Source organism: Oncorhynchus mykiss, chromosome 12 (genome assembly GCF_057628025.1).
Source record: "Oncorhynchus mykiss isolate SJ-2025 chromosome 12, ASM5762802v1, whole genome shotgun sequence".
In the NCBI taxonomy this organism is placed as follows: Eukaryota; Metazoa; Chordata; class Actinopteri; order Salmoniformes; family Salmonidae; genus Oncorhynchus; species Oncorhynchus mykiss.
In genome coordinates, this window is record NC_143033.1 from 82,182,758 (window position 1) to 82,254,846 (window position 72,089).

Here is a 72,089-nt window from a genome sequence, read left to right on the forward strand (position 1 = left end):
GCATATAAACGGGACAGAAATCAAGAGTGAGGGATTAAAAGAGTAAAATAGTCACGTAGATGGGGAAAATAAACTCAGCAAAAAAAGAAACGTCCCTTTTTCAGGACCCTGTCTTTCAAAGATAATTAGCAAAAATCCAAATAACTTTACAGATCTTCATTGTAAAGGGTTTAAACACTGTTTCCCATGCTTGTTCAATGAACCATAAACAATTAATGAACATGCACCTGTGGACCGGTCGTTAAGACACTAACAGCTTACAGACGGTAGGCAATTAAGGTCACAGTTATGAAAACTTAGGACACTAAAGAGGCCTTTCTACTGACTCTGAAAACAGCAAAAGAAAGATGCCCAGGTTCCCTGCTCATCTGTGTGAACGTGCCTTAGGCATGCTGCAAGGAGGCATGAGGACTGCAGATGTGGCCAGGGCAATAAATTGCAATGTCCGTACTTTGAGACGCCTAGGACAGCGCTACAGGGAGACAGGATGGACAGCTGATTGTCCTCGCAGTGGCAGACCACGTGTAACAACACCTGCAACATCACACCTGCGGGACAGGTACAGGATGGCAACCACAACTGCCCGAGTTACACCAGGAACGGACAATCCCTCTATCAGTGCTCAGACTGTCCGCAATAGGCTGAGAGAGGCTGGACTGAGGGCTTGTAGGCTTGGTGTAAGGCAGGTCCTCACCAGACATCACCGGCAACAATGTCGCCTATGGGCACAAACCCACCGTTGCTGTACCAGACAGGACTGGGAAAAAGTGCTCTTCGCTGATGAATCACGGTTTTGTCTCACCAGGGGTGATGGTCGGATTCACGTTTATCGTCGAAGGAATGAGCATTACACCGAGGCCTGTACTCTGGAGCGGGATCGATTTGGAGGTGGAGGGTCCGTCATGGTCTGGGTCACAGAATCATCAGACTGAGCTTGTTGTCATTGCAGGCAATCTCAACGCTGTGCGTTACTGGGAAGACATCCTCCTCCCTCATCATGACCCTCCAGCATGACAATGCCACCAGCCATACTACTCATTCTGTGCGTGATTTCCTGCAAGACAGGAATGTCAGTGTTCTGCCATGGCCAGCGAAGAGCCCACATCTCAATCCCATTGAGCACATCTGGGACATGTTGGATCGGAGGGTGAGGGCTAGGGCCATTCCCCCCAGAAATGTCCGGGAATTTGCAGGTGCCTTCGTGTAAGTGTGGGGTAACATCTCACAGCAAGAACTGGCAAATCTGGTGCAGTCCATGAGGAGGAGATGCACTGCAGTACTTAATGCAGCTGGTGGCCACACCAGATACTGACAATTACTTTTGATTTTGACCCCCCCTTTGTTCAGGGACACATTATTCCATTTCTGTGGAACTTCTTCAGTTCATGGCTCAGTTGTTGAATCTTGTTATGTTCATAAAAATATTTACACATGTTAAGTTTGCTGAAAATGAACGCAGTTGACAGTGAGAGGACGTTTATTTTTTTGCTGAGTTTAGAATAGTGGAAGAAGAGAGTTAGACTGAATAAGTGAGGGAGAGAACAGGAGAGAGGTAAACTGAAGACACTCCTACCCACTGGGTACACACTGGTTGAATCAATGTTGTTTCCAAATCATGTCAATACAATTTTGTTGAACCAACATGGAATAGACATTGAATTGACGTTTGTGTCCAGTGGGTATTTGTTATTGCTCTGGACTTATTCAAATTCTCAGCACCACTGATCCATTGGCAGCACACCAGGTTGTCTTGAACTGACCGGTCAGAAATACACTCTCATTACCCAACAATGATCTCATGAAACCCTTTCAAGCAATATAACTTTCACATTCAAAGGAAAACAGCACAGGGTGAGTGATCTTTTCTGATCCAAATCCAGCATATATGAAGGAAAGAAGCCTCAAACGGGATTCACAGAATGGTAAAATTCTGAAATCCATCCAATTAGATCCTTGATGTAAAAGTCTTGGTAGAGATCAAAGCCTGTGTGAATTTCAGAGCCAGCTTGTTTCCAGCCCACTTGTTCTCATGAGTTATTTAGCATGCTGTGGATTGATGGAGTGAGAGGGGGAGTCTGTGTGTGTGTGAGAGAGAGAAGGGATATGCTGTACTACATACTGGCAGGCATATCCCCAGAGCCATCCTCAGACACAGCAACGCAGCAGAAGAGAACTCTAGTATCTCCCACTTTACATGGTGCAGCCACAGGGAACAGGGCACAGCTGTGGGTCCAATTCATTGAAAGGGAAGAGAGAGAGGAGAGAGAGAGTGAAACAAAAAGGTCCCATTCAGTTTCCGTGCTGCCCCTGAACTATGAGAGTTAAAGGAAGCTAGCTAGGACTGCTCTTACCTTAATTCATGATTAATTTATATGATTAATTATATGCCCGGCATATATTTATCCTTGATTTTCAGCATGTAGTGGATTGATCCAGAACTCGATAGAACCTCAGTACAATGATAGTGTTCCTGTAGACTGTGAAGCCGCAGCAAAGAGGATCAGTAGTCACCAGTCGTCTGCTCTGATTGTGGAGATGCTTCCGCCTGCCTCTGATACTGTCTGATCCCCTTTGATCTCTCCAAATGAGATGGCCAAGCTTTAGAAGTGACTGCAGCAATCTCACTAAGGATGGATCTCCCGGGGAGACATAGTGAACCGTGTGATTATGGATTGTCTCTCTCCTCATTGCAACACACCTCTGTCTCGCTCTGTCTTTCTCTCTATTCAATTCACCTTTTCGCCCCAAGAAAATGAATATTGCCGCTTGGTATCAAACAATTATTCCCAGTGGACGGTTTTTGATCTGCTATTGTCACTTAAGCAAGCCAAGCAAAGCCCCAGAAATAACCAACAATTAAAATATATAAAAACCACGCCACCAAGTTTGTGAATAAGGATACTCTAAAAAAATATTCCCAAAGGAAATAACTTGAAAAACAAACAAAACAGTTAATGTTATCCATCACACGTTCCCTGTCTGCGCTGACGTAGAGGGCCTGAATGATGGGCGTCTGTGCCTGGGTGGCAGAGCAGAGGCAGGCTGAATAATGAATTAGGATGGCATGACTCAGGCCCGTCTCACAAACAGCTGTAATCTCCTGCTTTGATCAGGCCTAATTGATCTAATTTGCGCTGGTTAAGGCTGCCTCAGCTGCAGCAGAAACAGCTGTCACCCAGCTTGTCAGGGCCTGCTAATTAGAGCCAGCACAGATAAACACTTGATACTTGATAAAACACTATCTAGCTATGGTCAATGCCTGTTTCTTTGTGACTACCTGTGGTCCGGCATGTTACATTGGGTTACTATGCAGACTAAAATATTGAATGGAACAATATGGTGAGTAGGGCTAACTCTTCTAGGCTCTCCATTACTGTAGATATCTAGGTGAGCAGACTAGAGTGGCCCATTATAAAAGGCATTGAGGTCTTTGAGCCGCTGTTTGAGAAAAGGTCACAATGCGTGACTCTTCTCTGACTCCTCTCAGGTGCCCAGTGTATTAATGTCCTGATGAGATAAAGCCGAGCTGACAGACACGGAGTGAGCTCATCTCTCTCTCTCTCTCTGGTCTTTTGGCAGACTTCGCTTACTATGGCCGGGCAGCCCTTTGTAGGCTACATCTTTCTCGTTTGAATGTGGAAGGACTTGTGCGTTCATCATGATTGATCCGGGAGAGATTGAAGGAAGTTCAATTTTAATTTTGAGTTTAACAAATTTGAATCATCTCGCTATTTGAAAACCAACACATTATGGATTTACTATTGTCGTGTATTTGGCTATGCCGGATTAAGTGATATGACATGCTATTCTATAAAATCCTTTCTCTGTAATTAATATTACCTGATTGAGCTAATCATGTAAATGTAATTAACTAGAGTGTCGGGGCACCACAAAATAATATTTATAGAGCTGTTATCTTCCGAATAAACTCTTAAAGACCTAGTAATATTTTACATCAATAGCAGTCAATATTAATCGTCACCTTAATTCAGTCTTATCTGAAAGTTGTAAATTCTTGGTTATCTTCACTAACCCTGGCTAACAAGTTGAATCAGCAATACAAAATTGGGTTTAATTATTTATTTACTAAATACCTAACTAATCACACAGAATTTCATACACAGAATGAATTATAACTTGATTACAAATTACGTCATAAAGGAAAACGTCCCTAGCGGGCGGAACAGACATGACAGCTTGTTACACAAAAGAAAAGGGGTTGGATTTGAGTGAAAAAGCGGGAAGACTGAGGGACAAAGGGAGAAGCTGTGCTATCGTAAATACAGTATATTATGCATTCTAAATTACCGCCCATTTAGAAGAGGAAAATGCAATAAATATTTACTCTGAGCTGCGCTTCGGTAGGTTTGTGGTAGATGGAAGGCCGTGTTGCCTTGAGTCCTTTGAAGAATGTCTTTGGTAGTCAATTGTATACGTTGTAGTAACGTCGTTGTGTGATGGACGGGATACTCTGTCTGTTCTTTCCTAGCCTGCGTTTGCAGCTGCTGTTGCTAACTCAACGGCTAGGAGGTATCACTTCTGTAGTGAATAAGAGTTCAAAGTTTATACCATTCGCAACCAAAGCTCACGCTGAGGTTGGCTTAGTTCTGTAGTTGACATGTTAGTCCTTTTAACGCAGAGGCTGCAGACCTCATGTACTTGGAACAGGAGGTTACATTTTCATCAAGGCTTTATATAATGGAGTGAGAAGGGTGTGTCTGAAAAGTGTTATGTCTCTTCACAGGGGCGGGCCACTGATTGAGCAGAGCCCTAACCTTATGAAAACCCATCTCTCATTTGGAAGCTAAAATTACATTTCATCTCTTCACCAATAATTTTATATTCAAACATTTAAATTGAAAAACAATTCCATGTGAATCCGATAACTCTGATGTGTAGACTTTCCACTGTAGAGTTTATGTCATCCTGTCATTGATGAGAATGTCCCAGATGACAACCGAACTGACATCATATTCATTAAGTACTACCACATATGTTCAATTGGTCGGATTACCAGAATATAGTTAATTTCCCCACAAATACCAATTGTTCTCAGCCTCAGTGGTCGTACATGACCATGACCCCTAATTAAACATATTGTCAAATCATCCATTTAAAGCCTGTACGGAATATACAACACTGTACCATGAAATAGAAAGGCGCAACCAAAAAAAGCGAATATCTTTTTTACTTTTCTGAGACTGAAATGGAGGTGCTAGTGTCAGAGATTGAGTACAACCAAAATGTTTTAATTGGCTCCCTGCAGTTGTGGCTTGACCAGTAAATATTAAAACATGGCTACAAAGAGGACCATTTGACGATTCAAGTTGCTTTAGCAATGGAAAATATACTTTAAATGAGAAGGCAACACTCACCAATGAGCCATCCATCCTCAACAGCTCTCTCCTGTAGGCGTATAGGCCAACATTGCTCTTCTGCAAAACAAGTTGGGCCACTTTGCCACCACATTCAGCAGGGTATTTTACGCATCGCACCACCTGCACATAAAAAGTGGAAGCCTTTTCTGTTCACATAGTTGAAACCATTTTGTGATGGTATTTTTGTTTTGGGTGTGGGTGCCGTCTATCGCTCTGTTCGTATTTGGGAACCCATGGCATCATGGCAAAGAAACCCCTCTTGACCAACCTGTTGTGCGATGGTGTATGGAAATTGTATGTGTTACTGTTCCTTTTGCTGATGATTGCATCCAAAACATTGGCTCATCGAGGGCTGTGAGATGCCTGTCGGCAAGTTCCTACTGAAAAGTGCCGTTGACAAAAAACAAAAACCTGGGGGTGGATAGCGTTTGGATGTGCACCGGAATGGCATGTGTTTGCCTTTTTTGTGTTTGTCTTAAATCTCTGTAAAAATCCTAACGATTGGTATTTGGAAACAACATTTTCTGAGACAATCTGTACTTTTTGCAGAAAGACCCACCTGTCTCTAAAAATGCCCTCTGAGCATGATCAGATATCTCTCGTTCGATTTCTTCTTTAGGATTTGGTTGGCGGCTCTTATCCAACTTTTAGGTGCATACACCGCCACCTACTGTACTGGTGTGTGAGGCCATTCACGCACGGCCTACCTACATTAAATTCTTGATTTGGTAATACAAAATTGGGGAAAAGGAAAATTGTCCTGCCAACTACTAGCCCTCTCTAAAAAAACACCACCACCATTCCACTATTTAACCCTATCTAATCCTACTTGAGACCAACGGTCTGAGAGGACAGAACACTACCATTCAAACCCCCTGCAACTATTCTGCAGTAAATCCTCACAATTCCAAGTACTTCTCTTCCACCACAACCTCTATTTTCTGTGACTTCTGATCCATTTCTGCATTACAATTGACCACCATGGCTATGAATGCTAAAAAGCCCACCTTACTGAAGCACATATTCTTCCCATGTCTCTTGCTTGGTCTCTGCCTAATCACATGAATCCTCTAAGTATCCCTCACCCTGTACCCATCTTCCTCTACCACTCTCTTCACTGCTTCGGCATATGACACTTTCTGTACAAGTCTAACCATAGCTAACTCTGGCCTGCCTTTCTCTCACCAAGCACCTCCAATGTCCCGCCCCATGGGCACCCCCACAGCTAACACACACAACTTTCTCCACCGAAACTGCACATTCCTTCGTCTCATGACCTCCTGCACACTTTTCACATCTAGGAATCTCCCTCCTACACACTGCTGCAACATGCCCATGAACTTGACAACTAAAACACCAGTATTTTTTTGAACAATGATCTCACTGGATAACGTACATGACATTGTTGGGCAAAGACTCTACATCAAAACTCAGCAGGACAGACAATGTGTTCTTCGTACACTCTCCATCGGATCTGTGTCGCACCAAACGGCCGGTATCACAGATACCAAGAATTTCTTCAATTTCAACTGATCCTCCTCAACACTTAATGCCACCCCAATATTACTCCTTTCAATGGAGCCGTGCTCCAAAGAGCAAACCAAGACACATTTATTTCCCTAATCACGTGATCCGGAGCACCCGCTCCCTCTGGACTGAAGAAACACAATAAATCATCACTAGTCCACTCCCGAGTTACACTCACCACTCAACAGTCCCCAACCTCTTCTCCACCCAATATGGATCAGTCAAAATGCAAGGATCCACACATCTCACTCCCACTGGGCCAGAATCATCCTTTTCATCTTCTGGATGAGGCCCAAACTCGGCGGGGCCTCAACGCATATACTACCTCCATACTCTCTTCAGGTTCCATCTCTGAGCTACTAGAGCAGGTATCCTACTTTTTGCACTTGAAGCCAACCTTCCCGTCAGCCTGCTTCCCTTCTCGGAGGTCATCACTGCACCTGCCACTACAATTAATTCACCCTCACTCGTCAAGTTCACTTTCCTTCTCTAGCTTTTCCAAAAGTTCTGTACGATCCTCCATTCCATATTCCCTCAAAACATATTCCACTTTTTTCTTTATGCACTATCTTCTCCTTTACCAGATCTTCCAGAAGGCTTGTGCAATCCCCACTCCATATTTATTCATAATATGTTCTACTTTCATCCTTTTTCCTTGTCTGCCATCTTCTCCACCAAGCAGGCCTCCCTTGAGCTCTCAACTCATTCTATTTTCCATTATCTCAGTCTTTTATTGTATTTCAACAATGGTTTCACTTTCACAAATACTTGTCATTTAAGAAATTACTGTACTTTATATTATTTTATCGTAACAAATGCACTGATGTAGTCAAATTACATATGTTGCATGAATTCACAATGGGAATCCAATGAAATTGATAAATTATTGAATTATTACTCCCACAATTTCACACATTTTCACCATATATTTGACCCATTCTACACTTGACAAGCAGTCCCAATGTACCATTACTGTAAATATGTAGCGAAATTTGGCATCACATCCATGTGTAAATGTATTGGTACTTTGGACTCGTGTTGTTGTTTGGCTAATGTCACCCATGTCTTCTAAGTCTCCTCCTGTACCCACACACATACAGTAAATGCCCCCCCTCCCAGACCACTTATCCACCCTGACCTTTTTAAAGTGGGTATCAGTCTTAATGTAGGCTTATACACATCAATAACTTAATTACATTTGTCAAGCAATTGCAATTTATGTAAGTGTTCATTCTTGGCCTCTTTCTCCTTGTGCAGAAATTACTTTCCCATCAGACATCACTTCAGATTAGACTCCTGACTGCTGTTGGAACATCATGTTGCATGTACAGTAAGAGGTTAGTGTGGGGGTGGCACTGACTGAGGGAAGAAATAATCCCTCTTAAAAACAGAGTATCTGTACTGCAGCCATATATTAATGAACCATCCATGGAGGAATTATAATATATGATTATTTCTGTAAGTGCTTTCTGGCCTCTTCAATATACAAGTAATGATAATAGATCATTAAAACTATTCCTTGAGAGATTGAACCTCCTGCACCCAGACAAGATCATTCTTATGCTACAATCTGCCTCTGTCTTTGGCATCGTGCATTATTTTGAACACTGCTGCTGCAAGTCTGAAAGAATCATAGTTTTGTTTACCAGCTTGCTGGGAGTGTGTGAGTGTGAGTTTGTGTGTGTGGCTGAGCAAATCTCCCAGATGGTAACTATGCAGTTTTTTTTGTCATTGACAAAGTACCTGCCTGGGAGTCCTAAATTGACTATGGTGTAAGGACCTCTAGTGGACTGTAGTTTAACTACAGTCACTGTACAATAAATTAACCCTGAGTCAATCACCCAGTTGATCACCGATGGTCTGCTGTCTGTCTCACAGGGGACATGGAGGATGGACGGGGGGACATTGGTGTTTTGTCAGGCTGCTTTCACTGCCACCCCCCCCCCCCCCCCCATCAAACCAGCTGCTGAATGGAGAGATTAGCCCCATCTCTCACTCCTCTCACTCATAGAAAAAGGCTGACTGGGTTTAAGGGACTGATAAATTGCTTCTGCTCATTCCTTCATATATCTTGACCTGTACTGCACACACACTGAAGTGTAATCTTCCTGACGCGCTAGCCCCGACATACTGTATATTGTTTATTATTACGGCTGAAATTGCTTTCATTAGAATCTCTCTTCATCATGGGTATTTGCATTGGGTGTAACCTTTACCTACTATGGTCAGATAGCCTTTCCTCAAGTATGAGTTCATCAGTGTGCACTACTGTAAAAATATTATTCTAAATGCTCTTGGACATAGCTTTAACCTGCAGTACTTTCTTCAATGACTCATTGGCTATTGGCACTAAATAGTAATTCCCTCATATTTGAACTCAAAAGGACCTCAGAGAAGAAATCACATCTATGTAGAAGAAGCTGTTTCTACAGAACAAAGAAGGGCTGGGCGAAACTAGTTAATTACCTGATTGAAGACTGAACATAATTTAAAAGCAAGGCAAGCAATCAAACCAGAAACCCCAATCTCTCTGAAGTAATTACTAGATCTGTGCCTTCTACACCGAGCTGTCAATCACTCCACACAAACAGGCTCCAGCTTCATACTGAGACAAAGAGCTCTCTACAATTAAAGGGATTGTAATGAGACAAAAACATTTTAGACTTTGTGTTTGTGTGTCTATCGGGAATTGTTTTAATTAGCTATTGATACAGATCAACTGGCTATCATCCTGAGTCAGTTCAGCCTCGGGCACACTTCTCTCACTCTGATGCCAATAGTACTTTTCATCTTGGACACACACACACATTCTCTTTCTATGAGGGGATTTCCTGGGCTGTTTGTTGAGAGTGAGTGAGGGGGTATTTTAATTGGATTTTGAATGATCCATTCCACAGTGTGAGGCTTTTGGAACCAGTTTACTGTTGGTTCTGAAGTGAGTTAAATTCCTTCAAACCCTTTCGTATTTTTCGTTTTCTGAGAGGCCTTTAGTTATTATTTCAACTGACTTCCCTTAGGGTATCTTCCCCAAAACTACTATAGAGAAACACAGAGAACTATACTGAGCTGAAAGAAAGCACAATGGTGACACTGAATCACCAGGGGAAAGCCTTATCTACCACACTGACTCACTGCTGCTAATTAAAAGAGGGAACTTAAAGACTAGAATAAGGAGATGAAACAGGATGGTGTCACCCAGGACATGAACATCATTTGTTGAGGTTGCTATTGCCTAGATGTTCATGATCCCTTTGTTGACAATGGTAAAGATGAGGGAGAATTACACAGAGCAAAGATACAGACAAAGATGGTGACAACAAAAACTACACAATCTGTGTGTGTGTATGTGTGTGTATGTGTATGTGTATGTGTATGTGTATGTGTGTGTGTGTGTGTGTGTGTGTGTGTGAGAGAGAGAGAGACGTGACGCTCTGGATGTGTGTGAGATCTGGAGGCGGCGTACAGGGGAGGACAACATTCAATTGGAGCCAATTGCAGAATTACAGCTAATCAGACAGGAGAGATAATATGTCTGTGATGAGGATGATAAGGTCATGTTGGAGGGGAGAGAGGAGCTGAGTGTATTACTGCAGGTCTGGAACCTCCCTTTGGACAGGACTGTCTACAGAGATGCTCACTGAGCTGCTTTCAAAATGGGGATAGGAAACAGTAACCCCGACATAAAAGAGAACAAGGGATGGGGGCTATACCCATATGTGTGCAATGAAAGGGTTAATACAGGAAGGTTGGAGAAAGAGAATAGATCTGTTGGTGCTGTGGCTACCTTAATGACATTTCTAGAGATATAGAGCTTTATTGTTTACTCAGACTACGGTCTTTTAAGTGATCATTATCTGTGTTGTGGGAGTAATAGCAGAAAAATGCGGAAGAATACTTCAAATATTGGCATGGCCAGCACATTACAGGCTCCAGCTGTGCATTTCAGTGGTGTTTAAAAATAACATTTATGATCCTCTCTGAAGTTTTGGAGACTTCAATAGATCCAGACCCGCTTCTGATAATCCTGGGAGTATCTGAGTCCCTAAATGGATTAACCAACCCCCAAAAACAACTAATCTCTTACGGTCTCATTTCGGCAAAAAAACGAATATTGTTGTTTTGGAAAAGGAGGGAAGCGCCCTCTACCAAATTATGGCTCAGTGAATTGGCAAACACTGTACACTTAGAAAGAATTAGATATATTCTGAACAATAAATGATCAACATTTGATCAAATCTGGCAGCCTTTCCTCTCCTACTTGGACGAGTCAGCGCTGTGAATTTGTACTTATTAACGCACTCTCAATTGTAATATTTTAATATACCTTTGGGCAGCATGTGCCCCTGCCACCCGAGCAGTTGGGGTGTCCTTGTTGGGGTGTCCTACATGGGGTTGGGGTGTCCTACATATCCTTGTTTTGTATGTCGTGTTTTGTATTATTTGTTCTGCATCCAGAACTCTGGGTCTTGTTGTTCCTGTATGCTCTTTTATGTTTAGATAAGAATTGTATACACCATTCTTGTGTGTGTTTAATACAAATATTTGAAACAGAAAAAAAAGAAGAAAAAAAATAAAAATAAACATTTATGCATTGGTATTATACAGTCTGACATTTACCTGGAATTGTCTTTGAAATGACTAGGTCAAAATGATGATTATTATAATTACCTTTTGGTTTCTTTGGGATTCATGGAGAAAATAGCCCTCTGTATCGTTTGCTAAATAACAATGTACAAACTGTTACTGTACCACTTGATTTTCTGACTAAGTACCAGGTCAATAGAGTCTGAAACAGGACTGTGAAGTACATTGCAGTATGTTGAAGGGAGGTTTGTCAACACACAAACCCAACCAGGATCCTCCTGAAAACCATGGCATATTGCCCCAGTTAAAACATTTGGTTTCTTGGAAGTTGTGTGAACGTACGTTTGAGTTTTTCCATTAGTTCTGGAACAAAGCCATATGGTTCCTGACCAGTAAAACGCAACGTTTTTTTTAAATGTTCTGACAACGGAAGTGAAAATTTCACCTGTTCTGGGAATGTACATTTTTAGGGAGTTTGTGAGAATGTTTTCCTGAGAGGTTTTATTCATTTGTGCTGAGAACGGAAATGATAGGTTACTTGAAGGTAATTCAATTACTTTCTGAGAACATGTTTCAATAAGACCTTTAATAAAACTCCTAGCTTAGTTTGGATTATCCTCCAAGCACAGATAGAACACATGGAAATGAATTTGCTTAGGCATCAATCATGCAAACAAATGTTGATTTTAAATTGTAGATTCAAACTTATTTCATAACTTCATTCATAACTTATCAAACTTAACTTAACTTACTTAAACTTCTGTTCTCTATCCATGGAATTAGTCCACTGCGCCTCCAGGATGAAGCTAGCATGATATGTTTTTTTTAAACTCGTACAAAGTTGTTAATTTTAGTCTATTCAAGCAGACCTCATTTCAAAGGAATCAAGCACTCATTAGGATCAGGTGTGGCCAATTAGTGGGCGCAGCCAACAAACCTGAACCCACTTAACAAGATAAAGGATAGAGTTTTGTTGATGTTGAGAAGAATGGAATGTGTATCTTTTTAAATAACTTTCTTAGAACGTTACAGAAGTTTTGTGTTTTTTATGGAAAGTGTTCTTAACGTTCTAGGAATAATTTGAGAATATGACTTTAAATAGAACCACGAGGAAACGTTATGCTGAAGTTCTGAAACTTCCACAGAAGAACGTTATTCTTTAATGTTCTCTGAACAATTTTAGAACATTCCAGTTGGACAAACTTCCTAGACCATTACCAAATTGAAATTAAATGTAACCATCTTTGAACCTTTAGGAAACGTTCTGTTAAAGTAATGAAATGTCAAGAAAATAACCTTTTTTTTTGTCAAGTTCCTTAAATGTGCTGAGAATGTTCCAAAGCTACACAACTTTTCTTCACCATTCCCAGAAAGTTGTGGGAAGATTGAATGCAAAAGAACCACAGGACAAACACGCTCTCACCAAGCGCTAAGAAACATATGGTTTTCAGAATGTTATGTGCTAGCTGGGCGAGAAGTATTATTCTTCCTTTTATTTTGGCCATTTTTATTTTAAAGCATTCTTAACTGATGCCAAAGATGGCACAATTTCACTCAATTGATCTAAGACCAGGGGCTGTGTTATCAGATAAAAGCCCCTCAATGCCAAAACAGTGTTATGTTATGATGCAGTCTCTTTTTGTCTAGAAGATCTTTGGGAGGGCTTAGTAGCACAAGATGGCATTATACACTTAGACTTGAGCTGACTGGAAGAGAGTTTCTAACTGTTTTAACTCCATTCCCCCTTCCTGCACCTGCTCTATGCAGAACATATTTGATCCAGCAGCTTTGAATCCCTCTGCAGATGCTGCCTTAAGAGCCATTCTACTAACCAGAACCAGGGCTAGAGCCAGAACCAGGGCTAGAGCCAGAACCAAGGCCACAGCCAGGCTGAGGCAAAGAATATCCAGACACACACAGTTAAGACAGCTGCAACCATCGCCATGAAAAACAATGTACATTTTTGGTGAGCTGTCATTTTACAACTGAGTGCAATGTGATGATGAGGACTATTTTAAACAATGGGTTATATAATTCAAGACATTATTGTGACAAACAACACAAACAACATTTGTTCAATAAAAGGGGTTTATTATTGAAAATCAAGGCAGATTTCAGACACAGTCTGAGTATCCTCCACCTCTATGGCCATCTAGTTCAGTCAGTTGGCACAGACAAAGGCAAACAGGTTGGAAAAGGTGAGATCATTCCATTGCATTCCACCGGGCCAGTTAGTGAGAACACAGTCTTCAGTGTCTTGGTCATTATCTAGGCTGCTCTTCGTTCCAGTGGGTCCACCTGGGAGCCGTCAGACCACCTCCACCTGCCCTCCTTGTGGATGTCACTCAGTCCGATCCAGGTGAGACTCTCAGCTGGGTCGTAGATCTTGATCAGGTTGTTTATAATGTAGTGTTAATCCAGGTAGTGAACAGAGGCCAGGTTAGCTTTCTGAGACACTCAGTGTGACTCTGCATTGGCCCAATCAACACGCATGGCAATGTACTTGAAGCAACGGCCATTAGAGCTGTACCAGCCCATGGAGCAGGAGCCCTGGAAAAGCTTTCCATCCTGGCCAGACAGAACACCTACAGCAAGGCTGAAGAGACAGAAGAAACAGTGGAGCACTAACATGGTGAAAAGCTGCTGGGATCTGCAGCTCTGCTCTTGTGTACGGGGCTGATAGGGTGAGAGGTTCACTGTGCCAGGCTTTTATTACATTTAGAGAGGATTGGACAAGGTTGGTTGCTAGGCGGGATATCATTGGTAGATCATTTCTGGACATGGAACCCTCATCACCTCAAAATGAATGGTATACAATGAACTATTGACCTATGTCAGCTGTGAGGCTGTTTAGTCAGTGTATGTGGCAAAAAAAAGACACAGAAATCAGAGGTGTTATTGTATTTCTTTCTACCCTCACTAAGAGAGATAAACAAGCTGTAAAAGGCAGCACTACAAGATAAGTGCTATTGCCACATTAACCAGTTCTTATCTCTGCAGCTGTGTTCTTCCCATAATCTATGCCAAGTTAAGAAGGAAAGAAAATAAACAGAATTAACATAACAAAATACAAAATATCACTTTTGGGTTAATCGTCAGTGATATCAACGAAAACTATTGTTACTCTTTAGAGAAGACAGTAGAGAGTTCTTCATAGTCTAGGTACATTAACTAAGCATACAGATACAGTAATGGTGCCTCTAGTAGTTCTCAATGAAAGAGGTTCTCAATGGACATAGCCAGTAAGTGAATGTATTGTCTTGAAACAATTGAATTAATAACTGAAGAAAATCTGAAATAATAATATAGGTTAGATGTTTTGTGACTGGTCGAAAGGTGCGTACTAGGGTTTAGTATTGTATTTTGTGTACTGTCGGCAGTCCAACAGTAAGCAGGATTCCATTGACCCAGCAACAAAAAAAACATTGCGATATAGGATCATTTTAAAGATCGACAACATTTGTATCCGTTCGACAGGGGTGGATTTCTCTTTTGTTGTACTGTCTTTATTGCGAAAAATTATGATGGAAACTGTGTTTTTCGAATAAATGATGATTGTCGAATCACTTTGAAGGTACGCAAGGCAGGTGGTAATCACGTAACTGTAAGATCCACTCCGCATGTAGTTATAAATGTCTACTGTTTGCAACTTAATTTACAACTATAAGAATTGTGTTTCTTTGCAGAACAAGGATTGTCCTGACCTTCGTCTTGTTTTACTGGTTGACTTGTCAGTTTCACCATCCAATTATTTCTGGTCTTCAGGGGTGCACCTTGGCATTGACCATGGCGAAATGCTGGCACATGAGAATGATTAGAATATGGCAAATATTAGTCAATTATTGCATTCTATCCATGCTGGTTTTCGTGGGATACATGAGCAGTGGCCATTTTATGTACATCTTGGTGGGGGGGGGGGTTATGTTTTGATGCATGCCAGCAAAGCCACTACACAACACAGCACTAAACAATACATTAATTGCACTATAATGGTGACAAGCGGTGCCCACAAAGTGTTAGGGCCTACATACTGTAAGTCCCAACACATTACCACTGCCACACCTGGCTATCAGCGGAGCCATGTCTGGCAGCAAAACAGTTAATTCAGCCTCATTTACTGCCTTTTTCAAAAACATACAGTGGCAAGAAAAAGTATGTGAACCCTTTGGAATTACCTGGATTTCTGCATAAATTGGTAATCGAATTTGATCTGATCTTCATCTAAGTCACAATAGACAAACATAGACATAAACTAATAAATTATTTGATTTTATTTTTCTTGTCTATATTGAATACATCATTTAAACATTCACAGTGTAGGTTGGAATGTGAACCACTAGGCTAATAACATCTCCAAAAGCTAATATGAGTCAGGAGTCGGCTAACCTGGAGTCCAATCAATGAGACAAGATTGGAGATGTTGGTTAGAGATGCCTTGCCCTATAAAAAAACACAACATTTGAGTTTGCTATTCACAAGAAGCATTGCCTGATGTGAACCATGCCTTGAACAAAATAGATTTCAGAAGACCTAAGATTAAGAATTTTGACTTACATAAAGCTGGAAAGTACCTCTAAGAGCCTTGACGTTCATCAGTCTTCGGTAGGACAAATTGTCTATAAATGGAGAAAGTTCAGCACGGTTGCTACTCTCCCTAGGAGTGGCCATCCTGCAAAGATGACTGCAAGAGCACAGCCCAGAATGCTCAATGAGGTTAAGAAGAATCCTAGAGTGTCAGTTAAAGACTTACAGAAATCTCTGGAACATGCTAACATCTCTGTTGATGAGTCTATGACACTAAAACACTAAGCAATAATGGTGTTCATGGGAGGACACCATTGAAGAAGCCAATGCTTTCCAAAAAAAACATTGCTGCACATCTGAAGTTTGCGAAAGTGCACCCGAATGTTCGACAGTGCTACTGGCAAAATATTCTGTGGACAGATGAAACTAAAGTTGAGTTGTTTGGAAGGAACACACAACACTGTGTGTAGAGAAAAAAAGGCACAGCACATCAACCTCCTCCCAACATCATGGTTTGGGGGCTGCTTTGCTGCCCCAGGGCCTGAACAGCTTGCTATTATTGAATTTCCCAAGTTTATCAAGACATTTTGCAGGAGAATGTTAGGCTATCTGTCCACCAATTGAAGTTCAACAGAAGTTGGGTGATGCAACAGGACAACAACCCAAAACACAGAGGTAAATCAACAACAGATGGGCTTCAACAGAAGAAAATATGCCTTCTATAGTGGCCCAGTCAGAGTCCTGACCTCAACCCGATTGAGATGCTGTGGCATGACCTCAAGAGAGCAATTCACACCAGACATCCCAAGAATATTGCTAAACTGAAACAGTTTTGTGAAGAGGAATGGTCCAAAATTCCAAAAGTTGTTGTGACCTAGATGAAGATCAAATTAAATTTTATGACCAATTTATGCAGAAATCCAGGTATTTCCAAAGGGTTCACATACTTTTTCTTGCCACTGTAGCTGATATGGCTGACTTGCTTAAACAAATGTGGTTTCTACTGACATTTGAGATGTAAAAACTATGGCATGAATGGATAAGGGGCAATTTGTAATTTCGATTAAGACATGAGCGAGCTAGGACGGACGTAGTCAATAACTACTTGTTCAGCACTTTTGAAATGTACAGCAACAGAATTCAGAACATGGGTCGTTCTTACAGTATTCTCGCTGTACACCAAGTCAGAACCGTGGGATAAATAAAGGAGGCATATAAGCAGATAATGAAAGCTCTTACAATATTCAATGATTATATTTCTCTAAAACAGGCTACATGTGCACCATCAAGTCAGAAAAGCAGAGTAGGTTATGAGGAAGGAAAGGGATCAAATTATTAGGGTGGGGCACATGGGCTACTAACAGCTTACTTCACAACATACACTTAGTATTACTTTCTCCTTGGCATATTTCTTAATTTATGCAGCAGCGTAAAATACATTTTGGACTCACCTTGTTGTGCTTTGCTCACCTGAACAGGAAGATGGCGTGGCAGTCCTCCTTGTGGGCTCTAGAAAGAGGCAAGAAATTCAGACTTGGAATTCTGAGTTGATTGAACATTCAAAATGATTTGTGTTTAGTGAGTCCGCCAGATCAGAGGCAGTAGGGATGACCAGGGCTGTCCTCTTGATAAGTGTGTGAATTGAACCCTTTTCTGTCCTTCTAAGCATTCAAAGTGTTATGAGTACCTTAGGGTGTCAGGGAAAATGTATGGAGCAAAAAGTACATTATTTTCTTTAGTAAAGTAAAAGTTGTCAAAAATACAAAAAAACTACTTACGTAGTACTTTATAGTATTTTTACTTAAGTACTTTACACCACTGCCAGTAGATTGCCAACATGATGCATGATGATGACTGCTTGTCTAGCTTGCTAGCTTTTGAAAGTATGACATGATCAACCCAATCAAAGCTACGGTAGATATAACTTGATTTGACGTAATTTTATCTATGGCCAATGACCTTGAGCCTTCTTGGATGGGCACTTCTAATGTAAGTCTATGGCAGCACCCAATGGGCTTGAATTTTCGAGCTCTACCTGTAGATTTTGTGGTGACATAGTGTCCCCATGAGTGCCAGAACACTGAGGCAATCACTGCGCAACTCGAGAACATTACCAACCCGTACCCTCCATATATTCCGCTGGCTGCCCCTCCACCACAGAAAGCACTGAGCTAGGCTGAAACATCTGCATTTTGGAGATGCCTTACTAAAGAAAGCAAAAAAGAAACCATATTTGTATGCGGCATTGTAAACTTTTTGTAAACATTGTTTGCAAACTGATATGTGATGTGTATTAATGCCAAAATAACTGCCCCATCTGCTCTGAATTATGCAACGTCACTGTACATCCTGTACCGCCCTGGGATCTTGTCAGGGTATCTCTGTCCCTCAAAACTTGAGACATCTGTGGCAATGTGCTGTGTGCCAAAACTGCATATTTTAGAGTGGCCTTTTATTGTGCCCAGCACAAGGTGCCCCTGTATAATGATCATGCTGTTTAATCAGCTTCTTGATAGGCCACACATGTAAGGTGGATGGATTATGGCAAACGAGAAATGCTCACTAACAGGGATGTAAACACATGTATGCACAAAATTGGAGCAAAATCATATTTTTGTTTGTATGGAACATTTCTGGGATCTTTTATATCAGCTCATGAAACATGGGAAAAACACTTTACACGTTGCTGTTCTTGTTCAGTGTATTCTCTATGCAAACTTTTTATGTTGACAAAAAAATCGCTGGACAAGTTAATGGAAACAGCTATACTGTCTTGATGCAGTGTTAACAGTGAATCTCTAGCGCCATCTACAGACCGTTTTCTTAAAATGTAACCAGTTCACACAGTATATTCCCCTTGATCAAGTTACATTTGATCATATTTGAGTCACTTTGTTTTTTACTATTACTGTCACTGTAACTAATTTAAAACAAAATACATCAAAAGCTGAAATTATATTGATTAACATCTGTATATTTCCATACAAACACATATATTTTTTTAGGATAGGCTACTATGATGGTTTCATTCATTCATGACAGCATATACAATGTTGCAACCTTTTACTTTCTGTCAACGGTTTCAACAATGTTACCTTAGCTTATTCCCAGTAATGCCTATCCTCACTTGAAAAACACACTGCTCCATGACAATATGTTACACAAGTATGTGACGTAGACAAAAGAGGCGGCGTTAGCTACGCCGGCCGCTTGCCTTGGATTCAACATCAAACCCGTCTCAGAAAGTCGCTTTATTTACGTATTTGTTGGAGTGTACCATGGATTTAATATAAGTAGATCGTCTACTGACAAACTTCACTTGACTTATCTCCGAAAGTCATCGATCTGGTAAGTTTTAGGTACATTTTTCGCCGTGTAAGGCCTAGCCATTTCGCTAATGTCTGAGGGAGTTAGAATTCGTTCTGAAAATGTCGACCATCTAAATATTTTTTTTTTTGCCGATTTGACTGTCATCAAAATGAAGTTGTCAAGATACATAAATAACTTGCCGCTTACGTATCGAGAAACAGGCAAGCTAGTGTTGTGGATTGTAATAGTTATGATCTATAATAAAATTATTCATAAACTCAATTAGTGGATATAACGTGCACAAGGGAATTTCCTGAAAGTGTGATTAGTGTAGCTAATGTACTTTTGTAAATGTTTTGTTTTTACAACTAGAAATCTATGCCATCAAAGCCACTCTTTATTTTGAAGTCCAATTTACAGCTAGTCTACTGTACTGTATCTGTGTCAGCTGTTCACTGTATAAAATGGACTAACGTCATTACAAATAAGAAAATAACACAATGCCACTGAGTTTGTAGGCTTAGCCCAGATGATAGATGCCACTTTTCTCAAATCCCAGCTAGGTAGATGATTTTGGTCTGGCTCAGTAGCTGATTGTATCATTATGGTCATCATCATGTGATTACCGTTGATCTCAGCATGTTAACCGATCAATCAGCTACTACAGTTTATGACCTAAATAATAGTGCCTTTGCAGTTGAGGACAATCAAGCGTTTTGCATCAGGCCAGCTGTCTAGTCGGTTTTAGAGCTGATGATACAGCATTTCTCTTTGTTGTCTTTACAAATCCCATTCCTCTGACCTTTGCTTCATGATGATGTGAACTTATGATGTACAGATTATGTTTTGTTAGTTACAGTTTTTTAGTGCTGTGTCAAGTGATCTCTAACTAACACTAGGGTTTGTCTATTGTACATTTCAGGGCAGAGCGCCAGAGGTTGAGCTACAGCCATGGTGCAACAATACCAGTCACCTGTAAGGGTCTACAAACACCCCTTTGAGCTGATAATGGCGGTAAGTTATGTACATTTGTGTGTTTAGGCTGCTGCTTTGTCTATGCATATATGTGTAGGTGGGTAGTGTGGGATGTTTGTGAGAGGTCGCAGTGCTCATGTGCAAATTGGACCCAGACGCCCAGGCAGTCAGACTGCCAGTGTTTTGTGCTGCAGGAACAAAGTGTGGTTTGGCTGCATAGAAACCTATCTCATCTCATACAATATATCTCTACACACTGTATTATGTCATGTTCTAGTGTTTTGTTGGTGAGATCATTGTTTATCCACCTTTTTGTTTTGGAAACAAAGTCTGCTGTATTTCTGTTCACCCAACCTAATTAGTCGTGGCAGCAGATAACACAATATCATATTTATTATTGAGTATGAAACCGTGAGAGTACGATTTAACGCAATCACAACCACACTGCCCTAACCCATCTGGACAAGAGGAATAACTATGTGAGGATGCTGTTCATCGACTACAGCTCAGCATTTAACACCATAGTACCCTCCAAACACGTCATCAAGCTCGAGACCCTGGGTCTCGACCCCGCCCTGTGCAACTGGGTACTGGACTTCCTGACGGGCAGCCCCCAGGTGGTGAGGGTAGGTAACAACATCTCCACCCCGCTGATCCTCAACACTGGGGCCCCACAAGGGTGCGTTATGAGCCCTCTCCTGTACTCCCTGTTTACCCATGACTGCGTGGTCATGCACGCCTCCAACCCAACAACGATGAGACGGCCTACAGGGAGGAGGTGAGGGCCATCGGAGTGTGATGTCAGGAAAATAACCTCACACTCAACAAAACAAAGGAGATGATCGTGGACTTCAGGAAACAGCAGAGGGAGCACCCCCACTATCCACATCGACGGGACCGTAGTGGAGAGTGTAGTAAGTTTTAAGTTCCTCGGCGTACACATCACGGACAAACTGAATTGGTCCACCCACACAGACAGCGTGGTGAAGAAGGCGCAGCAGCACCTCTTCAACCTCAGAAGGCTGAAGAAATTCGGCTTGTCACCAAAAGCACACAAACTTTTACAGATGCACAATCGAGAGCATCCTGTCGGGCTGTATCACCCCTTGGTACGGCAACTGCTCCGCCCACAACCGTAAGGCTCTCCAGAGGGTAGTGAGGTCTGCACAACGCATCACCGGGGGCAAACTACCTGCCCTCCAGGACACCTACACCACCCGATGTCACAGGAAGGCCATAAAGGTCATCAAGGACAACAACCACCCGAGCCACTGCCTGTTCACCCCGCTATCATCCAGAAGGCGAGGTCAGTACAGGTGCATCAAAGCAGGGACCGAGAGACTGAAAAACAGCTTCTATCTCAAGGCCATCAGACTGTTAAACAGCCACCACTAACATTGAGTGGCTGCTGCCAACATACTGACTCAACTCCAGCCACTTTAATAATGGAAAAATGTATGTAAAAAATGTATCACTAGCCACTTTAAACAATGCCACTTAATATAATGTTTACATACCCTACATTACTTATCTCATATGTATATACTGTACTTTATATCATCTACTGCATCTTGCAATCTTTATGTAATACATGTAACATGAGCCACTTTAAACAATGCCACTTTTATATGTTTACATACCCTACATTACTCATCTCATATGTATATACTGTACTTGATACCATCTACTGCATCTTGCCTATGCCGTTCTGTACCATCACTCATTCATATATCTTTATGTACATATTCTTCATCCCTTTACACTTGTGTGTGTGTATAGGGTAGTTGTTGTGAAATTGTTAGGTTAGATTACTCGTTGGTTATTACTGCATTGTCGGAACTAGAAGCACAATCATTTCGCTACACTCGCATTAACATCTGCTAACCATGTGTATGTGACCAATACGATTTGATTTAATTAGTAACTTTTTGCCTTTAGTATTTTTGCAGGCATCTTGACTAAAGCGATGCTCTCTGTTAAATGCAATACCATATATTAGCTTTTCCACCTGCCCTGCTGTAATAAACATCATTCTTGATTTCAGTCACCGATCACCACTGCATAGGTGTACTGATACAGTAGTAGTTCTGCAGATGGTTGCAAAAGTCATAGGAAATACACCAATCCACAATTTCACATGCATACATACGCACACTACCGTTCAAAAGTTTGGGGTCACTTAGAAATGTCCTTGTTTTTGAAAGAGCACTTTTCTTTGTCCATTTAAAATAACATCAAATTGATCAGAAATACGGTGTAGACGTTGTAAATGACTATTGTAGCTGGAAACGGCTGATTTTATTTGTATTTGTTTTAATGGAATATCTACATAGGCGTACGTTGTTAGCTAATCCAAGCTTGCCATTTTAATAGGCTAATTGACCATTAGAAGACCATTTTGCAATTATGTTAGCACAGCTGAAAACTGTTGTTCTGATTTAAAGACGCAATACAACTGGCCTTCTTTAGACTAGTTAAGTATCTGAAGCATCAGCTTTTGTGGGTTAGATAACAGGCTCAAAATGGCCAGAAACAAATAACTTTCTTCTGAAACTCGTCAGTCTATTCTTGTTCTGAGAAATGAAGGCGATTCCATGCGAGACATTGCCAAGAAACTGAAGATCTCGTACAACGCTGTATACTACTCCCTTCACAGAAAAGCGCAAACTGGCTCTAACCAGAATAGAAAGAGGAATGGGAGGCCCCAGGGCACAACTGAGCAAGAGGACAAGTACATTAGAGTGTCTAGTTCGAGAAACAGACGCCTCACATTTCTAAGTGACCCCAAACGTGTGTGTGTGTGTGTGTGTGTATAAATAAATACAAATGTGTATCTTGTGAGTTGGCAGGAAGTCAGCAGTCTTCTAATCCCAGTTCAGTGAAGAGATCAGATCGCAGGGCTTCAGACAGAGTGGGGGTGGGTTGGGGCACAGTGTTCTAACAGTCAGATCCTAACTGGAGGGGAAGTCAGGCCCAAAACACAATCTATGTTTAACCATGATATTTATTAAGTATCCCCACTACTCTTCCTGGGGTCCAGCAACATTAAGGCAGTTATATAGTATTTAAAATATTACATGACATTACATTTCATAACACTTTTCACAACACATTAAGTGTGTTCCCTCAGGCCACTACTCTACTACTACATATCTACAACACAAAATCCATGTGTACGTGCGTGTCTTATCATGTGTCTGTGCCTGCGTGTCTCTTCAGTCCACGCTGATCTATAAGGTGTATTTCTATCTGTTTTTTTATATCTAATTGTACTGCTTGCATCAGTTACCTCCAGTTACCTGATGTGGAATAGAGTTCCATGTAGCCATGGCTCTATGCAGTTCTATGAGCCTCCCATAGTCTGCCTCTCTCACCACGCCACCAGCTGTCTGTCTCAGGATCATCTGTCAGAGGCCCCGTCATGCTGTATGGGTTTTATGTTTAAGAGCATGCCTTGGTGTGGCTGCCTGGGAAGGTTATCTATTTTGGATGTGCTAGTCTTCTCATTCTGTTATGGGGTGCATTCTGACTTGTGACCCAGAACAAGCAGTACTCCAGTCGCCTCTCCTCCTCCCCTATCATTTCTTCTCTCATTTCTATCTTCTCTCGTCTCTCCCCTGGGCCTAGTTGTACAGTACTGTCTGTGTCTGCTGCTCCCACTGTGACTTCCTGCTTAGCTGTGGTTGACTGGCTGCTCTCTGAACTAGGCCCTGGGTGTCATTAGGCCTCCCCTCGCTGTGCTTGGTCCCGTCTGCTGCCTGGCCTACTGCCACAGCTGGTCTGCCCTGTTAGGGCTGATAGGACTGCTCCATCCGGGGGAAGTTGTGGCTTAGTACAGTTTCCCTCAGACAGAACACGTCGTATGAAGGGTTGTTTATATCATATCAACCCCCACATCTGTTCAGTGCACAGCCTCAGTGTTTTACGGTGAATAGCTTGGCCCAAAGTCCATTAAAATGCAATCAGTATATCTTATGATTTATATCCACTTATTTTCTAAACTCTTGAATTTAAGCTCTTGGCTCTGTCTTGGCTCTGCATCTGTTTACCTTGTTTCTGCTCTGTTTGAGACGCTGTGCCACTTCCTGTTCTTTGGGGTTATCTATTAAGCCAGAAGCAAGTTACATTGTATAATAAGAAGGTCAGTGCTGGAAAAGGTCATTACCGAACAAAAGCTTAGCTTGTTAAAAACATTGAAATGGTTTATTTTGTAAGTGTCCTGTGTTACGCAACCTGATTACAGTGAAAGTCAGGTGCTCTGTTCTTTCTCTAACTGCAGCCGTGGCTCTGCTTCACCAAATACCAAAAAAACCCAACCTTTGACCCCCAGGAGTTCGGCAACATCTACTAAATGTCTGGGAATGTTTTTTGTTCTACTTCCATTCACACACTGTCAGCGTGATTCAAAGGCACTTCAAAGATTGTCAGTTGATTTAAAGGTTGCGGGGCTGCCTGTCTGTAAAAAGCCTGTTCTAATGACAGCAGTTCACACTAGATAGAGGGCCTAGCCAGACTAGAGGCTTCCTCTGTCCCACTGACTGATCCTTGGTTTGGCCCACTGACAGCCATTACAGTATCACTCCTGTCCTGACACCATCATCACACCAAACCTGGCATGTTGGTGTACCACTTATCACTGACGACAACATTCCTCCGTTCTCGGGAACGTTTAAGTAAACAGATTTGTTTTTCATATTCAAATCAAATTTTATTGGTCACCTTCACATGGTTAGCAGATGTTAATGCCAGCGAAATGCTTGTGTAGCGAAATGCTTGTGCTTCTAGTTCCGACCATGCAATAATATCTAACAAGTGATCTAACAATTTCATAACAACTACCTTTTACGCACAAGTGTAAAGGAATGAATAAGAATAAAACCCCAAATATCAAGTAATGCAGATGTGGCACGGTGGCTAGGAAAAACTCCCAGGAAAGGCTGGAACCTAGGAAGAAACCTAGAGAGGAACCAGGCTCTGAGGGGTGGCCGGTGCTGGAGAGAGAGGATGGAAACAGCAGGTCCGGTTCAAGGCATGACCAGTGAAAAGATCAGGGATCCATAGCCGCAGGCAGAGCAGCAGAAACTGGATCAGCAGCACGACAAGGTAGCAACGTCTGGTGAACAGGTCAGGGTTCCGTAGATGGGTTAGCTGACATCGTCATGAAAACGATTGTCGTGAAAGTGATTCTGGATGGACAGATTTGTTAACAAGAATGACAAGCTGCCATGTGGGGAATCGTATATGGATCATTTCAGCTTGTTGTTGAAACCATTACTTGTTTTGGCTGATTTTGGGGAGGGAGGAGGGGGGGGGGGGCTTTAGAGGGATCATACCCAAGATCACACAGTACACCAGATAGGACAGACTGACCCTAGCTTCCTGGCATAAAGACTATTGCAGCATAGAAACTGGAGACTGAGACGGGGGGGTCAGGGACACTGGCCCCGTCCAAAGTTACCCCCGGACAGGTCCAACCAAGCAGGATATAACCCCACCCACTTTGTCAAAGCACAACCCCCACACCACCAAAGGTATATCAACAGACCACTAACTTACTACCCTGAGACAAGGCAGAGTATAGCCCACAAAGATCTCCCCCACCGCCCGAGCCTGAGGGCACGCAAAACCAGACAGGAAGATCACGTTAGTAACTCAACCCACTCAAGTAGGGTAGAGTGGAAAAAAGCCAGGCACAATGCACCCCATCTAGGGATGGCATGGGAGAGAGAGACGAGCAACCAAGTGACTCAGCCCCCACAATAGAAGCAGAGAATCCCATTGGAGAGAGAGGAGCCAGCCAGGCAGAGACAGCTAGGGTGGTTTGTCACTCCAGTGCCTTGCCGTTCACCTTCTCACCCCTGGGCCAGAGTACACTCAATCATAGGACCTACTGAAGAGATGAGTGTTCAGTAAAGACTTAAAGGTTGAAACCGAGTCTGCGTCTCTCACATGGATCGGTAGACCGTTCCATAAAAATGGAGCTCTATAGGAGAAAGCCCTGCCTCCAGCTGTTTGCTTAGAACCTCTATGAACAATAAGGAGGCCTGTGTCTTGTGAATGTAGCGTACGTCTAGGTATGTACAACAGGACCAAATGGGTAGGAGCAAGTCCATGTATTGCATTGTAGGTTACTAGTAAAACCTTGAAATCAGCCCTAGCCTTAACAGGCAGGCATGGAGAGAGAGAGGGGGGCATGGAGAGAGAGAGAGGGCATGGAGAGAGATCGTTGGCTAATAACACAAAATCCAGACAAAATAATGGATATGTTTTATCTATCCTGAAGCAAGATTTAGGCCTAAATATTTAGAATATGCATGTAGGCTCAGAACATCTGAGGCAGTCTGGTTTTCTGAATACAGGCACTGTTCGAGACGATGGACAATGCACCCAACTATCTAACTGTAGGCTTCTTGGTTTATGCACTGAAGCCTATATACTACGTTAGTGTTTTGGCTTGGTAATGGAGAAGAAGGAGATGGACTCTGTATCGTATGTTCCCAAGCATTGGAAGATAGTAGTTACATGTCTTGGTTGTGTAACTGTAATGAACTGTATGTCCTTCTGTCATGTTATTCAATCAATATTCACGGATGATGTCTTCGTGCCTCGTCATTCTATCGATCAGTCTGCACACCAGCTTTGTTTGATCCATAAAGACTTGCACTGTTGCACTGTCATTAACCACGTTGTGATGGAAACAGGAAGTACCGGTCCAATTTTATAAATGCCTTCAGATCATTTGTTCGTGGGGATCTTTTTGTATCTGTAAAATGAATTATGCGAGAAATGGCATTGGAAATTCCTTTGTGTGTAAATATTTATAAAATAACCATCATATTGAAGTCACGCCATGTTATGGTATGTGGTCCTCCCACTACTCCTTGGGAAACCATGCAGTTTATTAGACTACAAATGACTTCACAGGGTGGTGAAAGTGCACTGTGATGAGATTGGTGCTCCTTTCCAATAAATATTGATGACATATAGATGGTTTTATTCTGGTGACATGATCAGTGCTTGACTGCCATTTGACAAATATAAATATTCTCGGTCTTATCCATAGTAAACTCATCATGTAGACTAACCTACCCTCATTGTTTCTGTGAGTTGTTGGCTAGAGTACATGTACCAAGACCAGAGTAGACACATGTTCTATTTAATACAACAGTTTTTTCAATTTTTATTTGGTACATTAAAACTTAAGTGAAAAAATCCATGTTTTGTGCACCATGTCATCACAAAGTGATTTTTGTCCACAACAAGTCAGTTTGGTGGAAACAGCACTGGTGGAAAATGTTCTATTCTAATAATTGCATGAACATCTGTCGCCAATTGGACGGAAACCTAGATTGTGACTCTGAAAAGGGTGGGTGTTTTATGTGTGTGTCAGCAGATTGACCTTCGTGTACTCTGCACCATTGTGCTAATTTGGGGTTTCACCCTATCAGATTCCAGCAAAAATTGTCTTTTCGTTTATCTGACTTTCATTTATCTGCATGTCCAGCCCTTATTTAACCTCACAGTCAAGTGTTTTACAATTTTCTTTTCAGGACAACCAGGGATACAAGTAGAACACTAAACAATTTGAAATAAACCTTTGCATTCATGAGTTTTATTGACAAATGTCAATAACAACGCAACAGTAAACATGTTGTCCCCCACGAAAGATGCATTGTAAATGCCGCATCATTCACCCAAGTTTCGTCAACATCTGGCCAGTGCTGTCGAGATCGCGTCTGACTAACGTACGGACAGACGGATGGACAGAGACCGATCCAAAATGAATTTATACGAATGCTGTACGTACAGAAATTGTTTGCACACTGAAATGAATATCAAACAAGTCACTGACAACTGTGTGGAGTCTGGAGTTGGACAACAACATTGTGAGCTTATTACAGTTTTATAGACACTATGTAGACACTGGGCGGCCGGGTGGCGCAGCGGTCTAAGGCACTGCATCTCAGTGCTGGAGCCGTCACTACAGACCCTGGTTCGATTCTAGGCTGTAACACATCCGGCCCAGCATTGTTAGGGTTTGGTCGGTGTAGGCCGTCATTGTAAATAAGAGTTTGTTCTTAACTGACTTGCCAAGTTAAGTAAAGGTTACATGAAATAAATGTACTGGGATGTAGAAGAACCCTTTACCTTCTAACGACTCATGTGCAGCTTGTGAGCGTCATAGGGCAAAACATGTTTGTGAGAGTTTCAGCTTTTCATATATAGCTTTTAATAGTTTGTAGCTCAGACCATTCAGACTCTACAGCCATTTTTGTAAAAAAGAACCCCCCCTCCCCCGTGGTTATTACCACAGAGAAGAAATTGACAAATCCAATGGTACAACCCAGTAGTCTGTAGCTGAAACACATGTTTAAAAGGGGTAGAAGTCCAAAACGCGCCAGAGTTACAGTGGGACTCATTGAGTTACGGGTAGAGTTCAGTTGAGAACCATCATGTGTAATCAACATGGGTGCTCTTTGTATTGATCAGGCCTGGTGTGTGCGTGTGCGTGTGCGTGTGTGTGTGTGTGTGTGACATTGTCAGCTCTTGACATTGACTCTGGTTGGACTCTGTGATTGTCACATGACCTACTAACTTATCTGGTGACCTTTGTCCAGAGGGAGTCCTCCAGGGGCCTCAGCAGATTTATAAAGTAATCACTCAGTCCGGGGGCCAATCTTGACAGAGGAAGCCCGGTAGGTCTGTCTTGGCCTGGTCGTCATATAAGCCATGAAATCAAAGAGAGAGCACACTTTAAAGAGCCAGATGACTGCTGTTTGATTACCAGCACTTAAAGCTGGAGTCCTTCATGTTGAAACTGCCACGTCCGTTTGCAATATCACAACAACGAAGACGTTTCTGCAAACAACGCAGACTGTTTTTCTGTCAGACATCACTGCAGGCGTGATAGAACAGCAGCATGTAATGCAATTTGTTTTACCTTGATGTGCAACTCCTCCCACCTCTGCTTCGCCATGGAAACAAAAACAGTAACAGTGACCTTAGGGTGGACATTATACACATTTTTTTGATCAAAGTGATTATAACCCAGAAAATACTTTCACTGTATGTCATGGATTGTGTTTTTTTTTTTCATCATGTGAGTAATATTGCATATTTTCTTCCTCCTTCCCTCTCTCCCATTAGGCCTATGTGCGGAGGTTTCCAAACTGCCCCCTGATCCCCATCTTTGTGGACAGTGAGGTGGTGAAGGAGGAGCACAGTGATGACGGAGCCACTGTGTTCATTGAGAGGCGCTGTAAGGTGGAGGCAGACGCCCCCCGGCTGTTCAAAAGGGTATCTTACCTTTTCACCTTTAACTTTTCCCTTGAGCAGTGAAGCTACTCAAGCTAGCAATGTATAATAGTGTCTGTTTGATTCTCCTATTTTCTAATGTGAATGCTATTAGTGATTATTTCCCCTCAGACCTGAATATCCTGGTAGGGACGTTGTGTTGATGTTGTTGTGGTAGTGTTGTCCAGAGTTGATTGACCGTGGTCTACTGTGTGTGTCTAGATGGCTGGTGTGGACTACCTGTACTTCATCCATAAGAACACTCTGGACCGCAGGGAGAGGGCGCTGCACATCGAGGTCGTCAACGAGACCTTCTCCAACAGAGTCATCGTCCATGAGATCTGCAACTACACGGTGTGCCCCACAACTATAATAATCATCGGTTACATGGGCTGCGTTTTACACAGGCAGCCTAATTCTGATCTTTTTTTACACTCATTGGTCTTTTGACCAATCACATCAGATCTTTGCACATGAGATATTTTTCAGAGCTGATCTGATTGGTCAAACGACTAGCAACATATAGTAGTTGTGTGTGTTTGACACTCTTTCTTAAATGTGTGAAGGCTATTAGTGATTATAATATATTAGAATTGAGCTGCCTGTGTAAACACAGACTGCAACAGGGTTTGTAGCCCTTTATACTCGTACCCATATATGGGTTGAAAAAGTCCGATTTGAGGACTGATAAGCGCCTATTAATGACGTCGGAGCTCAGGCTCTGAACTTCACAGCTCAGTATGGGTTTTGAACTTGAGCACAGCACGCGACAGGAAGTTGCCCCCATCCCTCCTGCTAAGTGGACAACTTGTGCAAATTTTTAGTTGTCTGAGTGAGGAAAATGCTGTAAATTAAGAGGACTCAATGAATTTTTAAGGATGAGACGTTGAAGATGGTAATAAATACCGCTTTGATGTCATACAAGCCAAACACCCGTGAGTCCAAATGTGCACATCACGTTTCATCATAAAACCCATGTCATATACAGTGTCAGTGTTTATGATCACTATGTTTGATGTACAGTTACCAGATGACATGGCATCATACCCTGTGTTGTTCTGAACAGAAGGAGACGATGTTTGTTCTATTGTGAAGAAAAATCTCAGTGGAACGCGTACGTGAATGCATGCGTGACTCTGTTCTATGTACCAAAATTGCCATCTCTTTCTATGAGTTACCCTGTGAAAGCCTAACACTGTAAAATCCTATTTTATAACTTAGCTAGTCATGGTGGCAAGAGAACAAGCTTTCAATCGATGCCCACCTGACCGAGATTGCGATTTATAATGGGACATTTTTGGATTGTGTAAGCAACAGCCGTCATTGTGATTGTAGGAATGCCAGGGTTGTGTTCCTTACATAACAACTACAAGAGAGCCAATGTAAAGCGCCTCATAGTTGAGGACTGTTATTTGAGTCTTAAGTGCATGGAAGTTACGTAGGGGCTGCACCCTGTGGAGAGGTGTGTGGCTGCTTGGAGACGTCAGTTAGCTCTCTCACTCAAACCCTTGTCACTTTTTTCCTCCTATGTTGCACCTACCCACATTTTCCAGGAATAGTCTCGTCATGTTACTGAATGTATCCAGCGTATTTTCAGATTTGATCAACAAATGTGCTGAAAATATAGTAAATGTAAAATCAACAGTGTAATGGTTGTGGCCTAACAATTTCGCCATACTCTCCAAACTGTTCCCTTTCAATTGCTACCATGCTTATGCATATGCTTCTGTAAGAAACATTTCAATTTAGCCCTATCCATATAGGCCAATTCCCACCAGTGTAAAGGGTTCACCCATTTGGCGTCTGTTTTGTGATGAGTTGTGCTTCCTCCACAGGTTCACCCAGAGAATGAGGAGTGGACGTGTTTCGAGCAGACAGCCAGTCTGGACATCAAGTCCTTCTTTGGCTTTGAGAACGCGGCCGAGAAGCTAGCCATGAAGCAATATGCCAACAGTATTAAAAAGGTGTGTTCATGTGTCTGTCTGTGAGCATGTGAGTACAGTATACATGTCAGTGTGGGGGATGGATGAGGCTATAGGATATACCATCATCCAGCATGCTGCTCCCCCATAAAGACCCAGTGTTACATGAGCATGCTTGCGCAGTCTATTTCCAGGCCTTCTGTGATCCAGTCTGGCAGATTTGTGTAAACTGAGTGTGTTAACCAGGATCTTCTCACATTTACCTGTTGGGCCATATATCCTGCTCAGCTTTGTCACGCAATGGGCTGTGCTCTTATGCGGCCAGGCTCGTGTCTAAACAAACCTGCAGTATTTGCCCACAGTGTTTGCTCATTACACTAGCTACCTGTACTGTCCTTATGCAGTCATGTGTTCTGTCCTCCAGGGCAAAGAGATCATAGAGTATTACCTGAAGGAGTTGGAGGACGAGGGGGTGACCCACGTCCCCCGCTGGAGCCCCCCTCAGGCCCCCCCACCCACTGCCAGGCTCCAGCTGCCACTCACCAGTGCCCCTTCCAATGCCATCCCTGTGCCTACTGCCAAAGAGACCCCCACTGCCAGCCCCACAGATCTACCGGCTGGCTCCCCAGATGGTCAGTGTTCCGAGTCAGAATCAACACAATAATAAACACACACAATCTGAAGGATCTGTCATGGCTGAAGTCCAAATCCCATTCCACTGGCTCTGAAAGCAAACATTTTGGCCTTGCCTTGGGCTGCCTTGGGCTGGTAGACTGTGGGTATGCATTTGGGTATGTGTGTGAATTGACTGTCTGTGTTTCGATTGCAGACAAGTTGGATGCAGACTACATCAGGCGTTACCTAGGAGACCTGACGCCACTGCAGGAGAGCTGTCTTATAAGACTACGCCAGTGGCTGCAGGAGACCCACAAGGGCAAGGTTGGACACGTGTATGAACACACCTAACACTCAAACTCTGACTCAAATAGCTGCAAACAAGAGCAAAACTTGAATCCACAGAACATGGATGTAAGTAAAACTCACATCCGACTCACACACACCACAACATCTGAATAAACACAATATCCTCTCCCTCCCTTAGATCCCTAAGGACCAGCACGTGCTGCGTTTCCTGCGGGCCCGGGACTTTAACCTGGAGAAGGCCCGGGAGATCCTGTGTCAGTCGCTCTCCTGGAGGAAGCAGCACCAGGTGGACTTCCTGCTGGACTCCTGGGAGAGACCTCAGCTGCTGCACGACTACTACACCGGGGGCTGGCACCACCACGACAAAGGTAGGTTCCTCTTGGAGCAGGATAGGGTTTTAACGGCAGGGTTGTGTTCAACGGGCACAGACAGAAGATGAAAATATATTTTGAAATGTGAAAGTAGTGTTCTTATTGCACAAATTCAGGAAGTACTGCACCACCAGTTTCACATTGTTTTCTTCCGCTTGGTTTCTAGTGAATGTATCCCAGCTCTTATATGTATTGGTAATGACTAACTGTAATGTCTGGTTGCTTCTCTGGAAGTGACATCACTAGCTATGTTTCCATGAACTTGTCCAGTGATTATTTGTAGTTTATTTTTTTGACATTTTGCATAAAAAATAGTTGCAACAATTGCCTGCTATGGTGCATTTCTGTTTAACTGTTTTGTGTTGATAAAAACAGCTGGATGTAATGACGTCACACCTAAAAATTTAAAAAATACAATTTTTTTGCAAAAACCTAGTGTTGAACACAAATGTAAGTGATTGAATTGTTTTCATTATCCATTTTTGCAAATTGTGCATTAATAATAAGCCTGTATGCCCACTCCCACCGATCCGTTTCATGTCTCAGGTAGCTTGCAAAAGTCAGCATGGATAGAATGCAAGAAATGACAAATATTTCTCATGTTCCAATGTATGTCATGGACTGTGCCATGGGGAAACTTGCACTCCTCTAGCTCAGAAGTAGTTGGATGGTGAAACTTGCACTCCTCTAGCTCAGAAGTAGTTGGATGGGGAAACTTGCACTCCTCTAGCTCAGAAGTAGTTGGATGGTGAAACTTGCACTCCTCTAGCTCAGAAGTAGTTGGATGGGGAAACTTGCACTCCTCTAGCTCAGAAGTAGTTGGATGGGGAAACTTGCACTCCTCTAGCTCAGAAGTAGTTGGATGGGGAAACTTGCACTCCTCTAGCTCAGAAGTAGTTGGATGGTGAAACAACCAGAAAAGCAAGGCAAAGCAATTCAGGCATTCTTGTCCTGCAAAGAAACATTATTTGTATAGTTGAACATTTTGATTTAGCAAGCAGTAGGCATTTAGAGTGAAATGTGTAGTGGAGCTTTATAGTTACATGATGACGTCTCGTGACCCGCGTACCGTCAAAATGATTGGGCAATCATTATTTATTCGAAAGCACCGTTTCTATCATTTGTCACAATAAAGAATGTTGGACAAAATAAAAATCTGCCCCTGTCCAACAGATGGTACAATGTTGGTGATCTTTAGAGCGTTTCTCCTACAACTGCTGTTTCCATTACACTGCCACAAGGTTTTTATATTTGTATAAACCTGGGTCAATGGAAACCGGCCTACTATGTGTCAAGGGAAATGAACGTTTCTCCTACAACTGCTGTTTCCATTACACTGCCACAAGGTTTTTATATTTGTATAAACCTGGGTCAATGGAAACCGGCCTACTATGTGTCAAGGGAAATGAACGTTTCTCCTACAACTGCTGTTTCCATTACACTGCCACAAGGTTTTTATATTTGTATAAACCTGGGTCAATGGAAACCGGCCTACTATGTGTCAAGGGAAATGAACGTTTCTCCTACAACTGCTGTTTCCATTACACTGCCACAAGGTTTTTATATTTGTATAAACCTGGGTCAATGGAAACCGGCCTACTATGTGTCAAGGGAAATGAACGTTTCTCCTACAACTGCTGTTTCCATTACACTGCCACAAGGTTTTTATATTTGTATAAACCTGGGTCAATGGAAACCGGCCTACTATGTGTCAAGGGAAATGAACGTTTCTCCTACAACTGCTGTTTCCATTACACTGCCACAAGGTTTTTATATTTGTATAAACCTGGGTCAATGGAAACCGGCCTACTATGTGTCAAGGGAAATGAACGTTTCTCCTACAACTGCTGTTTCCATTACACTGCCACAAGGTTTTTATATTTGTATAAACCTGGGTCAATGGAAACCGGCCTACTATGTGTCAAGGGAAATGAACGTTTCTCCTACAACTGCTGTTTCCATTACACTGCCACAAGGTTTTTATATTTGTATAAACCTGGGTCAATGGAAACCGGCCTACTATGTGTCAAGGGAAATGAACGTTTCTCCTACAACTGCTGTTTCCATTACACTGCCACAAGGTTTTTATATTTGTATAAACCTGGGTCAATGGAAACCGGCCTACTATGTGTCAAGGGAAATGAACGTTTCTCCTACAACTGCTGTTTCCATTACACTGCCACAAGGTTTTTATATTTGTATAAACCTGGGTCAATGGAAACCGGCCTACTATGTGTCAAGGGAAATCCCCCAGTCTGTGATGTGCATATGATATGGTTAGCAGAGACGTAAAATACCTGTCCAGGCATTGTAAGATCTGGGCAGAGGAAATTACCCATTATCTCCACTTAGCTGATAGCCAATCGGACATCTAGGACCTCAGACCAGGAAGTGGCCCATAGTAACCATAATAACAATAACCCCCACCTAAAAGCAAATACAGCTGGTAGTAAAATGCCTATATTTACATGAATGACTTTAATGTGAGTTGTAAATGTATATACTGCTGATGTGATTATGATCAACACGATCTGACTCGGTTTCTCTATTGATTTACCTGAATACTCTCAGCGTCTGTTTAATGTCATGATCATTACTGATCCTCTTGTAGCTTTAACAGTGAGGTCACGTGTTTGTGTCCTCGTCTATCTATAGATGGATGCCCTCTGTATATTCTGCGACTCGGTCAAATGGATACCAAGGGTTTAGTACGCGCCTTGGGCGAGGAGTCCCTTCTGAGACAAGTGAGTATACACACAAACACACACACACATCCAGATGCTGGGTATAAGCACACACATAAATACATAAACACATACTATTTGAAAATGCTCTCCCTTCCCCTAACCTCTCACCTCTTCACTCTCCCTCAGGTCCTCTCAATCAACGAGGAAGGTCTGAGGCGTTGTGAAGAGAACACCAGAGTCTTTGGCCGACCCATCAGGTAGCTACCATTTCACACTCACTCCTCTTATGTCTCTCATCCCTGAATACAGTATGTCCTATAACCCTCCTGTGTCTATCTGTCAGCTGCTGGACGTGCCTGGTGGACCTGGAGGGGTTAAACATGCGTCACCTGTGGCGTCCGGGGGTTAAAGCCCTGCTGAGGATCATAGAGGTGGTGGAGGCCAACTACCCAGAGACCCTGGGATGTCTGCTCATACTGAGGGCTCCACGGGTCTTCCCTGTTCTCTGGACCCTGGTGAGAGCCTTTAACATCACACATTGTAGTGTACATTACATTGTACAGTGCTTTCGCTCTCTCTCTCTCCAACTTGATCACGTTCAGTTGTATTCAATTGCATGTGCAGAGCAAACATATGAGACGACCTTTGACCCTGAGTGTCTGTACACTGTTCTCAGGTCAGTCCATTCATTGACGAGAATACCAGGAAGAAGTTCCTGGTGTATGCTGCGAATGACTACCAGGGGCCTGGAGGTCTGGTGGACTACATTGATAGAGAGGTCATCCCTGACTTCCTGGGAGGAGACTGCCTGGTGAGTCTCTCTGGCAGACCGGAGTCTCATCTGGCTGTTGTAGACAGTACCCTTCTACATGCATATGAATTCATATTGGCTAATGCTGCTAGTACATAATATAGTTAACATTGGGTCATCTTATTAGACATTTTCCTTGCTGTGTGTGCTGATAGAACTGTGGGCTGATTGTGTCTCTTGTGTCCTCTGTCATGTCATCTCCAGTGTGAGATCCCTGAAGGAGGTATGGTCCCCAAATCTCTGTACAGGACAGCAGAGGCGCTGGAAAGTGAGGAGCTGCGGCTGTGGACAGATACCATCTACAAGACTGCCAGTGTCTTCAAAGGGGCCCCACATGAGGTAACCTGATCTAAACAGTAACTACAGTATGTGTTTTCCAGCTTCTCAGTTGACTGCGCTTAAACAGTGGGTTAGGTTGCTCCCCCTAGTGGGGAAATACGTTACAGCAAAAAGCTATAAAAACCCATTACAGTGATTTTAATGATCATTTGTCTGTAGTTTTGTCTTACTGTGTTCACTCACTACCGGTCCATTTCCAGCTGCTGATCGAAATCTCCGAGCCCTCTTCTGTGATCACCTGGGACTTTGACGTGTGTAAAGGGGACGTTATCTTCAACATCTACCACTCCCGGAGGGCGCCCCAGCCCCCCAAGAGGGACGTCCAGGGGGCCCACGGCAGCATCGTGTCGCCAGCCACCAACAACATGCAGCTGATTGACAGATCCTGGATTCTGGGGCAAGACTACAGTATGGTGGAGACAGCACTCACCTGCAAGGAGGGAGAGAGTGTTCAGGTAAGAGACTGAAACAGCCACCGACACATCCACAGCTGGTACAGGTGGGTCTGATGATTGGTAGTACCTCATTTGGACAAGTGGGTCTGTTCAATTGGTTGTGTTTTTGAACGTTTCCGAATATATGTGTTCGTGATAACATGTACAGCTTTTTATTTGTATATATTTTTTTAACCTTTTATTTAACCAGGCAAGTCAGTTAAAAACAAATTCTTATTTTACAATGACGGCCTACCCCGGCCAAACCCGGACGACGCTGGGCCAATTGTATGCCCCTATGGGACTTCCAATCACGGCCGGTTGTGATACAGCCTGGAAATGAACCAGGGTCTGTAGTGACGCCTCTAGCATCACTACAGGTGCAGTGCCTTAGACCGCTGTGCCAATCGGGAGCCCCCCAAAAATATGTTTCCGCCCGGTTGCGAACCGGGGACCTTTCGTGTGTGAGGCGAACATGATAACTACTATTTTAAAAAAACATTTTTATAAAATTATTTAATCAGGTAGGCTAGTTGAGAACAAGTTCTCATTTACAACTCCGACCTGGCCAAGATAAAGCAAAGCAGTTCGACACATAGAACAACACAGAGTTACTCATGGAGTAAAACAAACATACAGTCAATAATACAGTAGAAAAGGTCTATATACAGTGTAGGCAATAAATAGGCCATGTAGGCGAAGTAATTACAATATACCACTGTGGAAACACACCACCAACCTCAGATCTGAATCCTAAGACGTGAGTGTAACAGAAACATCCACTGATGTCAATAGGAGTTCTGTGCAGTGCTCATAACTGCTCTCCGTCCCTTGGCAGTGTCTCTGACCTGTGTTTCTGTTAGCTGGTAAGTGCTGGCTTTCAGGTTGTCTTTCAATCCCATCACCTGTCTACTCCGGCTGTCTGTCTTTAGTTCACACTCTCACTAGCAAACTTGCAACATTTTATCAACTGGTACCGTCCCGCTAAGTTTCCGTGCCAGTGAGTCTAACAGACAAAGCTGTGTGAATACAGAGGATAAATATTCAAGTGTTTTATTACATTTTTCTAGATGAATCTCTCTAATATACCATTTACAGAGATGTCATACAAGTCCACCAAGGAGGAGAATTTAGATGGTCATTTAGCTTCCCTCTTCTAATCTAATGCCTGGTCCAGTAGCCAGAGGGAGACATGCAAGGAGCTGACTTTCAATTTGTAGGCTATCATTCCTCCTCCTTGTGTAGCTCAATAATCATTGCAGTCACTTCCATGTGGTGTCATTCGGCAGTGGGCAACGCCTTCAAAAGTATTTGCCTACATGTGAGGGAATTCTAATGGGTTTCTATTTAAAGTCTGTCATTTTGATATTGAATGTGCTATTAGCTATAGCCTGCGTTTGAATGGAAATGCTGCCTCTGACCCTCGACCTCACCTGTCCCCTCCTCCTCTCCCCAGGGCTCCCATGTGACGCGGTGGCCCGGGTTCTACATCCTCCAATGGCGGTTCCACTGCTCCCCGGCCTGCTCTACCTCCAGCCTGCCCCGGGTGGACGACGTGCTGGCCTCCCTGCAGGTCTCCTCCCACAAGTGTAAGGTCATGTTCTACACCGAGGTGCTGGGCTCCGAAGACTTCAGGTCAGTCACCATTCACTATACTGTATAACGCAGTGTATTGTTATGGTGGTGCTTAGTGTGTAGGGCTGCTGCATGTCAGTGAGTAAATGTTTTAGGCCAGCTTGTTTTTTTAGTCCGTGTGTAGTTGTGTGGGGAAAATGTATTTGTGATAATTTATAAGGGTGTTTATAAAGATTCTTAGGGAAACAGTGCTCTATGAAAAAGGTGTTTGATGGATATTTAATCTATTGTCTGTGTGTTTGTCTGCCTGTCTGTCTGTCTGTCCAGGGGCTCTATGACCAGTCTGGAATCCAGTCACAGTGGCTTCTCCCAGCTGAGTGCCGCCACCACCACCTCTAGCCAATCACAGTCCAGCTCCACCGTATCAAGGTAGCATCCAGCCAATAGAAGGTGAAGGAGTTTGAGTTTTGCAACATGGAGATCCCATTTAGGATCTAACTGACTTCTGATACTGTTGACTTCTGCCCTGTTGCCTTAAAGAAAAACCAGTGCTGTACCAACCCCTGCCAATGAGGACTTAACCTTACCCAATGGGATGAGAGAAGTGTTATGAACTGTATGGAACAAGGATCGCCTGTCCTTGATGCCATGTGGTGGAACACTGGAGTTCCTACCTGTGAGCACCTTCTAGTACTGCATTTAAAGCACTGGAATATATTATTAAAATATACATGTACATTTTTTAATCTGTATCTATAATTAGTGACATTAAGATTGCTCTGGAAGTGGAACATCTGCTATATGAGCATCTGCTGAATGAATAAATGCACATGGAGATGTCTTGCAAACCATCATCATCCTCTTCTTTCTTTCAATACCTTTATTCTTTCTTTTTTAAGGGAAGTGACAGAAATGTTTTCCATTTTATTGAAACTGAACAATAAAGCACTTCCTATTTTCAGCATTTATGTAATAACAATGATGACTACTGTTTCAGATGGTACTGTTGAAGTTACCCTTATTCACCATAGGATGTCAGTGTGTTCATGAGGAACGGTGCTACACACAACCATACTACAGTAGCCCTTCTCCAGCCAGTGATTGCCTTACCAGCCACTCTGTCACTCCTTCCGTTCTACTCAACCTTTTAAAGTTGTGTTGCTGAAATAGAGAAAGACATAAGTTATAACTGATATGGCCGATCAGCGATATTACTGTGAGAGGTTCCTAAACCTCCGCCATGTCTTTTCTAAAACACTATTTGACCTTGCGTCAACGAGGTGGTACAGGCTACTGGGTTGTTACATGTTTATTATTCCCTGCTCATTTAAATGCAGTATTGTGTTCCTTCGCCCACCTTGTGGTTGTGTGCGAGGCCTTGCAGTCGGCTGTGATTTCCATAAAACGTTTAATTTCCATAAACTCATCAGATGCCTCTAGCTAAAGCCGACTCATTTATTTTTCCTTTTGTTGTTCCGTTGCCCTTGACTGTATTGTGTTATACAGTAGCTGCTGATACGTACACAATCAAATGGCTGGCGGCCGCAGTGCTTGGTTGAGAGGCGGCCTGCTTGACAGTGCTTGGTTGTTGGGCTCCCTGCTGGGTTGTCAGTGTTGGTAAAACAGGAAGTGTGCTGTCTGTTGTTACCAGGGGGATGTTAGTTGAATATTTAATTCTGCTCTAATGACCTCCTGGGACACATGTTGTCTACAAAACTCCGGCTCGGGGCCACACTTCCTCAAGTCTCATTGGCCAGTTAATTATTGAACTTTGTGCCCTTTACAGTCTAATTCCGTTCTCTTGATCGGGTAACCAGCCGCATTGAGTTGGGGTCAACCAAATTTCTCATATCCAAGCTGTCGATAAACATTAGTATTCAACTTTATTTTCAAAACACATTTACATGTACAGGACTTGGTGAAATGGTACTGCCACAATAAACAATATACAGGCAGACAAAATAGCTTCGCCTCAATGTAAGAGCACAGAGTATACCATATACAGTTGAAGTAGGAAGTTTACATATACCTCAGCCAAATACATTTAAACTCAGTTTTTCACAATTCCTGACATTTAATGTAAAAAAAAATAAAAGTCCTTGTCTTAGGTCAGTTAGGATCACCACTTTATTTGAAGAATGTGAAATGTCAGAATAATAGATTTATTTTAGCTTTTATTTCTTTCATCACATTCCCAGTGGGTCAGAAGTTTACATACACTCAATTAGTATTTGGTAGCATTGCCTTTAAATTATTTAACTTGGGTCAAACGTTTTGGGTAGCCTTCCACAAGCTTCCCACAATAAGTTGGGTGAATTTTGACCCATTCCTCCTGACAGAGCTGGTGTAACTGAGTCAGGTTTGTAGGTCTCCTTGCTCGCACACACTTTTTCAGTTCTGCCCACACATTTTCTATGGGATTGAGGTCAGGGCTTTTTGATGGCCACTCCAATACCTTAACATTGTTGTCCTTAAGCCATTTTGCCACAACTTTGGAAGTATGCTTGGGGTCATTGTCGTTTTGGAAGACCCATTTGCGACCAAGCTTTAACTTCCTGACTGATGTCTTGAGATGTTGCTTCAATAAATCCACATAATTTTCCTGCCTCATGAAGCCATCTATTTTGTGAGGTGCACCAGTCCCTCCTGCAGCAAAGCACCCCCACAACATGATGCTGCCACCCCTGTGCTTCACAGTTGGTATGGTGTTCTTCGGCTTGCAAGCCTCCCCCTTTTCCCCCCAAACATAACAATGATCATTATGGGCGAACAGTTCTATTTTTTGTTTCATCAGACCAGAGGACATTTCTCCAAAAAGTACAATCTTTGTCCCCATGTGCAGTTGCAAACCGTAGTCTGGCTTTTTATGGTGGTTTTGGAACAGTGGCTTCTTCCTTGCTGAGCGGCCTTTCAGGTTATGTCGATATAGGACTCGTTTAACTGTAGATATAGATACTTTTGTACCTGTTTCCTCCAGCATCTTCATAAGGTCCTTTACTGTTCTGGGATTGATTTGCACTTTTCGCACTAAAGTACGTTCATCTCTAGGAGACAGAACGCGTCTCCTTCCTGAGCATTATGACGGCTGCATCATCCCATGGTGTTTATACTTGCGTACTATTGTTTGTACAGATGAAAGTGGTACCTTCAGGCATTTGGAAATTGCTTCCAAGGATGAACCAGACTTGTGGAGGTCTACAATTCCCTTGATGTCAAGCAAAGAGGCAGTTTGAAGGTAGGCCTTGAAATACATCCACAGGTACACCTCCAATTGACTCTGTCAATTAGCCTATCAGAAGCTTCTAAAGCCATGACATCATTTTCTGGAATTTTCCAAGCTGTTTAAAGGCACAGTCAACTTAGTGTATGTAAACATCTGACCCACTGGAATTGCGATACAGTGAATTATAACTAAAATAATCTGTAAACAATTATTGGAAAAATTACTTGTCATGCACAAAGTAGATGTCCTAAACGACTTGCCAAAACTATAGTTTGTTAATCAATTTGTGGAGTGGTTGAAAAATTAGTTTTAATGACTCCAACCTAAGTGTATGTAAATGTCCGACTTCAACTGTATATATACAAGATATACAGACAAACTAGCTCCACCTCAATCTGTAAATGGCCCATCCAAATACCTACCTCTTCTCCATTTGTTTTATTTACTTTTTTGCACAACAGTATTTCCACAATTTCATTTGCACATATATCACTTCAGTGTTAATTTGCTAAATTGCTATTACTTTGCTACTATGGCCTATTTATTGCCTTACCTCCTTACTCCATTTGCACACACACAGACTTTTCTATTGTGTTATTGACTGTACGTTTGTTTATTCCATGTGTAACTCTGTGTTGTTGTCTGTGTCACACTGCTTTGCTTTATCTTGGCCAAGTCGCAGTTGTAAATGAGAACTTGTTCTCAACTGGCCTGCCTTGTTGAATAAATAAATGTAAGAGCACGGAGTATACAATATACAAGATATACAGACAACCTGTAGAAGCAGAGTTTACACAAATCAACATACGGTATGTGCAATCTTATGTAAGCTAAGAACTACAAGCTTCACTAAACACTAAGCTACATTTTAAATGATGTATGAAGAGATGTTTACCTTTTTTCTTTTTTAAATGTACTGAATGATGTGCGGTGGGAAATATCTATGAGTTTGGTGCATATGTGGACGTGTAGAGAGTACAAAGACCAATGTGCAGTTATAGGATGATAGTGCAGTTATAGGATGATAGTGCAGGGTACTAGGATGATAGAGCAGGGTACTAGGATGATAGGGCAGGGTGCTAGGTTGATAGTGCAGGGTACATAGTCCATGAATGAGAAGATCATCATGAACCAGGTGGTGGGAGGTTTGGGTCATGATTGACCTGAACCTTCCTCTGGTGTGCCTTCTTGGCGATTGCTGTGGTGTTGTCCTCCCACTTGAGGTTGTGGGAGATGATGGACCCCAGGAATTTGAATGTATATCAGCCATGCTTACAGATGAGCCATTGCTTTTAAAGGGGAGAGATGGTGAAGGTTATTTCCTGAAGTCAATCACCATCTCCATGGTTGTGTATGCATTGGCCATGATGCAGTGGCATCTCAACCATAGACATGCTGCAGCGGTTAGAGAGGACCTCTGTAGACCGTATGCTGAGGATGCACACACAGTCCAGACTGGGGAGGAGTGCTGCCATAGTGCCAAGATGAGTCACTGATGTTGATTTGTTGATCTATTATGAGCATAGTGCTGGGGGGATGATTCCATACCATGTGCCACTTTCCAGAGTTGGCTGAAATGTACATCTCTTAGGAAGCCATTGATATAGAGTAGAGTGATACCGTCACGTCACTGCTGCCACTCTGCACTTTGTTTCCTGTATGCTGTGTGCTATTCATGTTGAATTGCTAGCTATACCTGATTTACTGTGCCTCATTCTGTTTGATGTCAATAGGGCGTCTCATTGTATGTGTTTGCTTTTCTATGTCCCTCCCTCTCTTTCTCTCTTCTCTTTCGGTACCCCAGGCTACATTCTCTCCATCTCTCAGTCCTGTGCTCCATGTGACCATATTAAGACAGTGCAAACAGACAGACAGCTAGAAAGTCACGCTCCAGGGATGTGTTTCCTTCGCTTCCATCTGAAAAGCCTGACCTTCCTGTTTATTGAAAAGGAGAATTCCGGATGAGTCTAGTAAATAATTTTAGGGAAGAAGAAGTTGAACAGAAACGTTTAAGGTAATGCATGTGCCATGTTAGTATTCGGTGTCTAAAGTTTCTACAACTCTGACTCAGTGCCTCAGCGCATTGATTGAGGTTAGTCTAAAAAGATAATACTGATCACAGTTTTTAGCCATGTGAACACATTCTCAGAGAACATTGAGTATCTCAGTTGTTTTAAAAGCTGTCTAATAACCAAATTCATATTCTGTAATACACTATGATGGCCTGATTAATTTTTCCACAACAAGATAGATACAGTCAAGTCTATTTCTCTGTGATTCCTCATCCTATCTTTCATAGCTTACTGCATTGCTTTCCCTGGAACAATAGTGCCATCAATCTATCCTCCATTTAGGACAATTTTCCAAGCATTGCCCTTGTTTGCAGCTAACTGTCTCTGTTATGTTTAAGTCAAAATGTTTTATTGGTTCCTGAAGATCAGTCCTGGTGCTTTTTCTTGGCCGACCGCCGTCCAGACTTGACATTTCCGTTCCATAACCTCTTAAACTGAGGGCAGGACTGGTGCGTCAGGTATAGGCTGGCCCTTCCTAAATGTTACGAGAACATCAAGCCATCCATTTTCCCTGACGTGGGGCACCCATCAATTTCAGCCTGAATCCCAGGCTCCGCTCATTAATATATTGTTTCTTCAATTATTAATGGCTCAGGTTGGTATGTTGTGAAATAGCAATAGAGAAATGTACATTCTTTGAATTACAGTAGGTACTGACTAACTGAAAAACATTCTGAACTTACTACAAGACATGAAAGTCAATATAGCTAGAATATTCTTTTGCAGATGATTATCTGTGAACAGATTAGTGATTTTCTAAAGCAGAACTTAAAGCAGTAACAAAACAGTGGCTGAAAAGCTATTGGCTACCTGTGTATGAGGACAGTCAGTACGTGGACTGCATGGGTAGACTGAGAGCCCAGCTGTGTAGCTCAGAGCAGTCTGCTCTCAGTCTGTGTTCCCTGACCCATTAGAATGAGCCCAGTCTAGATGGAACCATGGTTGGTGCAGGGGAGGGAAAAGTCTGCTGTGATTACCTGGACAGATCTGTCTCTGCCAGCGGGGCCAATCAGACTGTGGGGAAGGGAGGAGAGGGCGGTGTCTAAGACATCCTTCTTCCCCCGGCTTACCTGCCAAGCCTCAGTGAACACAGGCTGACTGTATCGGCAGGCTGCGGGCTGCATGGCAGCCTTCAATACTCTGGGACAAGGTGGATGACTGAAATAGAGAAAAAGAAAGGGTTGGAGGTCAGATGATAAAGAGAGGGGGAAAGAGAGAGACCGAGACACAGAGAGATTCAGGACAGCTAGCTTCTGGGCATCCTTGGGGATTGGCAGGTTGACTGTTGGCCCTTTTCTCTCCTGTCTCATGCTGTAGTGAGATGTTATTTTGGAGGGTGTGACTACATCTGTTTTAGTGGCTGGGTGTCTCAACAATGCCACTATTCTGTCCCACTCTCCTTAGCCCTCTGTCTGTTCATCCAGTGAACTCCCCTTCTCAGTCTCTATGGGTAAAAAGTACTCTTCCCCTTCTCAGTCTCTATGGGTAAAAAGTACTCTTCCCCTTCTCAGTCTCTATGGGTAAAAAGTACTCTTCCCCTTCTCAGTCTCTATGGGTAAAAAGTACTCTTCCCCTTCTCAGTCTCTATGGGTAAAAAGTACTCTTCCCCTTCTCAGTCTCTATGGGTAAAAAGTACTCTTCCTCTTCTCAGTCTCTATGGGTAAAAAGTACTCTTCTCCTTCTCAGTCTCTATGGGTAAAAAGTACTCTTCCCCTTCTCAGTCTCTATGGGTAAAAAGTACTCTTCTCCTTCTCAGTCTCTATGGGTAAAAAGTACTCTTCTCCTTCTCAGTCTCTATGGGTAAAAAGTACTCTTCCTCTTCTCAGTCTCTATGGGTAAAAAGTACTCTTCCCCTTCTCAGTCTCTATGGGTAAAAAGTATTCAACTGTGTTCTGCAACCTCTGGAAGTGTTCAGTACAGGTAACTGCCAAAATAATGGAAACATTTGAGCAATTGAGGGATACAAAGTATATTGAAATCAGGTGTGGTTCCTGAGTTAATTAGGCAATTAACATCCCATCATACTTAGGGTCATGAATAAAAATGCTGGGCAGGCCATTATTTTGGCTACCATGGCTATGCCATAAGATGACAATGCACCCATTCACCGGGCACGAGTGGTCACTGAATAGTTTGAGCATGAAAACGTTGTAAACCATATGCCATGGCCGTCTCAGTCACCAGATCTTAACCCAATGTAACACTTATGGAAAATTCTAGAGCAACGCCTGAGACAGCGTTTTCCACCACCATCAACAAAACACCAAATTATTAAATTTCTCGTTGATGAATGGTGTCACATCCCTCCAATAGAGTTCCAGACACTTGCAGAATCTATGTCAAGGTGCATTGACTCTGTTCTGGTGGCCCAACACCCTATTAAGACACTTTATGTTGGTGTTTCCTTTATTTTGGCAGTTACCTGTACTGAGCCCTTAGATGCACTTTCCATGCAGCTGTGATGAAGCAGAGACCCGGGAGGGAGAAGTGAGAGAAGGTAGAAGCAGCACAGCTCTGTGAGGTAAACGCTTTTTGGCAGCGATGATGTCCGCACCCTCTCACTATACTGATGAGGTCGTTACTGTAAGCCAGGCCGTAACCGCTCCCATGATGCATGCTGGCAACCAACTCAATCTGTCTGTGTTTGTGGCCCGCGTGTCTTCCTAGCTCGTATGAACAAACTGCTTCATCATAACTGTTGATTAAGATCATTCATTTCAGGCCGTGGAGGGATGCCTTTCCTCTCTGGTGTTTATGTGGCCCACTGACAGTAAGTACACCATCAGTTTGGGCCGGATTACACATTGTTTTTGCCAGTGGAGGAGACTGATAGGCCCGTTGGCCCAATTTGCTATCCACTGTGACACTAATTGTCCATCTGGTTGAGGGGCTGTAGCCCAGGGTAGTGGTATGGGTAGACTCTTGTCAGAAAGGGTTATTGGGCTGTATATTCATAGAGACAGGGGGGACATCTTCATTGTCTAAAGTGGCTTCCTCGTCTCCTCTCCTTCATCTGAACTAATCTTATAACACAGGTTAACACCTGGTAGGTGTCTTTTGGGAATTTGCATCACCTGCCCTGCTCATTCTAATCAGTGCAAAGCAAGGAAAAGAGATGGATAGAGGAAGCCATTGTAGACAATTGAGATGCACCCAACGTTTCCTCTGCTGTCCAAAAGAGGAACAGTCATTCTTCCCAGAGATGCAGATGGGGCTGTTGTTATTGTCTGTCCGTGGGGACTGTGAGAAGAGTGGTTCTGACAGCAGACTGACAGTAGATGGAGTCTGACAGGCCCTGCAGTGCTTGAAGGGAAAATGTAATCTGTCTGGCACAGAATTACATTACATTAGATTTCTGCCACCATGTTCTTGCCAGTAATGGCCTGTTTAGGAAATGAACAAGCTCCACACTCAATAACTAGCCATATTGGCTGGCTGGGAATTCTTGACAGGGATGAAGGCTTGAGCCCCATCACCATGCAGCCTGAACGGGCTGCTGTAAATAGCCTGTCAAGATAAGACTGTACATCCAGAGTCTTTGTGCAGTGTTGATCTGCTAAACCTATTATGCACTTATTGTGGAAAGGACAATCCTGTCTGATTGATGGCGGAGGAGACAGAGAATTACTACACATGCCTATTCAACATGTTTAATCACTGTTTAGCTGGGCTCAATCTTTTTAATCTATATTAGATGTTATTTGTCAACACAATCTGCTTTCAATGGAGAGTTCTTTTCACTCGGAGCTGTACAACTGCAGGTGTCCAGTTTGGTCATCTGGTCATGGTAGTGTGTCTGTATCACCTATCTCCCAACAAGCCAGTTAGAGCCTGAGAGTGAGGGAGGGGCTTACCGCTAGATATACATCTCAGACAATTAATTACACATGAGACTTGATCTTGCTGCCAGGTTCTCTTTAAAGCTGATATTAGTGTTAGTCTGGATACTCCATGTTTTCCTACATCCCACCTAAAGAAGTCGTCTAAGTCTGATGGATCATGGGAAATGGCCTTTTGTCAGCGTGTGTACGTAGTATTTGCTATGCTCCCAGTCACTCTCAGCAGGCGGGCTAGGAGGAGTGGCTCACCACAGCAGACATGATGGACGCTGTGTGGTTTAGCGGTGAGCATATAGTGGGACTCAATGTTGCAGGTCTGATAGGAGACATGGTGCATCTGTTCGGTGGCTCTGGCTGTATGGTTACCCTGATGGTTAACATGCCTGTGTGTTTAGCAGACGAGCACCGAGAGACATGTTATGGATGGCATGTCCTCACATGACCAATCTTCAACCTATAAAGTTCCCTTGTCATCTTCAATTTGCTCTTTGAATCAGGTGAAATAACTCAACTACCTCTTGACTGAATTGATCTGAGTGAACACATTGCTACTTTTATTTCGTTGCCACCCTGTGTGTGTCCTCACTGGACATCACTAGGCTCTGTGGCTGGGCGTATTGAGTGATGAACCTCTGCACCGTCAGCATCTCAAGGCAAGTGCTTTCAAGCCTGTTCCATTAAATTGCCATTACACCCTGATGCACTGATAAAACTAAGCAGATCCAAATGGGCTCTCTCAGTCTTCCTCCCTCAGACCTCCTCCCCCAGTCCTCCTCCCTCAGGCCAACACAACAACGTGGGGAACTGCACTAAACAGGGAGTACATTAATATACCCCAGTATTGCCTCGCTCAACCACATTTTCAGGCTTTTTTTTGGAAGCAATTCGCTATGAAATGTGCAGGTCCCGTCCAGGTTATAGAGAGCAAACGTCTGACTTGACAATTGATTTCTATGATGTCCTGTAAATCCAGGAGTGCTGAGGAATTACTGTAAACGGAGTTAAAAGGCTCGTTAACGTCCGGTGTTGAGGAGGACTAGGTGACCTTGTAAATAGCATAATAAGATCATGCTCTCACGTGTCAATTACCATGTGAATCCCCCTGTTATCAAAGTGGGAAACTGTAGTGATGGAGTGCTCGACAGAGTGATATCTATTGGTAGGATGTAGGACATAGTCTAACTGAGGAAATAATTGATCAGCATTAATCAACGCTTTAATCCAAAACATTTTAAGCCACAGTTAGATATACTGGATAGTACAGGAATATAATTCAGATGTGCCAAATATTGATATGCCATCGTTGTGTTAGGGTTTGGGAGCAACTACAGCTCTGTGGTTGAGCAAGCTGCTAAGCTGTTTTTCAGCCACCTGGTTGTGCTGTTTCCCTTATCAGCAGCTCTGTACTCTGCACTGCAGCAATGTCTGGACCAGATGTCACCTCTCTGCTTTTCTGCACCAGACAGGAGCCCCGTGTACATCACAGCCAATCATACTGTACAATACTGTATGTCCTCATGATCTCTCTCTCTCTCCATCTATCTTTTTCGGTCATCTCTAAGCCCTCCTCAGTCTTTTCATAAGAAATGTCTTGAGCAGTGAGCCCAACAACCTCATGCATATCCTATGGGTTTCTTATTCCACGTAGTCAAACAAAGCTTTTTATCTCCACTTTCTTATCCGCATCTTACAGATGCAAACATTTCTGTCAGACCCTGTTCTCTCACTCCTGTCATATCATCCACTGCATTAATATATTATTTTGGATCACAAACTGACTGAGTGCCATTGGTGGGCATTTCAATCATTCTGAGCATGACTCAACAAGTTCATGGTTAGAACCATAGAATTAGGAATTAGAATAATAATAGCATTTGAATAGGATCTCTATGGTTAGATCAGTCTGTTGGATCTTCAACTGAGACAATTAGACCATGCCTGGTTAATCACAACAGAGAAAGAGAGAGGGGTGAGGGGGGTCAGTCCTTGAGTACAGTACCATCACATTAAATTGCTGGAAGTTTGTAACCTATACTTAAGCAGCAGTTTACATTATTCTTAGCAGTACAGTCAGAATTGTATCCCATAACTTGTACTTGTAAAGTGAATAGTATGACAACATGCCTTGGCGTTCCTCTCCTTTGTTCCAGCATATGCTTCAGTGTAATCTGATTGATCCTAGCGTCAGTTAGAATCAAGGGCAGCCGGGTCCGGATTAAAAGCATCTCACACTCTCAGTAGATGAAAGGGTTCAGACTGGCCCTCTGTGGCAGGGACCGGCGTACGGTGTGCTCATGCCAAGGCTGGGGATTTCCCTTACTCAACGTGATTAGAGCTAGAGAGGAAGTCTTCAAAGTGGCGCATGCACAGTGACTGATGTAGTACACTACTGATCTGCAATGCAGATATACACCTGATATATGAGAGGATTTTGATAAAAGGTTTTGGGATTTGGGATATCTTCCTGGTTGACTTGAACTGTGCTGAGCTTAGTGTATTCGTCCCATTGTGTGACAACGGAGATGATTCAAAATGGACCCCCACTGTCCTTTTCCCTCTCTCTGACTGCAGTAATGGAAATTATCCATTGTGGCTTTAAATTCTCACAGTCCTCACTCAATTCTGCACTGATTGCCTGCACAGAACAATAAAAATTCATTATGGTCTTTGCCTCAGGTGAGTGGAAATTTGCAGAATTTCATTGTAATGTTCCTGAGGGCTGCAGTGCTAAAATGTAATTTCAGTTTGAATAGTTTCCTCAGACCTATGAGGCTTGCCTTGTGTAGAGCAATAGAAAGGAACAGTTACCAGTGTTATTATCTAGCCCAGACCCATTACACTAAGGTTGTGTCCTGATCTGGGTGCTTCCACCTCAGTTCTTTGTGTTCAAGACATTCAATGACTACATGTTGCTGTGTAACTACGTCAGTTCACCGCTAACAACCTGTCTCATTTAAACATTTTGATTTGAAGATTCAGATACGAATCCAATCAGTTTGTTGCTCACTGAAAATCAATGGCAACACTTTGTTTTAAGGGTCCGTAATGAACCATTTATAAGGCATTTACCAACCGTTTGCTCACCATTTATTATTCATTACTATTATTCAAGTACTTATTCAGTACTTCACAAATGTATATATATTTCCTTAAATATCCTATGTTGTGTGCTTATTCCTTGACCAGGTGCTGCTGGAATGTCTACCAATAGCATGCCCATCTTTTTGTGAGAAGTTACACTGTTCACTCAATACATTTATAAAGTATTAATAAAGCATAAACAGCGCTCACTTTAGATTAGGGGCTGCAAAAATACTTTACTAATGATTAGCAAATCGTTTATAAATATGCGAGTAAATGATTCATAAATGGTTAACACACACTTTATACATGCCATATAAATGGTTTATTACGGACCCTTAAAATAAAGTGTCACTAAATCAATGATGTTATTGAGGTGCCTGTTCCAATCTGAACCCTCCAAGCTGGAGCCCCATCTCTCGCCCCTGCTGTCATCGCAGTTGTCCGAATGACACATGTTCGGTCTGCTTAACAACAAGTGCTTGGATTGCTGGTTTCATGCCACGCACTGTCATCTGTTTGAATTAGTTAAGTATGTTTTTTTTGTTGCCATTATACCACAGGATCTCATAGCAGCATGTGTGAGTCTAGGTTGTGGTTCCTGCGGTATATTTGATCTGTACATGTGCCAGCACCGGTAACACAAGCCTCCCTCTAATGGACGAGTGAAGTGAGTTCGGAAAAGCTGAAAGTTTCTCTCTCTCTCTCTTAAAAATAGTTTTCACATATAAAGTTTGTATGTCCAAAGTCAGAATCAAATAGTATTCCAAAAAATATAATGGTCACTGTGGTAGAACGTTTATTTAGATTGTCAATGTTTTTCTGCATTTATCAAAAGTCCCATCAGTAGCCTGATTTCAGATGTGTCCATGTAAACAGTAATATTAGGGAAATTGTTATTCTTCCAAGGATGCAAACATTTAAAAAAAACTAATATATGAATGTGACTATCCACAATAATTGTATTATTGTGTGCATCTAACCGTGCTCAGTGTGTCCAAGGGGAGTGTAGGTACGAGTGTCCAAGGGGAGTGTAGGTACGAGTGTCCAAGGGGAGTGTAGGTACGAGTGTCCAAGGGGAGTGTAGGTACGAGTGTCCAAGGGGAGTGTAGGTACGAGTGTCCAAGGGGAGTGTAAGTACGAGTGTCCAAGGGGAGTGTAGGTACGAGTGTCCAAGGGGAGTGTAGGTACGAGTGTCCAAGGGGAGTGTAGGTACGAGTGTCCAAGGGGAGTGTAGGTACGAGTGTCCAAGGGGAGTGTAGGTACGAGTGTCCAAGGGGAGTGTAGGTACGAGTGTCCAAGGGGAGTGTAGGTACGAGTGTCCAAGGGGAGTGTAGGTACGAGTGTCAAAGGGGAGTGTAGGTACGAGTGTGCACATATAAATCGTACTTAGTCAAGCATGAGCCATGATTGGCGCCTTATGTGGGAATCATAGGTGCAATCTACTGATAAGATGTGACGGATGTTAGAATTGATCAGGCTAGGGTCTGTATTCTCGATACTTACACTAGGCTTCCTATCCATGTTAGCCCTATATTGTTTATTTGTGGCTCCCACCTCACACCTATAGACTGAAGACCATGTGCCAAATGTACAGATGTTTAACAGATACTTTACCAAGGTCTGGATAACAAACAATAGGCATATTGTTTTTGTGTTGAGGATAGTGAACTGCCTTTTTAATACCTGAATCAATCAAAGCCATGCTCTCTCTGCTGTAAATCCTTTTTTATGAGCTACAATCAATTCGCTATTAATAAAACAATCAGTGGCGCCCATGTTTGCTGCCCTCCCTCTGAATCCTGCCAGCCTATCAAGTCTATAACGAGGTAATACCTGCTGGAGTTATTGTTTTCTTCTCCTGTCTTGCTAACCTGCGAGCCAAGCTGTGCTTCCCAGCTGGCGGGGAAGGTTTTTTTTAGTGACAGACAGAGTGGGGGAAGGTGATTTATGGGTTTTACTCCTGTGGCCCAAATTCATCAGACCAGGGTTCAATTGCACAGCAATGCAAGCGGGCACCTGGGCGAGTCTGGGAATGAGGGTCAGTGGGGTGAGGCTGGGACGACAGTTTGAGGGCAGTGCCCAGCTCACTCTTCCTCACACTGGCTGACTGACTGACTACCTGACTGAAAGCCTGACTAATTGGAGGTCTAAGTACCAAACTCTACCTGCCTGCTACTACTGCCCGGGCTGGCTCTGTGGCTGGCTGTGCTGTTTGGTCTCACAGCTACACTTAGAAAAACGGGTTCCAGTGTTCTTTGGTTCTAGGAAGAACCCTTTTTGGTATCCAGGTAGAACCATTTTGGGTTCTGTGTAGAACCCTCTGTAGAAAGGGTTCTACCTGGAACCAAAAGGGGTTCTTCAAAGTGTTCTATGGGGACAGCTGAAAGAACCCTTTAAGGTTCTAGATAGCACCTTTTTTTCTAAGAGTGTACTGTTAAGGTTACAACTCTGGGAATAACTGGCCTTGCAGATATGTTACTTTGACCTCTCCAACTATTGGTCCAGGGCTGACCAGTGCATGTGAGGGGTGGAGACCGCTTTATATCAATGGATGAAGGGGGACTTGATATTAATGACTTGTCAAGGGTGTAGAGTCTGGGTTTGAACTCTATCTAACCTGTCCTAGCATTGTTAATACACCATCTGTGTTTGAACTGAGCTCCATCATAGCAGTTGCTATTTGTTTGGTATAGATTATTACAGAATATTATTCCTGCTCTGTTCTCACTTTTGTTGATATCAAAAACAAGACTAATGGAAGAAAATGTATGACTGCTCTCATACAGTATATGCTTGTTCATCATGATTATTTATAAGCTGTGCTTGCTGTTTGTTTGATTAGTTGTTGTTCAAACCCGTGATGAACTCAGCATTTTCATTACATTAGGGCTTTTCCCAGAAACACTTTCAGCATTTCAATGTGGGTCAGTTGAGTGTGTTTTCATTTCACCCATTGAGGGCTGAGGCGTAGCCTATAAAACACATCACCCTCTCTATGAGGTGTGGAACCAGGTGTCTTTCAGCACCATTACACAGTAAATAGCCTTCTGAGGAGAAGGTGGTGTTTTATTGACTTGGGAGCCATCTCATGTTTTCCTACACAGTATCCTGCTGCCGTATTATCCCATGGATCAATATTGCACCTCCAACCAGCCTGGCAAAGAAAGCATCACTCTGCTCATCACGGTGTGTGGAAACAAACACATATCCAGTTCTACTCCTCTATATGCAAGTAATTGGCCAGATGTCTTCTTTGTATGGGCAGATCCTACTGGGGGGACTGTGTGGAGTACTGTTAAGGCTGCGTGGTGTTGGGAGGAAGAGGACAGGGAGAAGATAGACATCCTAGGTTGACTCCTGCCTGGGTTGTTTTTGATTGTTCTACTGATCCAGCGTTGCTACGTCCTCAACTATAATGGCATTAGGAGGATGGATGGATGGTGGAGTGAAAATGGGATGGTTGATTAAAATACCCAGGCCAGCAGTGAGAGAAGTACAGGGTAGTTGAGGACAACGGTAGAAGGTCGGGAAGGATTCACGGAATAGGGTTGTAAAATAGGAGAGAATATTACCAGAATTTGTCTGAGCATTTACTGGAAACTATTACTGGAAATGATCTATTTAAGCAATAATACATGAGGCCATGTGTTATGACATTTTACCATGATAAAAACTTGAGTGTATTATTGCTTTTATACAACGAGTTACCAGCATTAAAATCAACTATCCATTTTTCAACAAAAGGTGATGCTACATTTACTAACTCTTCTTCTTGTTTCATTTCTTTAATATCCTCGTCTTCCTCTTCTTGTTGGCACCATTCATTAAACGTTAGTGGATAATAAAACATGTAAAAAGTAACTTTAAAATCATCCATGGCGAGTTACAGGTGCTAAGACTAGTAGTTGTAAAAGTAGTAGCGTAGTGCGTTGCTAGGTAACGATGCCACTATGAATGCGGCCATGTGTATGTTGTCTCATATATCATGGGCAGGAGAGGGTCTAACAATGGGAATTCCAAGCCAGCCGTTGTATAAGCATTTATACATTTCTCATAGAAACATATTAGAATTCAAAATGGTTGGGAATGTTCAATCGCATAAAGATACTGTAAATGACACATGGTTGATACACAAAAAAACCATCAGATGGGTAAACCAGATAGAAATACACTAACTAACATGTTTTTCTTTCTGTGTGTTTGTGCGCATGCATGCATGCATGTGTGCGTACGAGCGTGTATCGTATGTTTGCATTTGAAAGAGACGGACGTGAGGGCGTTGTTTACAGAAGACCAAAGTGTAAATGAACTTATACAGTGTACATTTAGCTTTTGGACATGTTTGATGTTTATCACAAACCAGAGATGGAAGCATTGATGTTTTCAGCACTTGTAAGTATGAGGGACTGGGCTTTTGAGTAGTTTACAGATGAAGGCTGCTGTCGCCGCCCCCTCCCTCCCCCTTGGCTGCATTGTTGGAGCCTTTGTGAATAGCATTGCGTCAGAATCTTCAGTGACAAAAAGAACAACGGCAAAGATCTGAAGTACATGAGATGGAATACCAATATGAGACGAGGAGGGGGAGGACAGGGCTGCACACTGAGAGGTGAAGAAATAGAGAGATCCAAGGCCTCTAAAGGCATTAGAATATCATATGCATATCTGTAACTAAATTGGCACAATAGCGGCAGATATGTTATTACAATGGCGCGACAATGTTCAGCCATTCTATTAATGAATGTGGAGCTAAAATCCATCATGCTAAGTGTAGCTATGATGGTTCCCTTTGTCTATTATGATGAGTGCTTCCATCACATCAGAAAAGATTGATTTGTGTATCGTCAAAGGGAAAACTGTGTGTGTGTGAATGGGAAGGATCTTTGTTCAATTCCATTCATGTACTGTATGTGTGAACGTGTATATTGTATATACAGGGTCCATGAGGAGCAATCTGTGTTATTTTGTTTCCAGGCGCAGTACCTTCTGGTAGAGATTAGGCTGTACTCTGCTCTGGGACTCTGGGATCTCTATCAAACCTCTCTCTGTGCTGAGGACCAGATGCTATGTGTGTGCTCTGCTCCACCCAGATGACATCGCATGATTGTAGCACAACTTTCTACCCTCTGCGGACACACTCGCACACACCACACCTCCCTCTCTACATGTCTGGAGCCACCTGTCTCATCCACATGACACAAACAGATGCGTCTCTGCGATGTAAACAGAATGCTTTGGATTACCTTTGCTGTCTTCCAGGTATATAAGAGAGTCAAACCTCCCTTTCAGAACACTGTGCTGGCAGCAGACACCTGCTGTTGTGCAAATTATGTAGATAACACCAGCATATGTGATTTATGATAAACAGGTACTCAGTTCTTGACTTGGGCAGGAGCTCACCGGAGCTGAGTAATCAGCACCTCTTTCAGTCAAAGTAAATAGTCCTTATCTATTTGCGTTTTGAAAAATATTGTATCATCGGACAGGATCTCCCTTACCTGTGTCTTACATGTTACTCTCACCAGGGTAGCTGCAGTATGTATTTGCCTTGCTTTTCAATCCAAGAAACACCACCAATTCTAATGCTTTGTAAATGGGTTAATGACTGGATAGAAAGTCAGTGGGCATTAGAAACATTAGCGATTGGAACTGATAGTTACCCTGACTTTGCTGAGGAGTCCAGTGACATTAACTTAAAATCCCTCCCATTAGAGGAACAATCCTCTGTGGTTAGTAATGGCTACCGTCTGAGGTATGGCAGGGTTAATGCTGAGCTGTTGTATTGCCTGTAGTTACTAATGATGGTGGAAGTATGGTCATTGAATGTAGTGAACATACACCAGTGTTTTGATTTGTTATCCTTCAGTCTATTATAGTCTGAAGAAATAGCAGTTTGTTATGTGGCAAAGAAAGGTTCTTAATTCATTGGTGTTGTATGATAACATGTTTTACAAAGTATGTGGAGTGGTGAACTCTCAAGGGTTCTCTTTGACATGTTAGTAACACTTGACTGGTTCAGATGCCTTACAGGTCAGTGCATAAATAATCATTTACAAAACAATAATTTACAAAACAACTCAGTAGATTTCATATGTACCCTACCCTAGGCTTGCCCACATCTTTGGCCAGTTCAGGCCATGGGTTGTGAAGCCAGCTCTGATCTTTAAATATCTCCCACTTTGGGAAGAATCATCACTTCACTCTTCTTCCAGTCAGTGAAGCTGGCCACAAATGGCACCCAGACAGGCTTTGTCACCCAGGCCATTACTCAGAGTCTGAATGGCAGAACAGAGAGGGGGCTGACTGATGCCAGGGGATCAGAGTCACACAGACATAACGATGAACAAACACAATGACGAGGCACCAGGAACACATTCACGCTTTGCAATCCTCTTTATGTATCAGTAACCAGCCGCCACTAGACGGCCTCCCACATGTGCCATTACCCACAGCTAGTTTACCCTACACAACACAGTAGCCTGGTTCAAGGGAAAAATAACACCATCTATTACATTTGTAAGGAAAACAGCATGTGTACCCTTTCTTTCCTACAAGGTACAGTATGAGTCACCCATGAGTTAAAGGCACTGGACTCATGCTATTCCTCTACCAATGACATCCATGGTTTAACATGCATGTATCTAGGTGTGTGTGTGCGCGTGTTTGCGTCTGCATGTGTCTGAGTGTGATTGCACAAGTAACGTCTAGTGGGCGTCGGTATGATTCATTATTTTACAGCACACCTTCCTCTGCAGCCTGGATTCATTTGTTAGAGCACTACTCCCATTTTGTTTTGTGAAGAGAAGAATAGCATGAGTGAATACACGGTAGAATGGCTTTGATTGATGAGGAGCGCCATGAAGTGTTTATTAAGAAAGGATATGTTACCTTGGACAGTACTCTCATATTGTCCCACTTCTGAAAACAAGAGCTCAGCAGAGAGGACTACAATGGCTATTGCATCTGACAGTGTGTCATGTTTAACACACAGTACTGCTGTCCGTCTCTGGATCCCACAGCCTTTCCTCGTTAACTTTGCCTGCCATCACATGCAAGCAAAGTTACTTCACCTTAACTTGTAAGAGTTGTCTTGAATTAAGGGTTTGGAGAAAATGGCAGAGAGAAAGTATGAACATTTTGCAAGTACAGTCTAACTTAGAGGTGTTACTGATTCATGCAATTCCTCACATACTTTTATTTTGCTGTAGCTCAAGCTGTCTGCCCTCCATGTCCTCTCAGTGACAGATGTCTGTTTTCTAGACGAGCTAGAAGCTAACCCTAAACAACTCCCTGTCAGGCTGGCATAGAGTGGTGAGGTGGAGGAGCTCCGTGGACCCTTCGTGTCAAAGTAATTCAGCCATTCATTATAGCCATTGGCACTCTGTAGAGTTGATATTTTCTCTAGTTTTCTCGTGTCAATGAACTCATGACATTCCTGGATTGCTCATTGTATTAATAAAGTCAGATTTAATCAACAAATCAGATAGTCAGTGTAAAAAAAAGTTAAGGGTACAAGACTGTGTAGATATCTGGCTGTGTTGGCAAAATCACTTCATATCCCATGGAGCCAAGTGGGGAGAGGGATGCTTGTATCTCAGTATGTATCTCAGTCAGCTAACCCTACGCCAATGATGCCGGTGGATCGCAAAACTGTACTTGCATTCACGTTAAGAAACAATGATATCCTTCCCCACCATTGTCTTAGACAGAGTCTCGAACCAGTCATGACTATTCCACAAATCAATAAATCATAAATCAAGTCTCTTTCCAGCGAATTTCTTAGTTACATGATCCTATAACTAGCACATTAGTTTTTAAGTGGAAGGTACAGTATTTATGAAGTTTGGCAATGAAAACTACCGTAGTTCAGCTAGTTTAGCCAGGGAAAACAAGCTTGGGACAGGATATAGCTGGGTGCACATGCACACCCAGGCTAATTGAGGACACAGATTGTAGTTTTTATTCCCTGATATTCAGAGCAGGCTGCGAAAAGTTAGATTAAAACAATTCAGAGACTGAAACATATACTTCAGATGGCAAATATTTAAGGAGAGCAAATTGATATACACATCAGCTGTAACTGTCAATAGTAAAACAAAGCTTAATGATGTTTGACTGAACCTGAATCCAGAAAATGTATGGTGAAGTCTCTTCCAGACATGGTAGACTCCTCACCACTCCAGTCAGGAGTGAGAGGTCAGGTTCTGGAAATAGTTCTCTGTAGTCCAAACTAAGTGAGCGGAGAAGCTCTTTTAATTACCAGGCCTGCCATATTCCATTTAAGGTCAAACACTCTCCCCCAAACAGGCACCTGGGGAGCACAATCCCACCTCCATCTCTGCAAAATGAGTTTTCCCCTCAGCAGAGCATTATCAATATTAAAGCAGCAGAGGCCCTCTAAAGGCTAGATATGTCAGGTATGCTGCAGCAGGAAAACATGTCAGTTAAATGTTTGTGGGGTCCTGATATTTTTGTGCCTTCCTTCAAAATTGGTTACTAGGATTTGGAGGGAAAATGTTTGCTCTTCTTCGACTGCATTTGCTGATTTTTGTGAGTGCTTTGTCTGTTTGTGAGCCAGTGAAGTCCAGTTTAAAGTAATTCACTGAGTTTGATCCTATGTCTTTGCAACTTGCTCTACTAGAGCATATAATGCAAATGGTTCCATTTGAATCTATTTCTTCAAAATAATTATTTAGTTTGGTGTGAAATGCAGATGGTAGCCTCTTCTCTAACTGAAGTATATATTTCAGTCTCTGAATTGAAAGCTGACCTAGGGAGTCAAGGTTGGAGGAGCATGTCAGGCTTTTCCCACGGGGAAATAATTATGAAAGAATCAAATAACGTTAACAATAATCCCTGTGTTAGTGTTAAACTGTGGCATCGCAGGCACCACGAGACAATAACATAACTACAGAGTGAGTCACGCCATCAGGGATTAAATGGGCCTCTGACCCAGCCCATAGGGCTCGCCTTGTGTGGAATAGAGCGCTGCATTGGTCTTACTGGGCCTGTATCAAAGCCTGGTTATCTGTCATAAGACCACCGGCTAAAGTAGTCTGTATCTCTATAAACCCACTATTAGTTAAAAGCTTTAAACGGTTTTCACTTCACAGTTTACTTTGTAAAGCCTGTAAGGATACACTTTCCATGATAACACTGACTCATTCGAGGTCTTTCATATATGTGTATGTCATTTCGATATCAAATTATTGTAGCCATTGTGGGATTATCAAAACAGCTACGTCCATAGAAATTGGAACGGCCGTTGCTGACCTGTTTTTTTCATGAATATTTGATTTATGAGCTGGAGATTAGATCAGTCACGACACAATTTAGCACTGAGCTGTGGAGGGGCTGGGGTTAGGACACTTGTTAGTGTGTTGCACACATCTAAGAAAGTGAATTGCAATGGATTGTCCTCATTTACAGTTGGTGTGGGTTGAAAATATTTTTCTCTGTGAGGCAGGGAAGAATGATATTTACCACAATGAGAGAGAGATTGGTTTCATACCAGGCCTTTGTTTGATCTTACTGAAATTGAATAACAGCTCTCTGAATTTCCGTCTCGATACAGCAAACACGCTGCATGACAGCATAAAAAAAGAGTTGTTTAAAGGTTTAAATTTGTATTATTTTCTCCATCAAATCTGATAAACGTGTTGATATTATGCACTAAAGTGGGATCAAGATAGGAGGGTGTTCAGAACTTTGACCTTGAATAAACAACACACTGAGTCACTCAAAACAAAACATTTAATTGTGATTGTGGGACCACAGAGACTCATCTTAGAGTTGTCCTTTCAGCACCTCCACAGGACCATGGACAGCAATGAGTGTCAAGGCTGTCCTTCAGCACCACCCTGCCTAGGCAGGGCTATGGACAGATCATCAGTACTTGTGGTGCCTATTATTTCTTCACAGGTCTTGCTGGAGCTGGTTTACTTACTTACCTATTCAGAATCTACATTATAAATGCAATGAAGCAAAACTAGTTCTCCTCAAAAGGACTGAACTTTTCAACGAGTGATAGATGTAATTTTATATCAAGTAGTAAGTTCTATGAAATTCTAAAGTAGAGTATGTTTTGAAAACAAAAGTCTCAAATACTGCATCTGTCCTTACATCTACTATACATAACTTGGTAAAAGGCCACAGGGATGTCAGTTCTGTAACATCAATAAGGAATTAATTCACTCTGTCCAAAATGAAATAATCTGGTTTGTTTTGCTTCTTCTCTACAATTACCTTGGATTTGCATTTTTATGGCACTGTCTCTCACTTTCAAGTCCAGTATTTCTTCACAGTTTGACTCTCACAATAAATCTGTGGGGGAATGTGTTCTTGTCTTGCTGTAAATGGATTTAGCCTATCATAAATTGTTTGTAGTGTATGTAGCCTGATATTGTAAACAAACTCTACAATCCAAGATAGCAGTTTAACGGAACATTTTCCCATGTATTCAGTTATTGTCCTGTTGTAACATAGTTATGTTATGTTTTGACCAGACTGGTTGGTTGAGAAAGTGACCTTGGATTAGGAGCCGGTCCTTATGGTGACCTGGGGTGAGAGCCACGTCCTGGGATTATTGCTGTGTCACACCACTCCTCTGCCTGTGTCATACCAGGGATTATTCAACATCACTGTGCCAGGTTTTAGGACCTGCGCAGGGTTGATGTCAAAATGTGTTTTGAATGTGCTCTAGTTCAATGATCATATGTAATCATTTCAGACGTAACACAAATGGGTCACTCATTCATTGTAAAAGCCTCTTTAATAAAGATACTAAATTGCATTATTACATTTATTTAACATTACTTTTAGAAAGAGGCTTAATAGACAACCAGTCAGGGGCATGTTTTCAGTGCCAGCCTTCGTGCCACTCTCCCCGTCTTCCACAGCAGCCATGTGAGCATCTCTAAACTGTGTTTACTAGTTTGGGTCTCTGACACCCTCAGCATCTGTCTCATCAGCAGCTCAGCTCTCAGTAGCCTTCATCAGCTTTGTCACTATTCCTCTGGTGGGCTGAGACTGACAGTCAAGTCCCTCTCAGAACCAAGAGGCTGTCCAAGAGCCTGGCTTCTGTAGAGCAGGAGTAGTGCTGACTGAGATCAGACAGAGAACAATCTGTCTTAGGCCACATGCTTTTGACTGCAATGAGTATCTTCAATGGAGATTTTGTGTTGTCACTGCAAACACATTCTTTGTGCATTACGTGAACACTGTTTACTCCCAGGTTCCTACTGGGCACCATCCCTAGAAAGGCTGTTCATATGTATTCATCTCACTTTTTTACTTGAAAGGCACATCTTTCGAATTTGACTCAACTTGACCTGCCGTAGCCTACTGAACTTTGATTCTACTGGTTTGTTTTCCCCATTTAAACATAGTACACGCTTCTTGATCTTGGCTGTTAACACTTATGAGATCTGATAACAATCAGATCACAATGCGTCTTAATTATCTACACCTGTCTAAAAATGTTGGTACAATCAGAATGTGGACAAGATCAGAACATAGGACGCATGTTAGAACCAGGTATAAACGGGGCTTACGTATCTTAGTCAGGAGCCAAATGTTTTGCTACATGATGTGTCTGTGATGACTCACACCACCAGGACTGTGGGGCAGAACTGGTACTTACTACTCTGCTGAGGTCATCCCTGTGCTGGTATGCATTGTTTAGCAAGGTACAGTATGACTGCTCCATATTTCTGTAATGGAGTTGCTGTGGAGTCTCTCAGTTGGATTTGGCCCGGTGGCTCCAGACCCGGCCTCCAGATGATTGATGTCTCTCTTGGTTGGTGGGAAGCTCTGGTTCTGGCCCCGGAGAGATGTAATATGTTCTGTGTCTATCCAGGGTATTGCTGTCAGAGCAGGGTGGTGTTTGGATAGATTGAGTCACCTTGTGTGGATACACACACACACACATGCACGTACACACACATACAGTAATTTACTAAAGGCCATTTTCCTGGATCATTAGTCCAGAGTGTGTTCTCTCCATCCACCTGTGTCAGAGACTATGCCTAATTGCACTGATCTTTTGCTCCATGCAGTACTGCAGAGAAACACACAGGGGCTTCGGTCTGTACTCAATAGAAACCTAACTTTATTGACATTTCCTTGACAATGACAATTGCTCTAGAAAGATGGCATTATGAGAGTCACTGATGAAAAGGGAAAACAGGGCATGTAATTGTTCAAGTCTCCTATTTCCCATGTCCCACAGGGAGGCTGTTAAGTTTGAATGGAGTAGTACATTATTATTCTGTGGTCCAACAACCCAAGCCTGTTTCATTCTTTACCAACTCATGTCACAGTCCTCTCTCTCATCTGTCCTGTATGCTCTTAAGAGGCACAGTTAGCCGCTGCCATCCTTCTTCCTCTCCTCTCCCTCCATCCTTGTCACAGGTCCCCCAGCGCTGCTCGGCGATGACGTCTACAGGCTTCACGATCAGTTATCCTGTCTTTATTGCTTAAGTGGCTGTGACACAGATAGTGTCTCACGCTCTAGCCCAGTCCCAGTGTCTAACCACCAAAGTAATTAAGTCTTCTAATGAATCATCCACTGGACTCACACACCAATCATCTGCACTCTGACACCACACACACCAATCATCTGCACTCTGACACACTAGATACCATACACACCATTCATCTCACATAATTGTGCAGATTAAATGTGTGTTCATCCACTTACAATATGGTTTTCAATGTGTTTTTGGATATTTGAGTGAATGTTAGTGATTCAGTCTTCTGTATAGAAAATCAGTAATGGGGTTTTGTTTAGAGACAACTAACGTCTGGATGATGTTTCTTTGCTGACCAAAAATCCAATCCCAAGGACATTGACTGTGGAGTATACTGTACTCACACAGACGTTATTTGAGTGACACTGTTACAATAGGAAGGACAGACAATGACATTTCTCCTTGTCTGACTCCTCCTGTAGCCAAACATACCATCACTCAATGACATTTCCTCCAAGGACCCTGGGACTAAACACCTCCCTCTGCAACTGGATCCTGGACTTCCTGACGGGACGCCCCCAGGTAGTAAGGGTAGGCAACAACACGTCTGCCACGCTGATCCTCAACACTGGGGCCCCTCATGAGACTGAACAGATTTGGCAAGGGTCCCTAGATCCTCAAAGCTGCAGCATTGAGAGCATTCTGACCGTTTGCATCACGGCGTGGTATGGCAACTGCTCAGCATCTGACCCGCTACTCACTGTTTATTATCAGCCTTACCAACATGTACAAATTACCTCGACTAACCTGTACCCCCAGGAATTGACTCGGTACCGGTACCCCCTGTATATAGTCTTGTTATTGTCATTTTATAGTTTTACTTTTTTTATTATTTTAGTTTATTTGTTAAATATTTTCTTCTTGAACTGCACTGTTGGTTAAGGGCTTGTAAGCATTTCACGGTAGGGTCTACACCTGTTGTATTCGGCGCATGTGACGAATAAAGTTTGATTTGATGTTACCCAGTATTCTTCCCCAATGAGCTGACCTGGGGTCATTTCTAGTAGTGCCAGTCCTTCTTCATTAGAGGCATTAATTGGCAGCTGATTATCTCTGTGGTGTCTTAATGGCTGTAGCAGCACATTAGTAAAATTATCATCCTGGCTCCCACTGAACTGCCAATTAGATGGACATGACATAGTCTAGTTACACTCTAATGGATCACTTCATCCAGGCTCTCAATAGCTACCCACACACAGTAAATGGTCTAAGTTAAGAAATGGGACCAGGCAGTCACCATGTCCTCAAGCCTATAGACCGATCAAGACACCCCTGTCCAGTGTGTCCACATTGTCTTGGAATGCATATAGCATCACCACTGTATACATCCCTGCCCAGTGTGTCCACATTGTCTTGGAATGCATATAGCATCATGACTGTATACATTCCTGCCCAGTGTGTCCACATTGTCTTGGAATGCATATAGCATCATGACTGTATACATTCCTGCCCAGTGTGTCCACATTGTCTTGGAATGCATATAGCATCATGACTGTATACATTCCTGCCCAGTGTGTCCACATAGTCTTGGAATGCATATAGCATCATGACTGTATACATTCCTGTCCAGTGTGTCCACATTGTCTTGGAATGCATATAGCATCATGACTGTATACATTCCTGTCCAGTGTGTCCACATCGTCTTGGAATGCATATAGTATAATCACTGTAAACATCATGTCGGTGCTGTAGGCTCACCTGCTGTATCTGTGAAGCTGGCTGGTGTTCCAAGGGGCCATGCTGCCAGAGACTCTCTACCATTGCAATCCCATAATGAGCAGCCATGTTGTTCTATTGACTGTAGTAAGAGGAGGCAGAATGACAGTGGAGGAAAGGAGCAGTGTGTGAGGGAATGCAGCCAGGAGATGTAGAGGGTGGGATTGACAAGGGGAGATGGAATCAATGTGTCTGTGAGGAGCTGCAGGTACACTCACATTCACTCTCTTTCTCACACACACTTTCTTTCTCACACACACACACACACAACTCTCATTAGCTGTGTTACAGTGACTCAGTGTGTGTGCCTGTCCAGACCTGCAGAGACTGTTCAGGGACATTGTTAAAATAATTTTCCATTCCAGCAGAAGCACACCATTGGATGTCGTATAATGGTCTCCACATAGCGTGACAAAAAAAGTATGCTGACTTGGGAAGTTAGTAATGAGACTTTGCAGAGCCATCTAGTGTCCCAAGGCTAGGATCATAAGTGGCCTAAATTAACTCTGGTGGTGACAGTCTTGCCCCCTGACCCTTTGGAGCAGTGGGATCACTGAGGTCTGTGACTGCAGGGGCCAGCTCTAGGTCTGTGACTGCAGGGGCCTGCTGTGGGCCAGCTCTGGGTCTGTGACTGCAGGGTCCAGCTCTGGGTCTGTGACTACAGGGGCCTGCTCTGGGGCCAGCACTGGGTCTGTGACTGCAGGGTCCAGCTCTGGGCCTGTGACTGCAGGGGCCAGCTCTAGGTCTGTGACTGCAGGGGCCTGCTGTGGGCCAGCTCTGGGTCTGTGACTGCAGGGGCCAGCTCTGGGTCTGTGACTATAGGAGCCAGCTCTGGGTCTGTGACTACAGGGGCCAGCTCTGGGTCTGTGACTGCAGGGGCCAGCTCTGGGTCTGTGACTGCAGGGGCCAGCTCTGGGTCTGTGACTGCAGGGGCCAGCTCTGGGTCTGACTACAGGGGCCTGCTCTGGGGCCAGCACTGGGTCTGTGACTGCAGGGTCCAGCTCTGGGTCTGTGACTGCAGGGTCCAGCTCTGGGTCTGTGACTGCAGGGGCCTGCTCTGGGTCTGTGACTGCAGGGGCCTGCTCTGGGTCTGTGACTGCAGGGGCCTGCTCTGGGTCTGTGACTACAGGGGCCAGCTCTGGGTCTGTGACTGAAGGAGCCAGCTCTGGGTCTGTGACTGCAGGGGCCAGCTCTGGGTCTGTGACTGCAGGGGCCAGCTCTGGGTCTGTGACTGCAGGGGCCAGCTCTGGGTCTGTGACTGCAGGGGCCAGCTCTGGGTCTGTGACTACAGGGGCCGGCTCTGGGTCTGTGACTGCAGGGGCCGGCTCTGGGTCTGTGGCTACAGGGGCCTGCTCTGGGTCTGTGGCTACAGGGGCCTGCTCTGGGTCTGTGGCTACAGGGGCCTGCTCTGGGTCTGTGACTACAGGGGCCAGCTCTGGGTCTGTGACTACAGGGGCCAGCTCTGGGTCTGTGACTGCAGGGGCCAGCTTTGGGTCTGTGATTGCAGGGGCCTGCTGTAGGCCAGCTCTGGGTCTGTGACTGCAGGGGCCAGCTCTGGGTCTGTGACTGCAGGGGCCAGCTTTGGGTCTGTGATTGCAGGGGCCTGCTGTGGGCCAGCTCTGGGTCTGTGACTACAGGGGCCTGCTCTGGGGCCAGCACTGGGTCTGTGACTGTAGGGTCCAGCTCTGGGTCTGTGACTGCAGGGGCCAGCTTTGGGTCTGTGATTGCAGGGGCCTGCTGTGGGCCAGCTCTGGGTCTGTGACTCCAGGCGCCAGCTCTGGGTCTGTGACTACAGGGGCCTGCTCTGGGGCCAGCACTGGGTCTGTGACTGTAGGGTCCAGGTCTGGGCCTGTGACTGCAGGGGCCAGCTTTGGGCCTGTGACTGCAGGGTCCAGCTCTGGGCCTGTGACTGCAGGGGCCAGCTTTGGGTCTGTGACTACAGGGGCCTGCTCTGGGCCGGCTCTGGGTCTGTGACTACAGGGGCCTGCTCTGGGTCTGTGACTATAGGAGCCAGCTCTGGGTCTGTGACTACAGGGGCCAGCTCTGGGTCTGTGACTGCAGGGGCCAGCTCTGGGTCTGTGACTGCAGGGGCCAGCTCTGGGTCTGTGACTGCAGGGGCCAGCTCTGGGTCTGACTACAGGGGCCTGCTCTGGGGCCAGCACTGGGTCTGTGACTGCAGGGTCCAGCTCTGGGTCTGTGACTGCAGGGTCCAGCTCTGGGTCTGTGACTGCAGGGGCCTGCTCTGGGTCTGTGACTGCAGGGGCCTGCTCTGGGTCTGTGACTGCAGGGGCCTGCTCTGGGTCTGTGACTACAGGGGCCAGCTCTGGGTCTGTGACTGAAGGAGCCAGCTCTGGGTCTGTGACTGCAGGGGCCAGCTCTGGGTCTGTGACTGCAGGGGCCAGCTCTGGGTCTGTGACTGCAGGGGCCAGCTCTGGGTCTGTGACTGCAGGGGCCAGCTCTGGGTCTGTGACTACAGGGGCCGGCTCTGGGTCTGTGACTGCAGGGGCCGGCTCTGGGTCTGTGGCTACAGGGGCCTGCTCTGGGTCTGTGGCTACAGGGGCCTGCTCTGGGTCTGTGGCTACAGGGGCCTGCTCTGGGTCTGTGACTACAGGGGCCAGCTCTGGGTCTGTGACTACAGGGGCCAGCTCTGGGTCTGTGACTGCAGGGGCCAGCTTTGGGTCTGTGATTGCAGGGGCCTGCTGTAGGCCAGCTCTGGGTCTGTGACTGCAGGGGCCAGCTCTGGGTCTGTGACTGCAGGGGCCAGCTTTGGGTCTGTGATTGCAGGGGCCTGCTGTGGGCCAGCTCTGGGTCTGTGACTACAGGGGCCTGCTCTGGGGCCAGCACTGGGTCTGTGACTGTAGGGTCCAGCTCTGGGTCTGTGACTGCAGGGGCCAGCTTTGGGTCTGTGATTGCAGGGGCCTGCTGTGGGCCAGCTCTGGGTCTGTGACTCCAGGCGCCAGCTCTGGGTCTGTGACTACAGGGGCCTGCTCTGGGGCCAGCACTGGGTCTGTGACTGTAGGGTCCAGGTCTGGGCCTGTGACTGCAGGGGCCAGCTTTGGGCCTGTGACTGCAGGGTCCAGCTCTGGGCCTGTGACTGCAGGGGCCAGCTTTGGGTCTGTGACTACAGGGGCCTGCTCTGGGCCGGCTCTGGGTCTGTGACTACAGGGGCCTGCTCTGGGTCTGTGACTACAGGGGCCTGCTCTGGGCCAGCTCTGGGTCTGTGGGAGTCAGTGTTGATCACTGTGTTCTGCTAATTCCCATCAGAAGACAGAGATGTCACCAGGCCAGGAGCCAAGTGCTAAGCAGGGCCACCGTCTCTGTCTCATAAGGCCAGGTGTCCTTGACCCTGATATGGCCTGTGGCGTGCTGCTGGGTCACACTGTGTGCATAGGGTTAGGGGAAAAGGGAAACAAAATTATTCAGTCACTTCTACTCTTATCTTCCTATTGACGTAGATAACTTCAGGGCTGCCGTAAACTTTAAAACTGTTATATAACTTTTTGTAAATTTTAGTTCATGTAAATTTGACTGTTTTCACGTCCACTTCAGTAGCATGGGGGGGGGTATGATTCTCTGAGGACATGGATTATTCATAGAGGAGAGACGGTGATGACGCAGTCAGTGTGTGTCTCAGACTGCCAATGATGATGCCGGTTGCGTCAAGTCACCCAAAAAGGCAGTTGTGCGCACAGAGTTCAGAGAAGTGAAGTATCACTTGGGTGGATGTTTGTGGTGCATATGAATATTTTGGAAACATCAGTCAGCTTCTTGGAACTTTGTAATCTCTCAATGATTGCATTACTCTCACCGTTCAAAAATAAGCACCAGGCTTTCAGCAGACGATGAGGAAACTCATCTAAAAATAATTACATGATGAAACTCATCGAAAATATATCCCTGTGTTATTAAGATTTACAATTATATCCTTTAGACAGTCATGGTTAACCAACAGTACAAATGCCGCAATCTCCTGTGGTTTGTGATTCAGAATGGTTATACATTACAGATAAGAATGTCTCAAGGTAGGTTGTCTATTCTGGTCGATCATTGACTGGCACTCTCGATAGTCTTACATTCTATAAAACACACCACTACTACAATACAGAAATTGTTATAAGTCTCCTGAATATTGAAAATCTGAAGTGTGAGTAAGGAAGAATGCTTCTGCACTTTGATGAGGTTAGGAGTGAATACTGTCTCCTTCACTTCTTTCTTCAAAATATTTTATTTATCTAAAAAAAAAGTCATTTCTCTGAATGATTTTGTCCTATCCCTTTCTATCCATCTCACAATTCTTACCCCCAATGAATGTCTATTTAGCATACCCTCATAATACCTGCATTCTACATGAATGTCGTTTGAGAGTTAACTATAATTTCTGTCTGCTTGAAAAATACTAAAGTCTGACCCAGGAGGACCAGCTAGAACTGGGCACTAGTAGAGAGCTATAGCTGCCAGTTGATAAGGTTCAGCCACTGGTCTGTCCGGCAAGAACAAGTCAGATGCCTTCAGAACAGGTTTATTGCAGATATTGGGTTCAACACACCACACTCCTCTGTAATGATGGCTCACAGTAAAAGTGAGTGTATAAGAGTGGTTCTATGAAGAAATTAAGATAGATTCCAGTAATGAGCATACAGAGCATTGGCAGTAGCGCAGCTGGACAATATCATACACAGATACATATGGCCTCTAATAAACTAGCTTAGCATATACTATGGCCTGTCCTGTCGTATCATAGTAGTATGGCCTGTATACAACCAATAGACTGGCTTAGCGTACTATGCACATCAATACACACATCTATGCACTACAATGTTCAATTACTGATTACTAATACAGAAACAATAATGGAATGCAGTTACAGCATAAAGATTCAAATACTGGTAAGCATATAAATGAAAACATGACCGTTATGCAACCAGATTCTGCATGAGCACGAGACCACGACCACTGTGGAATACTAACTGCACACGAGGAAGGCTAAATGAGACTACTTGTTAGACCAGTGCACGGGAGCACTACATAAAGGCTCTACATGGCAATAAATACGACTACAAGTAAACAGACAATATGAACATAATAAAATGAATAGGCTATTCTAAACAAGGCGTGAGGAGCGTAGACGAGCTAGCATGACTAGGCTAGCTGGCTAGGAATAGCATGACACACATGGAAAAGGAATAACTGGTAAATATCTCGACAGCCTTAGCCACACCCAACTAAAATACCAATGACATGTCAACAGTACTTACACTTGGTGAGGAACAGTCCAAGACATCCATCCTCGTCTGACCACGATCTCACTCTGATGGCAGCAGCAGAGGTCAGTAAGCTGCATTCGTCATACTTTAGAAAACATTTCCCAACAGAATCTGTTTTCATTTGAAGTTGTAATCCTTTGCAGCGAGATCCCAATTTTCAGTCCTAGAAAAATGATTAAGGTTGCAGCTTTTGTTCTTATCTTCATATTTTATTTTTGTTGGGGTTCTTATGAAAAGGACCAATGTGCCCAACGTAGCAGATGTTGAACTTTGTTCACATTCTGCCTGCTGCCACTAATTTATAGTTTCTGTTTTATTTGTATGCATGAGAGTTGCTGTTGATTTCCTGTTTTTCAGACACATAGAATTGTCAGTATAGCTCACCTGTTTCTGTTTCTGTCTGGTTAGGTGTGAAGCTCCCCCTCCTTCCCCCCTCTTCCCCCCTTCTGGCACCAGCCCTGTCACACCTTCTCTGTATGTTCACACACATAGCAGGGCACCAGTAGGCTGTGCTCTGTGCCCAAACCCAGGAATGGTGAGGAGGTGCAGGGTGGTGTGCTGGGTGGGGGTGAGAGATGGTGGGAAGGTGTTCTGTCTCTGATTGACCTGATTATGGAACACAGCCCCTGGCATCGTTCCCAGAGGGTGCAGAGATTGTGGCAACGTCTTGAAAAATATTCCTGTGGTGTGGGGGGGGGGGCTTCTGCAAAGCTGATCTAGGATCAAGGCAAGTGTATGGTATTACAATACACTTGGTCTCTAAACACCCATCCCAGTAGACCCTTTTACTCCTACTGGGGGGGATGGTGGGGGACACACAACATAACATGTGTTCCCCTCCCCTCTCCCTGGTGGCAACAGCACTCTGCTACCCCCTCTAGGGAGCTGTGGCCTCCCAGCAGGCACTGAGCTGCAGTGTGGCACAGTGCCAGGGGAGGAAGAGCCAACAGGAAGTGGGCTGGATTGGCCAATTAATCTGCACTGTCATCCTTTAGACAAGACAAACTGTATGGGCCCCCAGAGACGCCACGACCCAAAACCCACTGAACTGCTCAAATGGTGGCTTCTTAGGGTGCTGCAGTTTGAAACTTACCATCTATATACTCCCCACATTTTATTTGTGCTGATGATTTCATACAACCTGCAGTGACATTCATCCCTGGTGCTAAGAGCAGGTAATTTGTATGTAAAGCACGCTGAACTAGCTTTTAAAGGCACTAGTCCAAAATGACTTTACCCCTAGAGAAGATATCAGATACCTGCCTATCTGGGATAGCTCGGGGAGGGTTCTTCAAAGGAATCTGCCCAGCCTAATGTTTGTGTTTGTATTTCCCCAGAGAGGCAAAGCGTCAACTGCGGCGGTGGAAGAAGTAGTGAATCTGAGTGGCTGGATGGTGCACTGGCAGAAGAGAAATCTGGAGGAGAATTTCCTTTGCTTCCCGGGATGAAATAAATTATTCATTCAGTGACATGGAGTGTTGAGCATGAGTCTGACAGCCATAGAGAAGGCTGTGAGATTATGGGCGAATATGGATGTGTCTCATGTATATTCTGTTTCAGTTCGCCTTACAAACGCCTCTTGTCTTGTCTCTCCGCCAGTCTACTACAGGGCTCTGTTGGCCTCTGTTATGGACAGTCAGTGGGGATCCACTGTAGCTCTGCCTGCTGTAATCCAACATGAAATAATTACCAGAGAGATGAATGGGAATG

At 43.6% G+C, this 72,089-nt stretch overlaps 1 protein-coding gene across 2 annotated transcripts; it reads left to right on the plus strand.

Moving 5' to 3' along the window:
* The first annotated feature begins 19,078 nt into the window (after nucleotides 1-19,078).
* LOC110538521 (SEC14-like protein 1) lies at nucleotides 19,079-39,505 on the plus strand. Of its 2 annotated transcripts, none has more exons than XM_021625391.3 (17): nucleotides 19,079-19,361; nucleotides 20,245-20,336; nucleotides 29,445-29,594; nucleotides 29,814-29,945; nucleotides 31,427-31,555; nucleotides 31,938-32,145; nucleotides 32,343-32,452; nucleotides 32,616-32,805; nucleotides 35,464-35,552; nucleotides 35,682-35,752; nucleotides 35,839-36,010; nucleotides 36,172-36,306; nucleotides 36,511-36,645; nucleotides 36,846-37,100; nucleotides 38,536-38,714; nucleotides 38,982-39,104; nucleotides 39,195-39,505. In XM_021625391.3, the coding sequence occupies exons 2-16, from the start codon at nucleotides 20,274-20,276 to the stop codon at nucleotides 39,085-39,087; spliced, it is 2,124 nt and encodes a 707-aa protein (XP_021481066.1). In that variant the 5' UTR covers nucleotides 19,079-19,361; nucleotides 20,245-20,273; the 3' UTR covers nucleotides 39,088-39,104; nucleotides 39,195-39,505. The 2 variants fall into 2 exon arrangements, with proteins under 2 accessions (XP_021481066.1, XP_021481065.1); XM_021625390.3 differs by having other exon boundaries at nucleotides 19,126-19,361; nucleotides 38,982-39,083.
* The last annotated feature ends 32,584 nt before the right edge of the window (nucleotides 39,506-72,089 follow it).

Bases quoted from the DNA above. Each gene is read 5' to 3' on its own strand.
- LOC110538521 (XM_021625390.3), top strand. From the start codon at position 20,274: ATGGTGCAACAATACCAGTCACCTGTAAGGGTCTACAAACACCCCTTT. The intron at 32,453-32,615 runs GTTGGACACGTG...TCCCTCCCTTAG, and splicing joins AGGAGACCCACAAGGGCAAG to ATCCCTAAGGACCAGCACGT. The intron at 32,806-35,463 runs GTAGGTTCCTCT...GTCTATCTATAG, and splicing joins CTGGCACCACCACGACAAAG to ATGGATGCCCTCTGTATATT.